Source organism: Callospermophilus lateralis, chromosome 8 (assembly GCF_048772815.1).
Source record: "Callospermophilus lateralis isolate mCalLat2 chromosome 8, mCalLat2.hap1, whole genome shotgun sequence".
Classification (NCBI taxonomy): Eukaryota; Metazoa; Chordata; class Mammalia; order Rodentia; family Sciuridae; genus Callospermophilus; species Callospermophilus lateralis.
The window spans coordinates 68,540,555-68,612,643 of record NC_135312.1 but is presented as its reverse complement, the minus strand read 5'-3'; the positions used below and the strand labels follow the sequence as shown (position 1 = coordinate 68,612,643).

The following is a 72,089-nucleotide window of genomic DNA, read 5'->3' as shown; positions in this document are numbered from 1 at the left end:
TTTGTCCCTGTGTGGTTAGGGACAGTCCTCATGGATTCCAAAGGAAGGTGAAGGTCCACTACTTGTGCTCCCAGAGCTGGCTTATCAAGGTCAGTCAGGCTGCACCACGCCTTTTGCCTTCTGCCGCCTCCCTGACCCAAGGAGCCTGATCTCTAGGAAGAAGTCACCTCAGGCATTCTGGCCCCACGCGCCTGCTTGCTGTCTAGCTCGCTGCCCACAGACCTGACCCAGGCCGCTTGCACCTTCCCAGGCTGCGCTGCTGATGAGTGCCTGGCCAGCCCCACAGATGGGGTGTCCCAGTCCCTGGAAAGGCTCTGCCTTTGCTGCAGGCAGGGTCCAGGAGACTGAGCCCCGCCCCCCCCCAACAGAAGGGAAGGGGAGGCCCTCAGTCCTCTAGTGAAGAGGGAGGAGCGGGAAGGAGCAGGCGGGGAAGTCTGGGGACCTGGAGAAAGTGCTTGAGGATTCCCAGGGCAGCACTGACGCTTGGTATCCCTGAGGAGTGCAAATTCGTGCTTCAGGGCATGTTAGAAGATCAAGCTGATGCCTTTAGACCTCCATATCCCTGCTTTATATCCATGTGCTTCAATGTTCTGCCTCTGAGCACAGGCGTCCTGAGACTGGTGTCCTTGATCAGTTGGACTACTACTAAGTGAGCAAATGTGTGTGACATTAAAGGTGGATGGGTGTTAGAAAAGAGCACACTGCTCAAATGACATGACTGAGATGTACCCTTGGCAGTTTGATTTGAAAGTAGGAAATAAAAATTGCCCATTCAGAATGTTTCTTCAGAAAACAATGTGGCAGTGCAAGTGATTCTGGGTCTGCTGGGGAGTCCTGCACAGGTCTGTTAAGATAAAACTCTTGCCTGTCCCCAAATGTGGGATGAAAAGGAAAGTTAATAATGATAGATGAAATGAGAGCTACTGCTGGTGGAAGAAATACTTGTTAGCTTTAGTGTTTTGAAGGAATTGTCCAAACGACTCTTTTTGCTCATCCCTAGGACATAAAGTTTGCTTACAAGTTCAGGTAACTTACTACAGAGTTCTTGAGTTCTCTTTCAGAATTTTTCTTTGGCTACTTTAATTTTAGTAGCTAATTTTAAAATTTAGCCATCTATTTAAGACATTTATTAAAAATAATACTGAAAACATTCAAATATTGCAAAAATACAAACCCAAAATCTAAATTTTAAATCATCAGTTTAAAAAAGTGTATGTATAAAACAATGATATATATATATAATTTTAGAATTGTGATATATATATATCATATTAGACTTGTGAATGTTCACTCCTTTTTCAAAAAAAAATGTTCACTCCTTTTCAAATAAACAGAGTTTCATAGCAGCAAATGTTAATTGAGTCTATTTGTTCCAGGGCCCTGGGCATTATTCAGGAGTTCCATTAGGGAAACTTTTTTTCCCATAAGGTGTATCAAAACACACACACACACACACACACACACACACACACACATATGTTCCTGCATTTATTGTCATTAAGCATCCATGAAACATTTGAAGTGAGCGTAAGAAATGTAAATGGAAAATAAAACACTACTCAGAGTGGAACATTGTCCTGACCCTGAACATTGGAATGGATACAGGAGAACTGAAAGGCCCCCAGCACTTAAAAAAGTTGCATCTTGGAGGACATAATAGAAAGGGAATGATCATTCATTTCCTCTGAGGCTGACACTTTAAAGAAGCTTTACCTGGTATTTACTTTTTTTTTCTAATTTAATTTTTTTTTCTATATTTTTGGTGTATTATATTCAGACATAATGATGGGATTCACTGTTACATGTTCATACATGTGTACAATATAACAATATAGTTTGGTTAATATAATTGTCTAATATATCCCTTTTCCCTCCCCTCCTCCCTCCCACTAGTCTCTTTTCTATACTCTACTGACCTCCCATCCATTTTCAGAAGACTACCCCACCTATCACCTTTCTTTTTCATTTTCTTCTCTACTTTCCACAGATGAGATAAAACATGTGACCCTCTGAGTTTGTCCTATTTTGTTTAATATAATAGCTTCAAATTTCATCCTTTTTTCTGCACATGGCAGAAAAAAAGAGTTTTATTTTATTGTTGAATAAAATTCTATTTTGTATACATACCATATTTTCTTTATTCATTCATCTGTTGATGGATACCTAGCCTGGTTCTCTAGCTTGGCTATTGTGAACTGGGCTGCTAAAAACATGTTTTGTGTGTGCATCATTGTATTATGTTGACTTTAATTCTTTAAGATAAATACTAAGGAGTTGTTCAGCTTAGAAATATGAGGGTTCCATTTCTAGTCTTTTCAGCAACCTCCATAGTGGTGATACTTATGTACAATCCTTCCAATAGTGTAAAAGTGCTCTGTTTTCTCTACATCCTCTTTTTCAATATTTATTATTGTTTGTATCCTAAATGACTACCATTCTGACTGAGATCAGATGAAATCTCAGAGTAGGTTGAATTTTCATTTCCCTTATTGTTAATAATGTTGAACAGTTTTTCATATATTCGTTGTCTATTTCTATGACTTCTTTCTCAAAGCATCTGTTTAGTTCATTTACCCATTTATTGATTGGGTTATTTGCTTTTGTTCTTTTTGTTGGTGTTAAGCTTATGAAGTTCTTTACATATTATGGATATTATTCCTCTGTCAGAAGCATAGCTAGCAAAGAATTTCTCCCATTTTCTAGGTTCTATCTTCACATACTTGTTTCCTTTGCCGTACAGAAAATCTTTAAATGATGCCATCCTGTTTAGTAACACTTGGCATTATTTCCTGAGCTTTAAGAGTCCTATTGAGAAAGTAATTATGTTTATATTGCTAGAGTGTTCACCTACATTTTTCCCTAGGAGTTGAATGATTTCTGATCTAATTCCTAGATCTTTGATCCATGTTGAGTTGATTTCCATATGGGGTGAGAGAAAGGGGTCTAGTTTCATTCTTCTATATGCAGATAACCTTTTTTCCCCAGCATTGTTTGTTTTAAAGGCTGTCTTTTCTCCCAGGAATTCCCCCCCCACCCCAAAAGGATCAGGTTACTGTATCTGAATGGGTTTGTATCTGAGTGGGTTTGTCTATGTGTCTTCTATTTCTATCATTGTTCCACTTGCCTATTTTTATGGCAATTATTTTTTAGGGCAATGTTTTTGTGTGTGTGTGTGTGTCACATGGGGGTGCAGAGGGGACTGGGGAATGGCAATGGAGAACACCCTCAGTGCTATCCATAACTCATGCAGTAGTACTTGTTCTAAGTGCACTTTGTGAGATGGCTTGTTGCAGTTGTAACTGTCCTTACCCTAAGTGTAACAGCACACACTTGGACACTAAGACTCTGGTCACATATGGTACTGTTTAATGGCTGGGCCTTATTTGGAGATAAACCTAGATTTTATAGAGGGATTGGCGGGCCTCCTGTTTCTTTCTTTCTCTCTATCTCTCTCTCTCTTTATTAAAAAATATTTTATTGTTTGCTTTATTTTTTAAGTAGGAGTAGACTCTGTAATAATAAAAGCTATAGTATAGTAAATATCTAACCAACAATTTCATCATTTACCATTGCTATCAAGTGTTATGTATTATACAGAGCTTCATATGCTATACTTTTTTGACTAACAGCAATATAGGTTGTTTATACTAATATCACTCCAAACATATGAGTAGTGCATTTGACAGAACAAGATGACAGCTTCCATGTCACTGGGCAACAGGGATTTTCCAGCTACTTATAATCTTTTGGGATAATCATAGATGCAGTCCATTTGACCAAACTGTCTTTATTATTATTTTTTTAATTTTTCATATGGATTTATTCCACTGATTTTGATCACATAAAACTATGGGGGTTTTCTCCAATAGTCCAATTTTTTTTTTATTTAACATTAGTTATTTAATCGATTTCAAAGGATTTTTTATTACATCAAAAGTATTTAAGTCCCTAACCCAGTGGAAAATTATTCTCACCTACAATTTTATCAAAACTGTCACCACTAAAACTCTGATATACAACATACATGTAATAATGTTATTATTAATTACAAAGAGTAGTTTTCCATTTCTTTTTAAAGAAATTTAAAGATGTGACCTACTGCTTTTTCTAGTTCTCTTAAATTTTTTGTTCTCATAAGATCACAAACCTTTCCTTACTATTTGGCTGTTTTAGTTTGTTTGTTTGTTTGTTTTTATTAGTTGCTCAAGACAATACAATGATCTTGACATATCATACATTTGATTCAAATAGGGTATGAATTCTCATTTTTCCACATGTACAGATTGTAAACTGTCTTTATGCAACACATGTCTGTGGTTTTTATGTTCAGTTCACACAGGTGCAATGCTGAGTTGAACTAGGTTGTGCTGATTTTATGCCACTAGATCTGTCCATTTCTAACAAAGAGTATTAAAGTCTTCCACCATGGATTCATCTTTATCTCCATGCATTTCTACTAATTTTTGCCGCACATAGTTTGATAATCTGTTGTTAGATATATTCATGTAAAGGGATGTTTCATCTTCTTGAAAACTGACCATTTGTCTTTATGTAATACTCTTTTTGTCCTGATAACTTTACATTGAAGTATGCTCTGTCTACATTAAATATAGCTATTTTTTTTTTTTTTTTTTTTTTTTTTTAGTGCTGGTAGTGGACCCAGGATTACTTTTGCCATTGAACTACACCTCCAGTTCTTTTCAGTTTCAGAGACTGCCCTTGAAATTGTGATTTTTTTCTACCTTAGCCACCCAAGTCTCTGTGAATACAGGCATGCACTACCACATGGCCATGTGCATCTTTATATTTAAAGTAAATTTCATGTGGGCAGTGTATAGTTTGGTCTTATTGTACCTGCTTGTATGTATTTAATTTATCTATTAGAAATCTTAGCATATTAATCAGACTTTTAAAACTCCCTATGATAATTCTAATGTCCCTGTCATCTTTGTTTCTGATAACTACTTTGTTACTTCAAAATATTTTTCACCATTTAGAAAAGTTTTAAAATTTATTTTCTAGCACAAAATGCATTTAGTAATGTGGGGGTAAAGCATGAGGGGAGAGCAAGTTTTAAGTCTAAGACAAAGAGCCAGCAGTTTCCGTGTACATTGAGGTCTCTTTACAGATAGCCCCTCTTATGTGTTTTCCACAAACTGGAAGGGATAAGAAGGTCCCTTGGAATGTTTTTTGATGGCACTATTGTCATTCACTAGGACAGCAACTTGATGGCCTGACCACCTCCAAAAATAACAATGTTTTAATGCTTGCACTAGGCATTAGATTTCAACACATAAATTTTCAAGGGACACAAATATTTAGGCATTAGTACAACAGTTCTATAATTCTATGCATGGTTAACAGTCTTCTCGTTGGCCTTTGATTTTGTAAATTTCACTAATGTGTCCCAAGTTTTTCATTCCCTCTAATAAAACTTCCTGTTTCTTAAATACTCTGTAAATGTCATTAATTTTCAAAACGTGTATTTGTGTATAAATATAAGATTGACCCATAGAAATTGAACATATGTATAGTAGTATATGGTATGACATTTCCTTCCACATCTGTCCTGTGTAATGATCAGGAGAGGGTAATGATCAGGAGAGGGTAATTGTTTTATCTGTCAACTCAGACATTGTGCTGTTTTTGATATGGATTTGGTAGCAGATAAAGACAGAATCAATGAGGAAGCTTTACATTGTGTTAGTATAAACCATATACTATAAAAAAGTTAGGATTGAAATGTTTAGTAAAACTAAAGAGTCTGAATGGCCTCCCTACCTGTATCTGTGGGTTATATAGACCTACAAAACCTCATCTGTTCTTGAAAATAATCAATGCTGACTTCAATTCAGAGTGGGAAGATTGATAGTCTAGATGATTTTGGTCTCATAACTTTTTCCTTTTCAGTAATGTCTAATTTTATTCATATACCACCCATCTCTCCTACTTAAAGTACACTTCTATGATTGTTAACATATATTAACATTAATATTATTATATAGTCAGAGTCATTCATGCATTATGATCCCAATAAACCCACACTGATAAGTAAACATTCTCCACAAGGGATAGGAGACTGATAAGAGTAGATATCTAATTCTGAGCTACACAGTTATCTGACATACAGAGATAAAATATTCAGTGAATAATATTCAAAATTAGTAGTGTACTAGTTGTTTAAGCCAGGAATGGGTGATAAATACAGAGAAGAATTGCTATTCTACCTGATGCTTCCATCCTGGTCTCTAAATAAATTTGTTTTCACAAGAAGGGAATGAAGTCTTGGCTTGGTCAGAGACCCTGCTGAACCACCAGAGTTCCTGCTTTTTATTGCTCACAGTTCCATCTGTTAGGTTTCTGACTGAAAAACCTTGCTGCTGGTAAAGCAATATCTAGCTGAAATTTATATCTTAGGCCCAGCTTGTATTTGGTAACCCATTTCAATTTTTCCAAAGGATAAAAAAGTAGTTTCTAGAAAGGAACATGTCTTATGATCTCCCATTGAAGCCAAGGGAGGTGAGAGACTTACAAAGAAAGAGGAGGAACTGACTGAGAGGTGCCAACTTTATCTACCCTCTCTCAGAAGGTCTAAACAGGGGGCCAGTAGGGTGGGGTCAATTTGGTGATGAGAGGAGACAAAGGGTGAGGACTTCCCAGGGTGTCCTCCTGACTACCCCTCAGACACATACTCCCCCAAGTCTTGATACCTACTTCTCTTGTTTGGATTCACAGGAGTGAATACATGAGTTTTTCTCTAGATTCCATGGGATCAAAAGTCAAACATTATGTATTGTACTCTTTTTATTCCCCAAATTGATCATGGGCTGGTTGAGGCAGGGTTCTGGGATGGTTTGGAACAAGTTAAGATCATAAAAAACTCTCACAATTCCTCTGTTGGTTATGTTCTTGCTGTGGAAATGAAGTTCTCCTCCTCTTAAAGTTCTATGCCTTTCCCGCCTGTACCCCCATTTTCTTGCAGAACAGGAGAGAGTGCTACAGGTGATGTGCTCTTGGTGTGTTGTGTCTGATAAACCTGGTGCTGTTTCTGTTCTTGGAGTACCTGAGTGGTGTTGCACAGGGGCAGCACATACAGAGATAAAGAAGTCTTCCAAGATCTTTCAACAAAGGAGAGTTCAGAAAAGTGTACCCATGCTGACTCTTGGATTGTTACAGTAGCCTCTTATGTGCTCTCCTTGCTCCATCTCCACCCCTGATAAAAGTCAGGGTGGTTCTTGTAAATATAGTTAAATCATGTCATTTCTTCACTCCGAGCTTTCTGATACCTTTCAGTCTCATTCCCAGTCCACAACAAATTCCTTATTGTGGTCCGTGGTAGGATCTGCCTGAGGTGTCCTTCCTTTGACCTTATGCCCTGTCTTCTTGCCCTCTCTCACACTTCAGACACTCTGGCCTCTTTGCTGGTTCCTTAGACTAGTGCTTACACTGTTAGCACAAAATTACTGAAGGATCAGTAATTTTGTGCTAATAGTGGATCATGGATCAGCACAACCTTTAATCAGCAGGGAAGTCATGCCTCTGGTGGACCCACTTTCCTGATGGAAAATGATCCACTGGCCAAAGGGTGAGTCTGTGCTTATATAAGCTACAATGAGAATGACTTAATTATTCACAGATTGTGTCAGTCTGAGCACTCAGAAAATAGGTTTTTGAGAATTTGAAATTTGTTTTTACTGGGCAATATTTTTCCTTGGGGAAGATGGAAAGTCTGGGGTCAGTGTTCAGTGCTTATTTCTTTCCCTTTAGGGTCCCATTGTACTGTCACTGGGAAAGGATTTATTTGAGGAAAGATCAATGATTTGGCTTTCTCCCAGAGACTGCCATTCTAGTCTTGATGGATATCTCCTTCCCAGGGATTGTTTTGTCACCGGATGATTACTTCCTTGCTAGGGATTTTCCCTTCACTGGCAAAGAATGTACTGGGAAAGGATTAATGTTATCAATGATCCTTTCCCAGTACATGCCTTCTTCCTCACTCCCTCTTCCAAGGCCACACTATTTTGGGGTTTTTCATTCTCTTTATCTTACATAGACTTGCACTGCTCATCCAGATGGTCACCCTCAGTGACTGCTCAACAGCCTCATTGGAGAGCCCTTTTCTGACCACCACCCGCCCACCCCGCATCCCACCTCAGTCTCCTCTATAGCTGGGTATAGTGAATTGCAACACTATGTCTAATTTGAATTTTTAACTATTTTTTTAAGAACTACTTACTTGGTGATAATGTATGTTTTCCTGAACATATTAATCAGTGGTTCTAATGTCTATGTTTTATAACTCTAGTCTGCATTACCTCTGAGTCTTATTTTATGTTCTGATTTTTAGAACTTTAGCTACTATGTTCTGGTATGCATTGTCATTTTAAATTTTAGATTAAAAATTTGGATGATGAAGTATGTTTATGCCAATTTATGCCATTATACATGTACTTTTTTTTGCATTACAATTTTTAATACACATATTTACCACAATTTTTCTTATCTCTGTTTGTATATAAGGTATGTTGACACCCAATTCAAGTCTTCATACATGTACTTGAAAAATTGTGCTCTATATGTATAATAAGAATTGTAATGCATTCCACTATTGTCCTGTATTTAAAAATAAATAAATAAATAAATAAATAAATAAATAAGTGGAAAAAATTTGGATGATGATGTCTTATTTTGTTTTGTTAACAGGGATTGAATCTGAGGTCCCTAACAAGTGAGCCATATTCACATCCCCGTTTTTTATGTTGCTGAGCCTGGATTTAAACTTGTGATTCTGATATTGCTGGTTATCAGTGACAGGAGTTCTACTTCTCAGATGTGAAGATTAAACCCCAGAGAAACACTGAGGCAAGCATAGAATGCAAGTTTTATTTAAATAATAGTAACACAGACTTCTCCTCCAGGAAGAAGGGGTCATAGCTGGTGTCCTGGTATCCCAAGAAGTGGGAGTGTTATGCCCTTTTTATATATTTTATATTTTCTTTGTTCTCCTGCCCTCTTTCTCCTCTTTTCTCTCCCCATCCTGTGTAGGTGACTAGGCTGGGGTAAGCCAAAAGTTGGGAATCAAATGACCAAGTGTGGAGTGATCCAGGCAGGTAGCAGGCCAGGAGGCATAAATTCACAGCTCCTACCTGGAGGAATAATTCCTGGGTCAGGTTATCTTGGTAAAGGTGGAGGAAGGGCTCAAGATGCATTAGCATATCAATCCCCAGAGGCAGACTCCAACTTCTCTGACCCAAACCAGCTTCTGTCTTCCCAATCAGACCTGATCATCCATCTACACTAACTTCCTGTCTTTAATTCTTGCTTCAATACTCCTGCCTCAGCCTCCGAGTCACTGGGATTGCAGGCATGTGCCACCATGGATGGCTGTTGATATCTTTTTTTGAAAGTGGATTTAACTTTCTTCTAGCAAAGTCTGAGCATATTACCTTGGTCAAGCAGAGTATTGTCTCTTTTGGGTTTTCCCATATTCCCAGACCACAATGTTTCTGGGGTCTTAAAAAGCTTGGGTTTCCAGAATCCTTACCTTTGCTAGCCACAATCTTTCAAGGCTGAAAAACTGCTGAGATATTTTCTCAGATATATTAGGGGCTTCTGGATGATCCTGCTAGCAGTTTCTTAGTACCTGGCTCCAGAGTGAAGTTTGCACTCGCAAACCCTAGAGAGGAGGAGGCAAAGGGTGCTGAAATTGCCCAGTGCTGTTCCCTCCTTGCTGGGATTTTGGTTCCTCTAGTCTCTGTGGCTTTGCTGCTCTCATCAGGGAACTCTTCACACACTCCTTATGTTCTGTCTGCTTCTGTGGCTGTTCTCAGGAGGATTATTAGTTTGGAGCAGCCGGTCCACCATAGGAAGAGAGAAAGTACTTCATAAATGACTTTGACATTAAAAAATGAAAACTAGAATTATTGCATTTAGAATTTCAAACCTACTTAACAAGCTTAATTCAGCTCCAGATCTGACTCTAAGTCTTTTTAAGGAATCTTTTGTAACTTTGATACTGCTGGTTATTATGATGAGTTCTGCTCCTTCAAATGTTAAAGTTTGAACATTAGAGAAGTGGCCAAGGCAAGTGTAGAAAGCAGGTTTTATTTAAAAAATTGTAACACAAACTCCAGGGAGAGAGATGGGGGCTGGGGGCGGGTGTGTGTGTGTGTGTGTGTGTGTGCGCGCGCGCAATAGCTGGTGTCTTGGTATCCCAAGAGGTGAGAGTGTCCTGCCACTTTTTTTTTTTTTTTTTTAATTTTCTTTGTTCTCCTGCCCTCTTCTCCTTTATCTCTCTCCTCCCAGTGACTAGGCCCAGTAGATGCCCCTGGGAAGGTCAAAAGGTGAGAATCAGGTGGGCAGGAGGAAGGGCCAAGGTGGAGTGATGGTATAGGTAGGGAGTGGCAGTCCAAGGAGCATTAATTAGCAGCTTCCTGTCTGCTCAGGAAGTGCTTCTTTAACAATCTTCTGGGAGGGGCAGTATAGGCAGGTAATCCTAATCTAAGGGCTCTGGAGGCATTAATATTTCAATTTCCCAGGGGTAGTCTCCAACTTCCAGAACCCTAACCAGTCTCCTTTTGTCTATCTGACCGATTACCTATCTACACTAACTACCTGCTTTTAATAACATCACTCATTAATTAATTCAATTTTGTTTTATAGCCTTATTCTGCTTGACTACTGCTTCAATATAATTCATCATTTTCATATGTTTGTCCATTAAAAAAATATAATAATGTCAGTGCAAAACAATAAATGTTGGTGTTTACCTTCTTAGCTGATTGAAGGTGCACAACAATAAGAGTTGTACAATTTTGAACTATTTATTCAAAGAAATCTCTCCTGCCCCTGCCTGAGAGGCTAGGCTTCTTTTGATAGTAACAATATTATAAACTCTAACATTAAAAAAATACAGGAGCTGCATAATAATCATGTAGGCTGTCCCTGAACTAAAATTGTATCATAGTATGATTTTTAAGCTAGACAAGACTAACTCCCAGATGCCTTTTTCCTCTTTCATGGATTTTGAATAATTTACATATTCTTTACTCATTAAGATCTCATAATTTGGGAATTTGACCTTTAACTGGAATGCAGGTATTCCAATTTTTATCTGCCTCCCCTTACAGATTCTAAGTTTGTTCTTATGACATTAATGTAGTCTGTTCATTGTAAAGACCAGGGCATAACCCCGCCCCCTGCAATTCATAAAGTCCCCCTCCCTTAGGAACAAAGACCCTTCCAGACTGTCTTCCATCATGACAGCAATATTTAGTGCTTCCTCATAGTGTGGTTACATTAGGCATAAGATGATTGGCTTATAGATGTTAAGTTGCTTATGTGTGGTTGGCAGGCACACCTTACCTGAATCCTATAACAGCTGTATGCATTCCAAAAATAAATGAGCTTGCCTGGAGGTCGACTGAAGTTGTCACCTGCCAGCTCTCACCAGTTCCCATTGTCAGTGTGTTGACTCCATGTCTCTACCCTCTGTGACTCAGGTACAGTGACCATCAACCACACCACTGACTAAGAACACATACAGTATTATGTGTTGTTATCTGATGTTTAAAATCTCATTTACCTGGACTATCAACTTACTATTGCTTTTTTTTTTTTTTTTCTACAGAAATACAGAACTCTCCAGATGTCTTCCAACAATGACCTGGTTTTAATCCACATGTCCCAAAGAAACTCTGATGACCAACCTGGGACGACCACCAGTGACCAGAAAGGGCCTGTGTTAAGTTTTCACAGCATCTGTTATTATGTAAAAGAGAAGAGAGGCTTTCTGTTTAATCAGAAAACAACTGAGAAACAGAAACTATCAGATGTCAAGCATGTGCATGAACTTTTTAAAGGACCACTTTATTGAACTATAGTGAACTTCCAGGTTTTGGCTATTACCAATAAATTGCTATGAATATTTATTTTTAAGATTTAGATTATACAGATATATTGATAAATGCTTTCATTTCTTTGGGGCTAAACTAGGACTGAAATGATTGGATCATTTGTTAAGTATGTGTTTAGCTTTGAAGGGAACTGAAATGAAAAAAAACATTCCTAAAAGTGGTTATACCCTGGGCATCAATCTTTCTTTGAGAAACTGAACAATTAATTTGCCATTTGGTTTTTCATAGAAAAGCCTTGTATTTTGTTGGAAAAAAGGCCTGGTGGTATAGTTTATTGCTTTTTGATTGTCGGGATATAATTGTAACCCTAATTTTTCCAAACAATGAAATAGAACATGTTTTTATTTCACTACTCCAATGTGCTTTCTGAGACAGACACATTTTAGGTAGTGAGACCATGAGTTATCAATGATGAGTTCCACTTCCTCAAATGTTGAAGTATAACATTAGAGAAGCACACCGAGGAAACAAAAGCATGTTTTATTTAAAAAAATAGTAACTCAGACCTCTCCTGGCGGGGAGAAGGGAGCATAGCCTATATCCTGGTTTCTCAAGAAGTAAGGGTGTTCTGCCTCTTTTATACATTTTAGACTTTGCCTAGTAGATGCCTGGTGCTGTACAAGATGTTAGTGACAGAGATATGCCCTTTGTTCTTGGAAACCTTGTAGTCTAGTGAGATTCAGAAAATTAGAGCAGTTTCCCTGCATTGTTTGCTATGATTGATAGAAATATTCAGACACAGAGCAGAAGCCCCTCACCTTTCTTTGGAGAGCCAGATGCATGGAGACTGAGAAAATGAAAATTGTGTGTGTGTGTGTGTAGGTTGACTATGCCCAAGGAATGACATTTACCTCTTCTGACCATAAACAAAACAATACCAAAGAGTGGACCTTTATCCAGTAAAATGTAATAGATCCAACAGGTGTTATTTAGGTGCCTTTTATGTCATGCACTCAGTATGTGGGACTCAGTGTGCTGTGTGTAATGGTGGAGAGCAGGAGGGAGAAGTGGTAACAGTAAGACACAGTCTGGTTGGCGCGGGTTTACAGTATGAGGGAAGAGCTCTCCAGGCACATGCTGTAAAGGAGAAAATAAGGGGGGTATGGCTTGTGAGGGGCTAGAAAAAGGTGGAGAGATGTCAGGGGCTAGAAGGAAATTCTCCTTCAAAGAATAGCCTGAGAGCCCCCTGAGAGACATCCTGCCTGGGAGACATCCTGCAGCTACCTATCTCCCTGGAACATCCTGTGGTTATCAGGATCATCAGACATCTTGCAGCTGGCAGTTTTACCACCCACATCCAGCAATTGCTGATTAGAGAGCTTCCCCATCCCCAGCATATAAATACCCCTGTGTGAACAATGAAAGTTTGCAGCTTGATCAGAACTCCTGTCTTGCTGTCATCCTTTGTGTCTCTTGTCCCTTCATTCCTCCCCATCTAGGTTCACTGCCCACGTTGATGTGTCCTGCTGGTCGGGACAGAGAGAGGATGGGGAAACCAAGAATGGTGGACCATAGTTGATGGACTTAACTGTCATTGTAGCATGAAAGCAGCTCTAGACTCTACTTAAACCAATGAGCATGGCTCTGTCCAATCCCAGTGTTTGTGAAAATAGAAAATAGAAAATAAGTGCTTATCTCTGGACTAGAATGTGTACTTCAGGGGTCTGGGACTTTGTCCAGTCTGCTTGATTTATTCTCACCACTAGCCCATGTCCTAGATGAGTATCTTATTCATACAGAATAGGCAGGTCATGATTGTGTTGCCTGAATGGATGTGGAATTAGCCACTGTTCCACATTGGAACTGTGGCATTTAGGATTCTACCCCTACCGCTGTTTGCTATAACACTGGGGTTTAAGTGTTAGAGAAAGCCAAACAGCAGTACCTGTGAAATGTTTTGTCTTAAGGCATTCATATTCAGTTTCTGGCTGAGTCATTCAGGATGTCTTGTTCCTTCCTTGAGTTCACTTCTTAAAAACCTGGGGAGTTTTCTAGGCAATAGAAAATAATAAGTTTTGTTTCTGCTCATTTTAGAAGCAGTTGCTGGGTTAATAAAAAAAAATAATAAAAAAATGTAACTGTAGAAAAATGCACTTTGAGTGTTTACTCAAGCATTTTGAATTTGGAGGGTTGCTAATGATTGAACCTGAGACTTCATGCATGCTAATTACCCACTCTAACACTGACCTATACCCCCAGACATACCCAGTCACTAGCATGTCTTTACACTAGCAGAGGAAGGTTACCACAAGAGTAAGATTTTTCTGTGTCACAGCCTGTTCCTGGTTTACCATATTCTCATTATGGTAGTCCAGTGATTGAATGAGATCCTCCTCAGTCAATGAGCAAAGTGAAAATCAGATTTCACCCCAGTCCCCAGCAACCCTAGTATCATTGTGAGACAAATCAGGTGTCCCAGGCCATGAATGCCAAAATCCTAATGGACATGAATGCTGTGGGGCAGACGTGCTGGAACACATCTTTGGGAATCAGTATATGAGAAAGCACAGCTGTTGGATTTGATCTTGTGCTTAGAATAAAGACTGATTCCACTGTAAAACAACACATCTTGATGTACACAGCAATTCTGAAGAGAGACTGGCATAGACACCAGAGCTATGAATGGGTGAAGTCAGACTGCTGTTTCATTATTTCTGTGCACCTGCAGTGTTCCTGCCTTTCGGTCTCTCCCTCCTTTTGGTTCCTCTTGGTAATTTTACCTCTTTTATTTAGGACTAAATTCAGCTCATTTGACTTTATCTTGGGTCCTAACACAGTCTATACTGCTACTCTGACTTTATCTTGGATCTTAACACAGTCTATACTGCTACCCCTCCTTCTACTCAATGAGTGTTCCCTACCCTCATGCACACACTTAATTTAATTGAAACATACTTGTATCTGTTCTGTTCCTGTGCATCCCTAAAGGACATCTATGCTAGAAGGATGCAGAGCAATTTCCAGTCCATTTATCAGAAACTGAACAAAGCAGTAAATCATCTATCATGGTGTGTGCTTTGCTTTGTTAATTGGTAAGATATTTTTCTCAAATGTAAAGAACAGGTGATAGCTTCTTATACTCTGGAGTGCTTTGTTCCAGTCTTTGATTGTTATAGTTAAAGCTTCATCCCAGGATTTCATAAATTGACTTCCAGACCACCCACATATAATTGAATCAAGCCTTTATTGAAGCATACCGGTGGTGGCTGACCAGAACATAAAGCTGTTCCCCTGATCAGCCCCGAACAATTGCAAGGGCGCTCCTGATAAGCCTGAACACCGCAAAAGGAATGTTCGGGGTGTCTAGCCAATGCAAGCAAGCCAGGTTACAGAAGCGGGAGAGTGCAGTCAAGCGGCAGGAAGCCTAACCAATCACAGTTAGCCTAATCACCCCAGTTACAGAAACAGAACCCCATTACCCTAGTTACAGAAACAATGCCCCATTAGGTAGTTCCCTGTTCTTAAAGGTTTCTGTAGCAAAAGGAAAAGAACATCTTGCCCCAGTCATGACCCTTGTACTCAGCATGGTTGTTTTACAGAATGGAGTCACAAAACAAAATGGAGTCACATTTGCTTTTATTATCACAGATGCTACTTATGATGTGTTGATTTTTGTTCTGAATACATTTTAAAAGTGAGGACACTACTGCTGATAGTCTACAAATAATTGGTTCATTAATTGTATGTAACTTGACTGGGAAGCAGGATTTGAAGAGGCTGATCATCAAACATTATTCAGAAACTATTTTAAGAAGAGTAAGAGTCATGGAGATTATCCATGAGAATTAGCTAATTATTTCATGGACTGTGGACATGGAATGTGTCATTTCCCAAAAGGGATTAGTGGTTTCAAGAATAAGTGAAAAGAATTTTCAGAGCTCTAAGGTATTTTTCTTATAGTTCCTGACTAGTTATTGATATCCTATGTATGCTAGACTTTTAATTAATGATGTTTTTCTTTGAGCTGTGATGCTTGTTATCTGTCTGCAATTTCATCGGCCTTAAATTAATATATTCAATGCAGACCTTAAACCATAGTGAAGTGGCACCCCCTTTCTCCACAGAAAAGCACTCTTAACCATGGCTGATTTTAGGACTATCAGCAAAAGAGTCTCTGAGAAAGAGTCCAATGTAGATTAACTTCCTATTTTTGTGTTGCCCTGTTTACTTGGCCACTGGCTGAGAAGATACCAGCACTCCAGGTGCTGGACACCCCCTTACTTGTTTTTCACAAATATATCCACTATAATACTTTGAAGAAATGTTCAAACAAGGCCTCTGGCCTTGAGCTGGGCTTCATGGAGATGTCTACATTTTTAAGATAAATTACAAATGGGCTCCATGGGTAACAGCTGGCAGGGGGAGGAAAGAAAGGGGAGAAGAAGCTCTCCCCTTCTCAGGTGTTGTCCTTGAAGAGTTACTTTGCCCAGAACAGTGAATGAAAAAGCTGCTTTTATGTGAACTTCCGAGCCCCTCCCTTTACACACTAGGTATAAAACTCTGAAACTCCCTGAACTCAGGGTTCAGGGGATTAATTGATTACAGCAAAAGCTATGCCCTCTGAACCTGGCTGCAGCCAAATAAAACTGTTTTCTGCTATCTTCAGTGCCTTTCCTTGTTTGTCCCCACAACAATAGAACTCTTTAAAAAGTGAAATAATATATCAGTATGTTTTTGTGTTTACAGTGGGGTCATGAAACCTGGCCTTAATGCCATCATGGGAACCTCAAGTGGAAGGAAATCTTTGTGAGTACAAAAGAAAGTGTAAATAAGTCTTTTTGGTCCTGTTTCAGTGTGCTTTTACAAATCACATGCATTTTCTGTTCATGTCCTGTCTGGTCCTAGGTCTTGAGGATAACTTGTATTTGAACTAGCTTTAATCTTAGGATCAGATAGTCTTATTAAATTTGGTGTTACAAACAGAGCATAATAAGATCATTAGCAAATAGCAGTTGGCCATGTTATGAGCTAATGAGGAAGAAAGATAAGGAAATACTATTAAAAGGGTAGAAAAGGAGCTGAAGGTCTCAGTGAAGGCATACATCAGAGATAAATGTGCCTACTGCCTAGATTGGGTCCATCGAGGTGAGGGTCATTTGAAAGGGTTATACTAGATAAGCCAGTAATGTCTTGCTTTACTGTTTGGGGGCTTTCTTAGAGCACATGATGAAAAGGAAATAAAGAATTTGTGTGTGTGCATGTACACACACACATTAAAGCACAGAACTTTTTGACTAGTTCATTTTCTAACATGAACAGAATTTGAATTCAGAGTAGGTGAGAGATGTAGCCTTTGTAGGAAGGAAAACTCACAACAAATATGTCCTATTATAGGTTGCTAGATGTCTTAGCTGCAAGGAAAGATCCAAAGGGTTTATCTGGAGATGTCTGGGTACATGGAGTACCTGAGGAGGCCAATTTCAATGTAATTCAAGATATGTGTTACAGGTAAGTATCAGTGGGTTTTCCTTTTAGATTTCCCCTGTTTCTGTTTAGGAAGAGCCTTGGCTTATAGTTTAGCATGCTTCCAATTGAACATGCTCAGAACCAACTTTCTTTACACCACCTTTACATAATCTCCTTTAAGACCGAGGGAGGAGTTAAAAGTAGAGGCAGATAAAACCTGGAATATGAACCTGTAGGCAGTGATAGCAATTCTAGATTTCCAAAAGGATCTACTATTGTCCTTTTTGCCCTTCCTTCACCTTTCTTTTATCCTAAAAGAAGCCTCCATGAAATCCTCATACAAAGCATTCTGGAAGTTTTTAGAAGTCACCATAATCACCTGTGCTCCATCTGGGTGTGCAGATAGGGAAGGAAAATTATTCCCTGGGCTCTGAAACTCTGTGTAGAGTCACTGAAATGTTTAGAGTTGAAAGTTAACCATTACCTAGAAATTTTTCTTGGGTTAGTTATTTTTGTGCATTAACTTACATTCACTGGAGTAATGGTCTGACAAAAAAAAAAAAAAAAAAAATCAGTGTTGTTTAATTGAAATGGCATTTGCCTTCAGGATGACGTCATGTTGGCCACCTTGACAGTGGTAGAAAACTTGTGGTTCTCAGTTTCTCTTCAGCTTCCAACAACTATGACTATCCTGCATAAAAAAATAAGGATCTACAAGGTCATTACAGAGTTAAATCTCAGTGAAGTGACATATTCCAAGGTAATATGAAAATCATAACCAGTAAAGAGGACTTCCCTGTGTGAGCAATGTGACCTTAATCAGAAGTTTCCTAAAGTTTAGATTTGTGTGTGTGTGTGTGTGTGTGTGTGTGTGTGGTGCTGGGGATTGAACCCATGGCCTTGGGCATGTGTGAGGCAAGCACTTGAGCTACATCCTCAGCCCCAAGTAGTTTCCTAAGGTGTGTGTGGTCAAAACTGGCTGTTTTTTGTAGTGATGAGAAAAGTGACCAGATTCCTATTTTGAAGCAGTAAATTAAGTGAAGAAACAATCTTAAGCATGGTGGAATCCTGGGAATGGAGAGTGGGCTATGTGGAGAGAGCCCTAAATGGCCTTTCCCATGGTCCTCCCACCCTCATTGTTAAGAAACAGCACCACATACAAACAAAGATGTTGTGTCCGCCAATAACTACAAAAAATAAATAAATATTAAAAAATTCTCTCTCTCTCTCTCTCTTTTAAAAAAAAAGAAACAGATCATTTGATATGTTTGCACTGACTTTTCTTCTCTTTCCTCTTTTAGCTGCTCTTCTCCCTTTCATCTTCTGGGGGACATTTTTGCATGGTTTTTTGAAATACACTTCTGGATTTATAAGTGACAAGAATCTAAGGATTCTTTTTTCATGTGTTCTTTTAATTATAGATAACACTCTGATTACTTTTGACATAATTAGAAAAGCATGGAATATGGTTGTTCTAAATCAGTCCCCAGTGATTCATTTAGGGGACTGATACTTATATAAAGGCAGCTATTGGCTTCTTAGAATCTTATAAATAAATTGATTCAAATAATTTTTTAGCTTTTTATGGTATTTAAGCATGACATAAATGTAGAACTATAGCCTGATTATTCAAATTATGTGACTGATTACCTAATAATTACTGTCACTATATAATTAATAATACCATTCCTTTGGATTTTTCATTTGTTTACCTTTTGTTACATAACTGCAAAAAGAAATAAGCACATTTCCTTACCTTACCAAAACCATTATCAATGAACAAACTGAAAAATGTTTCTGTATCATCAACTGTTTGAAGTCCATCTCTTTTTCACAATCATTTGTATTATTAAAGATAAAATAGACAATTGCTTTAGATTAATGATTAATGAAGATTTAATAAAAAAGATTTTTTAATTTCACAATTCTTATGCTTTTCTTAACCTTAAAAATTATTTTTTGTATTAAAGGTTGTAAATAAACATGGATGTAAAGGGAAGATGAAAAAATAGGAAAGACATTTGATATTCAATATCTTGTTGACTTTTTCGTTTGCAAATTAATCTCTGTTCAGTACTGACTACCTTCTCAAAAGCTGAATATCATAAGACTTCATGTCATTGGTCACAATTTGCTACTTAAAGTAGAAGAAAACTTCAGGAAAAGTCTCCTGTATGCAAAGGTTTCCTAAAATGCCCAGCAATCACATTTTTAGTATATTTTTTGAAGGTTTTTTTTTTTTTAATCTATTTAGGGAGCTATGTAAAATTAACTAGAGTGATAGTAGTGGTAATATCATGTATTTGTGTAGCACTTTAAAATTTTTAACCATCAAGTTCATATTTATATTCAAGAATTGTTTATTAGTTTATAATAATTATACAATAATTATATAATCTATTATAATAGATTTCATTGCGGATGTTTATAAATGTATATGACACTTTGATATATGTACCCAATTATCTTCTATACTTCATTTGTTAATAGTACCTAATCCAGGGCCATGAGTAGCATTTGTTTATGATCTGTTTGGAGACTCCAAATCCCGGATCTGTTTTCTACTTCCTAAGTCCCCAAAACTTTCTTTCTCCTCTCCCCCCTCATTTAGTGTTATAAAGATTGGGCCAGTTGCCCAGTGGAATATCCACTTTTCTGGATTTTTCTGAAAAGATGAATCAGGAATTCTAAGGTAAGTTAACGTGTAGAAAGCATCATTTGGTAAAAAAAATTATGAAATTGAAAATATGCTAAAATGGCATAATACAAAGCATACACTCCTGGCTCCAGGTTGACTCTCTTCTTATCAATCTACTTGGGATCATTTTATGGAGGTGGTGTGTCAATGGGAAGTGGTTAGATCAATATGAGTAGTTTCCTTTTCCTCTCCTATCATTATAGGTATTTCCTTATGTCAGAGTCATATTCTTTAGTGTTGTACCTTATTATCTTAAAACTAAATACTTGACTAGGTAAGGAACATACAAGACTATTAAAAGCCTGAGCTTCATATCAGGTGCAGTCACTTGACAACTCTGCACTGGGCCTCAGCTTATGCATATGGTAAACTGAGAAATCTCCTCCTTCTCCCAGGTGTCATTTACTTGATATACAGAATAATCAGCATAATAATGCTGGGAGCCATCAGCCAAGTAGGTATGACAATTTCCTTGCCAGCGTACCCCCATGTTTCTTTAGTGGAAGGACTCATGGAAATAGGAAATTTTGCAGGACATTGCATGTAAGGTGACCTTGCTCAAGAACCAGGGCGGATCCGTGTTTAGGGTGTTCCCCCTTTAGAATAGGGCGGTTTAGCATAATAGGAGATTAGGGTGTTCCCCCTTTAGAATAGGGCGTATCCTGCTGCCTGGTTTCCTCTTGAGTTCTTAGGGTCAGACAGTATATTTTGGGAGACAGAAGCCCAGGAGTGGTGGATTTGGGCAGGTGTGAATTTGGGCAGAGAACGTGGATTCCCCCAGAACGTGTTTGTAGACGGCCGGTGTGAGTTCGGGAATAAAGAATTGCTGTTTGAATCTACAAGCTGTGTGGAGACTCGTGATTTGTGCCCAGCCAGAGACTGCGGCATAATACGATAACATGTTTCTATTAGGAATGGTACAGGTTAATTTGCCAAATGACAGTGACCATGTTCATTTGTGTGGATGATGATAATAATTTGTATTTTAGGTGGAATTTAAAGAATTAAGAAAAGTGACTAGTATAGGAATGGAGCTAGTCCTTGATCCTTCTATTTTGTACCTGGATGAGCCCACAACTGGTTTAGACTGGAACACAGCAAATGATATTGTTACACTCCTGAAAAGGTAAATGCTATGACAACATTGCTTTGTTTTTGTTTTTCCATTTATTTATTCTCTGATCACTTCTATGTACCTGGTATTCTTGGTGGAGGAGTTCAGAAGCTAAAAAAAAAAAAAAAATTTCCTTCTTGGTTAGTGAGATATAATGAATAAACAAGAAATGGTTCAAGAAATATGAAACATTAGCATAGGGAAAGAAGGTCATGGTGAGAAAGGGAAACTTTTTAAAATAACAGGAGGGTCAGGGAAGACCACAAGCATGTGACATATGAACTGGGAGAGAGTCAGATGTGCTGTAAATTCAGAAAGACTTCTGGTTGAAAGAAGCAGACAGTGGCCCTGAGGCAGAACATGTCTGATGTGTGTGGAACATGAGAGAAGCCAGAGGGACAGACCCAGAAACTAAGAGTAGCAGAGGTTGGCTGGGGGCTTAACAACAAAAATTAATTTACTTATGGCTCTAGAGGCAGAAATTTGAGGTGGATGCATCCTCAGGATTGTTTCTTCCCTGGCCTCTCTCCTTGGCTTGTAGATGGCTGTCAGCTCCCTTGTGTGTCTTTGTCCTAATTTGCTCCTAATTGGAAAGGCAGATGACAACTTTCAAAGACCACATTTAACCTTAATAACCTCTTTGAAGGTGCTGTGTCCAATGTGGCCACATTCAGAAGCACTGGGGGATAGGGTTTCAACACCTGAGTTAGGGGAGTATGCAGTTCAGCCCATCACAGGTAGATTAGGATGTAAGGTGGAGTTGGGCAGGTGGCAGATTGCATAGACCTCGTAGACCAGTATGGCTTTTCTTGTCCCTGGGGCACACAGGAAATTTTGAGAGTTTTAGAGCAGAGCAAAGGCTGTGGAGAAGACTGCAGTAGAGCGAGAGTGAGGGAGGACCCCATGAAGGATCTGCTGGAGGATGATGGGACTTTGACTAAGAGGGTTATGGTGAGAAGTGGATGCTTTCTGGGTCTGTTTTCCAGGGAACCAATAGGATAAGCTCAACTCAATGTTGAGATGGGAGGACTGAGACAAACTGCTGAGCTTTAGAGCATGAAAGTGTGGAAGAATGAAATTAAAGAAATGACACTTCCTTCAAGAAAAAAAAAAAGTGTGAAGGAACATTTATAGGAAGTTTTTCAATAGTTGAAACTTAGATATCTCATCTTTAAAAATAAAGAAACATATTTCCAACTGATAGAAAGTCTCCAAGAACAATACAACTGAAATCCTACTCCTCTCACCTGGATTCCCCGCTGTCACAGTTCAGTTATCTGCAGCCTCTCCTTCCCTCTCTGCTGCTTCCTTTTTTTCTACTCGTGCCCTTTTACCCCAAATACTCCTTACTGCAGACTCCAATCAGGTAGGACACACTATCGTGTCTGCCCTCCCCAGTCAATAAGCATGGCTTTGCCAGGTTCTAATCCAGGGCTCCTCAAATTTCACCAATTCTCCCTACTGTCTCAGTTTACATTCTGCCTCAAGATCCTCTCCAGAAACACACTTTTCCTTTCTTCTTCCAATCTGAAACAGTTCATGGTACGACTCTCTGCTGGGAGCGTCCAGTGAGTGTTGCATGAGCTGACTCAGGCATGAAAGGATGCCGAGTTCTCAGTGCAACACACCTGGGCATGAGCCCCCTGAAGGTGAAAGCAGCCTCCATCATCTGATGGTGGTGGTGTCTGCTGGGCACCTCTGCTCTAAAATTACTATTTTTACCCTGAGAAATGATTAGCATTTTCTGAGGGAATATAACTAGCTCTTATGCCTTGATTTGACAAGTGGAAAATTCTTCAATGTGGCTTTGGTATTTTCACATGTTCAGAATGATTCTTTTACAATAATTTAACTTGTGGTCACTATGCTGCTTTGGGCGTCTCTTGTACATTTCCTGAGTAAACAAGTTCTTCTCAGTGCCCTGGTTCATTCTGGTGTGGTTAATATTTAGAGATCAATATCTGGTTGCTCAGAGTGCTCACTGATCCTAGAGTGGCATTGCTTCTAGGTCCTTAGTAAACTGGGAAGTACATTTATAATGTGTTTGTTGTATATGTATACACACACATATAATATAAATATACTTTCACATTTTACTTAGAAATGTATTGATTACCAACATGTCATGTGGGCCTTTGTATGTGATATATATATATATATATATATATATATATATATATATATATAGATAGATAGATATAGATATCTATATATATATATATATATATTTTTTTTTTTTTTTTACTTATTTGTGTTTCCAGTGCTGGGGATACCACTCAAAGCCCTGTGTATGTTAATTACCCACTGTATTAATGAACTACCTCCCCAGTCCCTATCCACTTTTTTTCTATAAAAATACATGCATGAACATAGATCTATAACTCTAGTTGTTTCTGTTAGTGTGTGTATATTGAAAAGCCCATGAATTCATAATACTATTTCTGATTTCAATCTAACATCTCTGTCTTATTTTTAGTCTTTGCCATTTTTATGTTTATAAGTGATTTGGGACAGGGAGAGATTTGGCTCCCATTATCTCAAAGTGTTTACTTACTTGCTCAGTGAATACTTTGATTGTTTACTGGAACCAGTCGCCAGGTGGTTCTGGTCACTCCCTTTTGTCCATCACCCCTGGAATCTCTCTGGCCCATTTTTTTTGTCAGCTGCCACACACTCCACCTTCATGGCTTCCCTTCTTTGTCACGATCTTGCTTCCTCTGATGCCCATAACCTTATAACCAAGTCTTTATGCTAGAAGAGAGGAAACAGCAGAAGGAAAGATATCTATGGGTTAAAACATCTGAAGTTTAAAATGTCATTTGCACATAAAAGTGAAGATACCCAGTTATGGGTCCAGAGTTCAGGCTCCCTTACAGAACACATGTAGGATATTTTAATTCATAGACATTTTCTTTGTGGTTTGCTCTGCTTAGCACACAGACATCCTTCCTCATGCAGAGAGCTCTGATCTCTGCATGATCTCTGATCTCCCAAACACTGCTGTGCACATTCATTACCTGGGATCTGGTTGAAATGCTGATCCTGTGTCTGTCGGTCTCTGGAAAGGTTCAAAATTCAGGAGTTTTGAAGAGTAAGTACTGACAGTGATGCAGCCAGTCCTCAGAGCACACTTTGAGTGGTATGGATCCAAGGCAATCCCATTTCCATCCTCCAGTCCTTTCTCAACTCATTATGTCCTTTAAACTAAAGTTCCAGTTTCTAAGTGAAGGGTTCTTCATGGGCTTTTGTTGCCCACGTTAGTTATCTTCTTCACCCAATATAGCACCAACACAAACAAAAGCACTCACATAAATACTGCTTGTTGTGTCATGCTGAACTGCTTCTTGTAGTCTCAAGAGTAGACCTGTCCACTTCACACTTTGTTCACCTTGTTGTTTCACTGTGAGTATCTCTTCTTATTTCACTTTTATTGGGACTTTCAATATTCTACTTTTATCTTTTTCAGATAGGGTTGTAACTCTCTTTTTCGTTTACAAGGAGCCGTTAGTTATTTCTAATCCACATCATATTGAAATCAGAGATTCCTATCTCGTGTTTCTCTTTGAGTCAGAACATCCTTGGATACATTCCTAGATGCATAAGTTGCTTATAAAATTTTTAAATTAAAGTGATTCTTAAAATATTTTAAATAAATGTTTTGAATAGTGATTGTGGCCTATGTGTCTTCTACCCATAAGTAAAAACTTCTATAAAGGATAGTTTAGCAGTGTTCCTAGCTTAGCATTAGATCAGAGCTCAGATCTCAAACTTGCCCCATTAGTAACTGTGAGTCCTGGGTCAGTTGCTTGACCTTTAAGCCTTACCTGTAAAAAGAGGGAAATAATAATAATAATAATAGAACTGCCTTATAACAACATGTGTAAGTGGAAATGAGTCTAACTCTACAGCATTTAGCAAAGACAGTCTTGAGTGCTTAGTAATAATATATTTACAGGACAGAAGAAAAATCAATTCCTAATGAGCCAGAATATTTCAAGGATCAATGAGAATTAGTTATATGATATTCTTTTAATCCTTAGTCAATAACTAGTCCTCAAAATGAGTGTACTTAGAGATAATCTATGATGCTTATTAATAATATAGACTCCCTATACACACCTCCTGTGATTATAATTCACTGTCTGGGAAGACTATTTAGGAGTCTGCATTTTCACTAAATTCTAGCCAATTCTAGATTTTTGGTGCACCAGATTTTAAGAATCTTTAGTCTTTTTAATAAAAGCATTGAATTTAGGTTACCACTTACCAACTGTATAAGTTGAAATGAGAAGTTTGTAAGAGAAAATCAAGTTGAACTGAGAGGACAATGCTCTACTAGCAAGAATAAAATACTTTCCCAAGAAGTTTCAAGTTCATATGTTTAATGACACATTATTTTCCATTTTTCACTTAGCATTTCAAAGCAGGGACGAATAATCATCTTCACCATTCATCAGCCTTCGTATTCCATCTTCCAGCTGTTTGACAGGCTCACCTTATTGGCCTCAGGAAGATTAATGTATCACAGTCCTGCAAAGAAGACTTTGGAGTACTTCGAATCAGCAGGTGTCATTGACCTTTTCATGTACTAGATCCTTCCTTCATAGATTCCTGGGGAGACCCGAGGGGTCAGCAAGAGTGCTTTAGACCTTGCCTAGACTTAACTGGATTTTCACCACTCTGAAATATTTTTGATCAGTTTGGTGCCAGAATTGTCTTCATTTTGCAGCACTTGCTTGTTGTTTAGATCTCTCTCCTCCTATTTGAGTATGCATGGTGTGTGTGTGTGTGTGTGTGTGTGTGTGTGTGTGCGCACGCGTGTGTATAAGTGTTTCTCAAGGAATTTTGCCTGTTTTCTTCCCAGTTATGGTGACCTTTCCATGACAATTTAGTAACTGACTCACAGCTAATTATTTTGTCAGTTGAACATTTTAAAAGTCCCAAATCATTGCTTTTATTTAATATTTATTTTTTTAGTTTTAGGTGAACACAATATCTTTATTTTGTTTCTTTTTTTTTTTAAGAGAGAGTGAGAGAGAGAGAATGAGAGAGAGAATTTTTTTTTAATATTTATTTTTTTTAGTTTTTGGCAGGCACAACATCTTTGTTTCTATGTGGTGCTGAGAATCGAACCCAGTGCCTCACACATGCTAGGCGAGTACACTACCACTTGAGCCATATCCCCAGCCCCAATCATTGCTTTTTTGACCATGTAACAGATTGTGGTTTCCCAGGGCTTCCCCTGACAGGTGATGAGCTCTGCCTTCCTGGGGGTTCATGGAGATATTGCTGCATTTTCTAGTAACATTAGATTGAAGATGTAGATTGTAATTCTTTTGACTGACTATTACTAAAAAGAATGGCTCTTTCTGAATCTGACATTAACAGGCCAACATTTCCAGGCTGCCTGGTTCTTTATATTTCAGATTGAAATATTGTTGATTTCTTTAATGGCTTATCTGTCTGCTTCATTTTAGATGTTTTGGATATGATTATAGATGTTTCTGCATGACTCAAAATAAAGTTGTAATTAATCATTCTCTTTTAAAAAATTATTTTAATTAAATCTCTGTCAATTAAAAAATAACCAAACACAGGTAAGTCTGGGGAACCCATGGAAGATGAACTAAAGAGTCAGAGTTCAGGCCAGTTTAGATGATTGTGCCACAGGAAGTTGAGGTGAGAGCTCAGGTGTGCTGTGCTGGTCATGTTCTCTTGATAATGCTGCTCTGTAAATTTGTTGTCTCTTTGTAATTATAGCAGCTTGAGAAATGATCATTTTGATCTCTGATTTTAGTAGGTTCTGAAGCAATCTCTGCTGATAAAAATTATACTGCTATCCCAACATTCTCTAGATGAATTCAGGCTGCACAATACACACAGACTCAGTATTTTTTTCTTGGATCTATATTTAGATTTTTGAGGAAGTACTGAGAAGCACCAGAGCATATTGATAGCCACTTGGGGTTTAAAGATTTATGAGAAGTAAGGACTAGTGTGTAAGATGTTCTAAAGAATTCAAGAATGTTTTGAAATATGCTTTTTTATTGACTGGAAACAGATTTGTTGCAATATAGTGTGACTGAATAAATAAAAGCACAGGATATATTAGTGATGGAAAAAGAGAACAAGAAGATAAGGAAGAAATTATTGAGTCAGTTTCTCACCTCCATCAGGCTTAATGAGTCCTCTCTATTTTCTAAGACCTAGGGTGAGTTTTGGGGGTTTCTTCTTATCTTCCTTTCTTTCTGTATTAACTTTTTAAAGATTGTTGTTTTAGATACACATGACAGTAGAGTACATTTTGACGATATTATACATACTTTGAGTATAAATTATTCTAATTAGGATTCTTGCAGTTGTAAATAATGTGGAATTTTACTGGTGGTGTATTCAGACATGAGTATAAGAAAGTTATTTTCAACTCATTCTACTGTCTTTCTTATTTCCATCTTCCACCCTTCCCTTTATTCCCCTTTGTCTAATCCAATAAGCTTCTATTCTTCCCTCCCCCACCTCTTATTGTTTAGCATCTGCATAACAGAGATAACATAACATAAACATTTTGGTTTTGAGGATTAGTTTATTTAAATTAACATAATAGTCTCCAGTTCCACCCATTTATTAGCAAAAGGCATAATGTTATTCTTTTTTATGGCTGAGTAATATTCCATGGTGTATATATAGCACATTTTCTTTATCCATTCATCTGTTGAAGGACATCCAGGTTGGTTCCAGAGCTTAGCTTCTGTGAATTGAGCTGCTATAAACATTGATGTTACTATGTCACTATAGTATGCTGACTTTCAGTCCTTGGGAATAAACGGAGGAGTGGGATAGCTTGGTCAAATGGTGGTTCTATTCCAAGTTTTCTGAGGAATCTCCATACTGTTTTCCATAGTGGTTGCACTAATTTGCAGTCCCACTAGCAATGTATGAGTGTACCTCTTGCCCCTCATCCTTGCCAATATATATTATTACTTATATTCTGCTTTTGGGGGGGGGGTTGGTACCAGGGATTGAACTCAGAGGCACTAGACTACTGAGTCACATCCCCAGCACTATTTTTTTTTATTTTATTTAGAGACAGGGTCTCACTGACTTGCTTAGTGCATTGCTTTTGCTGAGGCTGGCTTTGAACTTGCAATACTCCTACCTCAGCCTCCCTAGCCACTAGGATTACAGGCGTGCACCACCTGTCCTGGCTTGTTACTTATATTCTTGATAATTCCCATTTTGACAGGCGTACAATGAAATCTCAGTGTAGTTTTAATATGCATTTCTCCAATTGCTGAAGATGTTAAACAATTTTCATGTATTTGTTGACCGTTTATATTTCTTCTTCTGTGAAGTGTCTGTTTAGATTCTTTGCCCATTTATTGACTGGGTTATTTGGGTTTTTTTTTGGTGTTAAGTTTTCTGAGTTCTTTATATATATCCTAAAGATTAGTGCTCTATCTGAGGTACAGGTGGCAAAGATTTCTCCCATTCTGTAGGCTCTCTTTTCACAATGTTGTTACTTTTACTGTGAATAAGTTTTTCAGATTGATACCATCCCATTTATTGAATTTTTATTTTACTTCTTGTGCTTTAGGAGTCTTTTTGAGGAAGTTGGCTTCTAAGCCAACATGATGGAGAGATAGGCCTCCATTTTCTTCTAGTAGGTTCAAGGTCTCTGGTCTTATCCCTAGGTCCTTGATCCACTTTGTGTGAATTCTTTTGCAGAGTGAGATAGAGGTTCAATTTCATTCTGCTGAATATAGATTTCCAATTTTCCCAACAATTTTTGTTGAAGAGGCTGTCTTTTTCTGATATATTTTTATGGCACCTTTGTCTAGTATGAGATAACTGTATTTATGTGGGCTTGTCTCTTAAGTCTCCTATTCTGTTCCATTGGTCTTCATGTCTGTTTCGGTGCCAATAGCATACCATTTTTGTTACTATAACTCTCTAGCATAATTTAAGGTTTGGTACTGTGATGCCTCCTGCTTCACTTTTCTCATTAAGGTTTGCTTTGGTTATTCTGAGCCTTTTATTTTTCCAAATGAATTTCATAATCATTTTTCCTATTTCTATGAAGAATGTCATTAGAATTTTAATAGGAATTGCATTAAAACTGTATAGCACTTTTGGTAGTGTGGAAATTCTGGGGTGTCTTCTTTTTTGGTTACTTCTGTGATAGCTATATCAGCCCTGCAGAATTCTTCATGGGTGTCATTACTGGTACAATAAAGAGAGAGTCAGAAGACCAGGAAGGTATGTGAAGATCTTACATATCCATATTTTTGCCCAACTGAGTTGGTTGAGATTTGACAATGCAGTAGCTCATTAAAACATGTCCTTGAGAACTTACACAACAGTGTGCTGAACACATATTGTTGTCAGTGAGTGCTGTGGGTATTTTTATTTAATTTATGGATGAACATGCTAATTTTTTTTTGTACTCAAGTTAGGAGTTATGCAAAATAAGAGGAAAAAAGAAAAAAACTGGTGAAACCAGTAGTAATCTGTTAATAATGAGGCAGTAATTTGTGATCTGTTATCCACTTTTATTCCAAAGCCAACAAGACTGAAGTGCCTTTGAGTAGAAAAGAGTCAATAATAGAAGCATTAGCTGGTTTTTATGCCAAATCCTCTCTATATGAAGAAACTAGATCTGAACTGGATAGATTCTCAAAGGATCAGAACAAGAGGAGCTTATTCAGGAAGGAGATCTCCTATGTTACTCCATTTGGTCATCAGTTTACAGTCATCACCTGGCGTTCATTCCAAAGTTTGGTGGGTCATCCCCAGACCTGGATAGCTCAGGTAACTAACAGATTCTTCTAATTATGCTATAAATTATTATACGAGAGCAATCTGGTTCTGATATGGACTCCAACAGGATTATATTATCTTCTACCCATCCTTCCATTTATTTGTCATTTCCCATTCTATTTGAGATATAGAGAGTCAACTGAACTAGTGTTATGGTTTGGATATGAAATGTCCCCCAAAGACTCATGTGTTGAAGGCCTAGCCCCATAAGCAGCAGTGTTCAGAGATAGGGCTCTTGGAAAGTGGCTGGATAATCTAACCTCATGTATTGATTTATTGATTGAGAGTATTGGGAGGTGGAGAAACTGTAGGAGGTGAGGCCTAGTTGGAAGAAGTAAGTCATTGGGGTAAGGGGTGCTGTGGAACAGTTCATCTTCTCTCTGGCTGCTTCCTTGCCCTCTCTGCTTCCTGGCTGCCACGAGGTTAAGATGAGCAGCTCTGCTTTATCATGCCCTCCTGCCATGATGTGCCACGTCACTTCAGACCCAAAACAACGTAGCCAGGAGTCCATGGACTGAAACCTCTGAATCTATGAGCCAAAATCAATCTTATCTACTGTTTTAGTCAGTGTCTGTGTTTCTGTGACAAAAATGTCAGACAAAATAACTTCCAGGAGGAATAGTTTATTTGGGGCTCACAGCTTCAGAAGTCTCATTTCATAGAGGACTGACTCTATTGTTCTGGGCCCAACGTGAGGCAGCCCGTGGAGTGCTCAGGAAGCAGGGGCCCCAGGAAGGTCAACCCTGTCAGGGCATGCTCCCCAGTGACCCGTCTGTTTCCACCACATCCCAAATGACCACAGTTACTACTCAGACATTCCATTCCAACTAGGATGGACTGATTAGGTTACAGCCTTCACAGTTCATTTTACCTCTGAATATTCCTGCATCATCACAGAGGGTTTTGGGGGGATACTTCATATCCAAGTAAAAACATCCCCTTTAAGTTGATTTTCAGAGCTGTTTTGTCCCAATGACAAAAAGCTGAGTAACACAACAGGTAAAAGGCAATTAAATTTTTACTCATGCAATGCCTTTTATGTGCTTTCCTGAACTACATAACTCAAAACCTTTGATGATATAGGCAAACTCTAATGGAGAATCTTCATCAAATTTTATTTTTTTTTTAGAAATGTGAAGCAAAGAAAATATCAAGTAAATATGACATTTTCTTGAAACTGTCATTTATCGATTCATTCCAAAAATTCAACCCAAGTGCTCCTGCTCCATTGAGATACTCTACTACAACAGTGAATGAAATGGGTAAAAATAAAACCCTCTGCTGGAATAGGTCTTACTTTCTTAAGAGGACAGAGATGATCGTTGAACAAAGAAAATACATAGCACCATCCCCTACTCCGCCGGCGGGGCTAGGTGTCTGGCTCTTCGAGGCGGCTGCTAGGGGAAAAGGAGCGCGGGGTCTGGGTGGAATCAAGGAGTGAGGAAAGAGGGAAGGGGCGGGGGAGAGGGACCTGGGAAGGCGTCAGGGGGAATCTCGCGAGGGTTGGAGTTTTGGCGAGAGTTTGTGGAAGATGGCGCCTGTTGTGACAGGAAAATTTGGTGAGAGGCCCCCACCTAAACGACTCACTAGGGAAGCCATGTGAAATTATTTAAAAGAGAGAGAGATCAAACAGTACTTATTCTTCATGCAAAGGTTGCACAGAAGTCATATGGAAATGAAAAAAGGTTTTTTTGTCCTCCTCCTTGTGTATATCTTATGGGCAGTGGATGGAAGAAAAAAAAGAACAAATGGAACGCGATGGTTGTTCTGAGCAAGAGTCTCAACCATGTGCATTTATTGGAATAGGCAATAGTGACCAAGAAATGCAGCAGCTGAACTTGGAAGGAAAGAACTATTGCACAGCAAAAACATTGTATATATCTGATTCAGATAAGAGAAAACACTTCATGCTGTCTGTAAAGATGTTCTACGGCAACAGTGATGACATTGGCGTGTTTCTGAGCAAACGGATAAAAGTCATCTCCAAACCTTCCAAAAAGAAGCAATCATTGAAGAATGCTGACTTATGCATTGCCTCAGGAACAAAGGTGGCTTTGTTTAATCGACTTAGATCCCAGACAGTTAGTACCAGATACTTGCATGTAGAAGGAGGTAATTTCCATGCCAGTTCACAGCAGTGGGGAGCATTTTACATTCATCTCTTGGATGATGATGAATCAGAATGAGAAGAATTCACAGTCAGAGATGGTTACATCCATTATGGACAAACAGTCAAACTTGTATGTTCAGTTACTGGCATGGCACTCCCAAGATTGATAATTAGGAAAGTTGATAAACAGACAGCATTACTGGATGCAGATGATCCTGTGTCACAACTCCATAAATGTGCATTTTACCTGAAGGATACAGAAAGAATGTACTTGTGCCTTTCTCAAGAAAGAATAATCCAGTTTCAGGCCACTCCATGCCCGAAAGAACCAAATAAAGAAATGATAAATGATGGAGCTTCCTGGACAATCATTAGCACAGATAAGGCAGAGTATTTTTATGAGGGAATGGGCCCTGTCCTTGCCCCAGTCACCCCTGTGCCTGTCGTAGAAAGTCTTCAGTTGAATGGCGGCGGGGACGTAGCAATGCTTGAACTCACAGGACAGAATTTCACTCCAAATTTACGAGTGTGGTTTGGGGATGTAGAAGCTGAAACTATGTACAGATGTAGAGAGAGCATGCTCTGTGTTGTTCCAGACATTTCTGCATTCCGAGAAGGTTGGAGATGGGTCCGGCAGCCAGTTCAGGTTCCAGTAACTTTGGTCCGTAATGATGGAATCATTTATTCCACCAGCTTTACCTTTACCTACACACCAGAACCAGGGCCACGGCCACACTGCAGTGCAGCTGGAGCAATCCTTCGAGCCAATTCAAGCCAAGTGCCCCCGAACGAATCAAACACAAACAGCGAGGGGAGTTACACAAATGCCAGCACAAATTCAACCAGTGTCACATCATCTACAGCAACAGTGATGTCCTAACTACCGTCTTTTTGCTAGGACTTAAACTGACTTGAGTGTGGCAAAAAGTTGACAAAAAAAGAAAAAGAAAAAAAAGGAAAGAAAAAAATGAACAATCTTTTGTGGTTTCTTGGGAAAACTTCATGCCAGGTGATACCATTAAAAAACCCATTACCTGCAAGTGCTGAGTTGAAATGCAAAAGCCACAGTAAAACAGAAAAACATCAGTATGTACAGACTGTTGGAAATCAAGTTTTTCAGCTGTTTTTTGTTGTTCTTGTTGCTGTTGTTTGGTTGGTTGGTTTTGTTTGGTTTTGTTTAAATGGGCAAGAAATAGATAATGTGGCTGGAATAAACATTAAGCAAACTAGAAGGCACAAATCTAACATAGTTTTTATGGACCATGGAACTTGTATAAGCTTTAGTAAAAGGTACATTTTCACCATACCTTTTTTTATATCACAATATATAGTATACCTTGTTACCAAATAGGTTGTTTTCCCCACCCCCTTTGAGCTTTTGCTCTAAAGTACATTCAGGTTCCAAGCCTGACCACTTGTTTAATTAACACACTCTTCCAGGTTCTTTTGGTCTAAGGCTGGAACTTTTTTTTTTTAAGCTGAAATCTTATGACTTTTCATGAGGTGGAAATGTTTTGATTTCAGCAAGTCAAATCTTGTAAAGGCCTGCATTTTTTTTTTTTAAGATTATATGAAGTCTGTGCAAAAGCTTTAAAGAAAATGCCTCCGCCTTGCCTGCAATACATGCAATGTATGTTAACTTAATCTCTATTCTCAGACACTGTTGGTAGTTATTTCTGTATTTTTCTTTTTTTAAAAAAAAATGTATTTATAGTGGTAATCCAAGAGGTTCTAACATTTACATGGAATTCAGTGTGGCCATTTAGCCATTACTGAGTTAATGGCGCAGAACATGTTGGTATTTGAAGTGTTTTCTCCCCCTTTCCCGTACATCCACACATCTGTGTTCCAGGGTTTGTTCAGGTTACCCCCTCCTGATCTTGTACATAACTTGTATTATGTGTAAGTTAAACGTTTTATTTTGAACTCAGAATGTTCCCAGTGATTTAATTCAGCAGGGTGTTTGCTACCTTGTTGGCAAATGACAAAAAAATATCATGAGAAGTATTTACTACCAAGTGGTAGTGAAAGACCCCAGCCCAGAAATCCCAGGCCCCATTGTGAAACCATCAGGGCGTGTTGCTAACCCACGTAAAGAGAGGTCTATCTGTTAATCAGTTAAGGGTAGTCTATTGTGAGAGGACAGGATGGTTGAGGAAGAACAGAAAAGCAGATCCCAAGGCATGCCTGAACAAACAGGAACTGATAATGATAAGCAGGAACAGAAAAACCAGAGTGTTAATATGTAACTGTCATGAGGTTTATCCAGGAACATAAAGTGAAAAACAACTTTGCCCTTTAGGTAATCTATATGTTGGGTTCAAAATAACCAATAAGAAACCTGTCACTTCCCGCGCGCGTGAAACCTGCCCCATTATCCTATAAAAGACCTGTACCCCAAAGCCCGGTGTGCCAGTTCACCAAAGCTCCGGCTGAGGTTTTGCTGAGCACCCACAGGCGTCTGTGTCTGAATAAACCTCTTGCGTTTGCAGCCAGTGCCTCGTGCGTCTTTCTTGGACAGGGAATCGGTGGGTCTTTCAGTAGATGGTGCCCTATGGTAGAATGAGGAAAATCTCAGCAAATGTTTTATTATTACTTTTTTTTTTTTGGTAGCCTAGGCAAGAATATCATTGTAATCTTAAAACATAAGATGCTTTTATTAGATGATCAACTAAAATAGCTGGAAGACATACCTTAGAAACAGATAGTTGTAAGTTTATGAAAATGCAAATGTATTATGTTTTCCTTTTTTCTGTCTCCCTTTTTCTGTTTTCTCTTACTCTATATCGAGTGTCTCCACAAATGTCTCTTACTCAGAAAACATTTCTTTTCCTTTCAGTTAAGATTTGCTTGCATTCAGGGCTGTGTCAGCCTTGCATGCTAACCTTGCCAGTTTATATTGCTTCCATTCCTGCATCTTGGTTTGCCTTTGTTCCATTTCTTTGGAATTACAGCAGACTCCTCGGGTTACATTTAGTAGAGGAACCACATGTATAATGTCCTGGGACACCGTCTAGTTATATAATCATCCTTCTTAGAGTAAAAACTACCTCTAGATTGTGGTAAGCTTTTACTGTCCCATAAAACAGGAGCCACAAGTACCTTATGAATGCAAAACTGTAACTTCCTACAGCATTTCCAGTGTCTTTCTGGTGTCCTGGGCTATTTTCAAAGTTTCCATTAATAGACTTTAAAAAAATCATTTCTTAGCATTTTCTTTCAGCTTTGTTATCTTCATCACTCCTTTGCTTCAACTATGCCACTGTAAATAATATTTCTGACATCTTTAAATTGCCTTTTCCTCAATTTTCAAGGGGAAAGTCATTTGTAAAACATATGAGGTGGTTAAATCAAAGTTACTGCGGTTTTCTCTTACTGCAAGCCTTCTTAATCACCCCAGGCTGCATGATTTTATGTATAGCCTTTCTTCTTCAAATCTGCTCAACTCACTCACTCACTCCTGAGCGAATCCTGCCTCACACTGTCTGTCTGTTTCAGTGATGAATGGCAGAACTCATTGTGGCCTTATCTTTCTTTGTTGTAACTGCTCACTAGCTTTTTCTTGCAGAGTTGCTTGTTTCTGGGTAGAGTTTATTCTCTCTGTCTAGTCACAGACGTGGTCATTATACAGTGCTTTTGTTCAGAGTGGGAAGTGTTTTCAGTGCTGCTTTACTTTTAGTGGGCCACAAGTTTCTTCCACTTTCTAAATTTGGTTTCTAGTTAAGAAATCAAACTAAATTAACCAATAACAAATGAGATGGTTTTTGAAGAACAAACTATCCCTTACCCAGCTTTGCAGCTCAAAATAATTTTCCAAGCTCATGGCTTTATTAAAATGAACTTATGCTTATTTTAATGTTTATCTCTTATTGCTGTTCTTTTGTGTCTTTTAATAAGATAATGAAAATATTAGACTGAAAACCCTTTCACTGTTTTTTTAAAGTCCAAGAATGTACTTATTATTGGCGTTCCCCCCCCCCCATTTTATGCCATTTCATACCACAGACTAAGGAGTAAAACGATACATCTGTTATAGCTTGTTGTTCATCAGTATCTTTTGTCAGCTGCTTTTTAAAATCCTTCTCGTGGATTGGTGAATCATTTTCAGTACACAGTTTATGTCAGCCCTGTCCTCCAGTTACAGTACAATATGTCCCTTCCCTAATGGTGGCATTGTTAAGAGATGCTGGTCATTTACCCTCATAAAGACTTTCCTTGAGTGGTGAATGCTTCAGTTAGAGTGTAGTGTTTTGATGTTTTTGAATTTTTGGTTTAGAAATGAATCTTATGCTCCTGTTTTTCTGTGCAGTTTCTCAAAATATGCATAGAAACTGAGTCTGTGACCCCGCACATTTTTATTAGTTGCATCAAATTTATCACATAGATTCGAAAGGCAAGCTAATGACTTTAAATGTAAAATGCCCTTTATATTTTTGAATGAATTCAGAATCAAACACTAGTACAATATTTAACTTGCTGCTGACTTTTCTGAAACCATGGCAACTAACTGCACCTCACATAGAATTAATTAGTGAAATATTTGTCACTCTTACAACATAGACTTACTGGCCATCAAAATTGGTTAGGTTTTTTGCTCTTATTTTTAATGAAACCAGTACCATCTGTGTGCTCGCAGAAAATTCCCAGTGTCATTTTTGGGAATTAACCTAACTAGTCATGTAAGCCAGAAAATCCATTGGGGCGGGGGTGACTTAATAATTGCTATTCAATTATTAACCAAGTTAACTTTGATTTCAAAAGCAGCTGTGTTTCTGATGAGTACTGAACAAATGTGTGTAATTTTCTGTGCCAGACTTTTGACTTGTTTTCAAGCACTGTAATATGGGATGGATGGTTAGAAACAATAATATATTAGGGTTTCTATTTAACCCTTTCAGGACTGAACTGTATTTCCTTTATTAATTTTTCCCTGTGTCGTGGTAAATGTTTGCCAGCATTCAGTACTGTGTTGGTCCAGATGTAGGTTTATACGCTCATTTTTAGCTTATTTCTTGTACCTTGCAGCATGCTCTACACATTCAGTCCTTAAGGGGTTTATTTTACAAACTGTGCGCCTGTAAGGTTTATTAGCAATAAGATAGAAAATTGAGCAAGTTTATACCATAATTTTGTAGAAAAAAAGAATCTGCTCAGTTCCATATTTCATCCATGAAAAACCTGCAATACGGGCAGTTTCAAGGAATAAATAAAAAGGAAATGTAAACCATTGTAAAAAAAAAAAAGAAAGAAAAGAAAATACATAGCATGCCAGATGGTAGAAGGGATTATGAGGAAGGTTTAAGGAGAGAGAGGTAGACAAAGGGGAGGGAGAGGCCCGAAGGTAGATTGATGAGGGTTGGTTTGCCCTTGATATCAGGTGTTGAAGGAACCTAGTGTCATTGACTACACCTGAAGGTAGTTTGTTCTGTGTACTGTCTAAGGGTAGAGCCTGTAGGTAGAATGCTGTTCCTTATAATTAACCCTCCTCAGGGAGAGATTCTGATGTTGGTAAAGCAAAAGATGTCTCGATGTGCAGTTTATGCACAGGAAGTAACCAGACTGAATAAGACTATTCACTGTCCACAAAACTCCCTTGTTCTTTTACTTTTTCTGTGATAGTTATTGATTATCACTCCTCAGGGCTTTTTGTTTCTCCCTAGTGCTGGGGACTGAACCCAGGGCCTCACACATGCTAAGCAATGGCTCTGCCCCTGAGCTAGAGTGCCAGCCATTGTTTTAGTTATTCTTAGCCCTTATGTCACACAAAACTAGTTCTCCCAGTTCATTGGCCCATTGTTTATAAGAAAATTAATTTAGCTGGCTATTTGGGGTTATTATTTTATTATCAAACATTGACATTCTGTGGAGTATTCAGATGTGTCATGTTGTTGACTTTCCTGTGTGAGCACATCACTTTTTATACTTCAGTACTGTTGCTTTCTGAGTGCCCCTGGGAGCCAGCATCCCCTTTTCAGTCATGCTGTCCATCCTGAAAACATTTTTTTTTAATTTTTTTTTTTTTTTGAAAACATTTTTTTTTTTTTTTCTGCAAACATTTTTGATCCTTGTGCTTTGGCGTTTCTCCCAGAGCACAGGCATTTTTGTGTCCTACAGTTTCGGTCAGCTTTTTTGCTGCTGTGACTAAAGGATTCGACCAACACAACCTTAGGGGAGGAAAAGTTTATTTGAGGTTCACAGTTTCAGAGGTCTTGGTCCAGAGAAGGCTGGCTCAAGGTGAGACATGACATCATGGCTGGAGAGTGTGACAGAGTGAAGCAGTTCACATCACGGTAGTCAGGAAGCAGAGAGAGAGACAAGCCACTCACCAAATATAAATATATACCTCAATGCCACACCCTGATTCCCATCTCCTCCAGCCACACCCCACCTGTCTCCAGTTACCACTTCAGTAAATCCCATCAGGGATTAATTCACTGATTAGGCTAACTCTATAAACCAATCATTTCTCCTCCAAACCTTCTTCTGTTGCCTCACAAGTGAGCTTTCAGGGGATATCACATCTAAACGGTAAAACCTATCAACCAAAGGTAACATTGTATTCTTTCATAATAGAACTGATGTCATTTGGAAAATCATCAGGTGAGTTAGATCCATGAACCAAGAGAAATAATATAGTGGATTGATTCTTTAGAGTGATTTATGTATTATGTTTTTTTTTTTCTTGCCTCTACAATGGGTATGTAAGTGTCTAAGACATGGGTAGGGCATGATTACAACACAGCTCCTTGTTATACATTGGGACTGTGTGTGTTTTGCGTCTAACCTTCCTTAAGGTACAGACACCAGGCCAAGAGGCTCCAGGTTGCATGTTCAGTCTTCTTGCCTCATCAGTGAACTCAATTCCACAAAAGGAATTCCAGCAATGTTCAAAGAAGAAGCAGCCTCTAGACTAAGGGTAGAACTTTGTAAGCTACCTGAATTTAGCAGGAAAATTCTTTTTTAAAAAATTTGTTTTAATTAGTTATACATGACAGTAGACTATATTTTGCTACATCATATATAATGAAGTATGATTTCTCATTCTTCTGGTTATACATGATGTAGAATCCTACTAGTCATATAGTTATGTATGTACATAGGATAATAAGGTCTGATTCATTCTACTATCCTTTCTACTCCCATACCCCCTCTTCTCCTTTTGTTCCCTTTTACCTAATCTACAGTAACTCTATTATTCCCTAGAGTACCCCCCCCACATTGTGAATTAGCACCCGCATATCAGAGAAAACATTTGGCCTTTGGCTTTTTAAGATTGACTTATTTACCTTAGCATAATCTTCTCCAACTCCATCCATTTACAGGCAAATGCTATAATTTAATTCTTCTTTAAGGCTGAGTAATATTTCATCCTGAGCTATACACACACACACACACACACACACACACACACACACACATAAATATATAACACATGTTTGTTTGTTTGTTTGTTTGTTTTTTTATCCATTCATCTGTTGAAGGGAACCTAGATTGGTTCCACAGTTTAGCTATTGTGAATTGAGCTTAGCAGGACAATTCTTGTTCAGCTTTGTAAATTCTGGAATATTAGCTCAGGAGGAGGCAAACACTTTTTGGTAAAGGCCCAGAGGTAAATATTTTGCACTTTGAGGGCCACATATGGCATTTGTCTTGGGTAGTCAACCCTACTTTTCTTTATAAAAGCAGCCACAGCTAATACATACGTGATGAACATGGCAGCGTTCAAATAAAGCTTTATTCATGGACACTGAATTTTGAATTGTATAGATGTTTAGTATTGAACAAAATATTATTCTTGACCTGGTCTGATGTAGGACAGACAAGGCTGGACACGCAGGAAGCAGGTTTATTGGCTGCAGCCTGTCCAGAGGGGCTTTTACCTAAATCAATCCATTCCTCTGAACCCCTAGTCCAGAAATTTTTAGAACTTTATACCCAATGTATGAGAAGAGGGATGGGCTCAAAGACTCACAATTTACAGAAGTCTACATAAAATTAGGTTTTTTACTGTGGTGGCCTGAGTACAAAAATAAACCAAGGACACTCTCTCTGAAATTAGTGCTTGAGAAAGGGAGGGTTCCTCTTCCCTGTCCTCTGCAGCTGGTTTTGGAACCTAATTAGCACCATTCCCTGGATTGTAAAAGACTTTTCCTAGGATCTAACTACACGTTCCTTTGAAGTGTAAATGACCCAGTGCAGGCTCCAGGTTCAATCTTGAGGCCTTCTGAGAAGAGCCAGTTTCTCTGGGGCACTCTCTTGTAAACACACTTTTCTCCTAAAAACTCTTACTAAAAATCATAGATTGTTATAGACTAGAAAATTTACGACACTAGATAGCCTATAAATGTTGACAAAAACTAGTAAGTGGTGCTCGGAATCCAGAGTGCTGATCTCTTCCAGGCCCTCATTTAGTTGTTGCAAGATAAAGCAAAAGGAAATCAGAAACCTAAGCACATTTTCTTTTGCAGAAATTCTTGCTGGTCCTCTAAGAACAATTATGGTGAGGGTCTCTGGAGAAGCTTTTCTGTGGAGGAGAGAATGCCACTACAGTTCCGCCCAATAATTGGGCAAAAAAAAAAAAAAAAAGAAAACCATTCTTTGTTCATGGGCTTAGGAAAAAAACAAGCCTAGCCCTGTTTGGTCTGTGGGCCATAGTTTACTGACTCTTGGCATAAAGTTTTTATTCTTGTATTATTTTTATTCCTCTAAGTTTTTGAAAATGGAGTTGCTAAAGTGAATTATGATAATCCTGTATTTATTGCCTCATTGTTCTAATTTGTTCTGGTCTAGTTATTTATTGACATGATTCAGACTTGACATCTAACCAGATGGTGTATGGGGAAGATGTAGGTATAAATGGATTACTTGAAAAAGGTTTAGTGTTTATTTAATGTGCCAAGTGTTCTTATCAAATCAACTTGGACAACATTATAATTAATCATTGGGAGAGTCATTGTGTGTATTTGCATATTAAATATTTTACTTTGGATTTTTTTTTTTTTTTTTTTTTTTTTTTTTTTTTTTTAGTGCAAGCTACATTCCTCAATCCCTCAGAACACACTTTGAGAAATGTTGTTTAAGTACTTGTGAACAAATGCAAAATAAGGTGGTTGGAGAATTTCTTTTTTTAATCTGTTTTGAACAGATTAGAAGATAGACACACAAAGATCATAGATAGTGTCATTTAGTCCATGGTGAAATGTTCATTTTGCTCAATGATTTTCTTTTTCTTCATGGAAGAAGGAACAACACATGTGAACCTTGTGAAAATGTGCTATGATCCCAGGATTCATCATTTTTCAATATGTTTGAAAATAACTAGAAAAAATTCTAATGATATTAATATCTAATGATATTAATGTAAAATGTCAAATTTGAATGCAAAAAAAAAAATGAAGAAAGCAGAGCATCTATTGGGAAGTCTGAATATCTTAGAAGCCATACTGTGTACAAAAAAAAAACAAAAAAAAAACACCCCAGATTCTTGTATACATGAGCATGCTGCATGTCCATAGAACCATCTGCATTTATTTTGAAAGTCTGATCTGTTGAAATGAAGCAAAGCCTATTCTGAGGGTGTTGGAAATGATAGGGTAATGGGTCGTCCCCCCCCCCCCCCCCCCCCCCCCCCCCCCCCCCCCCCCCCCCCCCCGCTAAATTTCTCTTATTAGCAGAGGGATTTTAAGGACAGGGCATGGGTGAAACATTTAATTAACATTGTTTCCAGAGTGCAGTTTTTACAAACTAGCCTTTACAGATCATGATTCTGTTTTTGCATTTTGTTTAACTTCTTGCCATAGTGTGCTTTACAATTTAGTTCATGGCTTGATATTGTGGTAACACTGAGATTTTCTTTACCTCTGACATTTTCAAGATATATGGCAGGATATTTTGTTTTCTTTATGTTACAATTTTCTCTATTATTGTATTTAACCCAAGAATAATTATAAGTAGAATTCCTCATGTTGACTATATCACAATGTAACCTTTTGCCAATTAAAACATTTTTAAGTCACTTTTTATTCTATTAACAAGTGTGATGGTGGTTCATTCTCTCTGGGACCCATTTACACAGACTAAATAGGTGAAGATGGGTGAGAACAGTGAAGAATTGGAGGCTTGGGTGTGCCAAGTATACTGTAGACCTCACTGGCTGGGATTGAAAGACCGGCAATGTCAGAGGAGATGGTAATGGAACCTTTGAGTATACTCAGCTGGCTGAAAGCTTTGGTGACAGTGACAATGTGCTTTCCAGGGCAAGTGGAGACTCTGCACAGGTTTAACAGGTGCATGTTGCTACTTCCATATCATTCAAAATTCCTTTGTTAGGTGTGTGTGGGGAGGCGGGGTATTAAGTTTTTATTTATCTGTTCATTTTGAAGAGATGGGGATCAAAGACTATGTGTGTCACATGCTAGGCCAGCATTCTTTTATTGGAATTTTATGTATTTCTACTGATCAGAGTGAAGCTTCCTGTTTTGACTTGAACCTCTTCAAGCATTAAGCTGAAGTTCACTGGCATAAAAGTTGAGAGCTTGTTCCATCAAAACTCTGAATTTGTTTCTGAAATTACTTTCCCCACACCTGCATCACTCTGCTGCAGCTCACTATGCCTAGAGAATCTTACCTTGTCTAGTCCTGTTGTACTGTCAGTGCCCAAACAACAGAATCTTCACATTTTCAATATGACTTAGAAAGCAGTGATACTGTGGCCACATAATTTAAAGTGTGCATCTTAGTGGAGAGATTTGATTGGGTAGCCATATATTTTATAATAATGAAATTTTTACATGCAATTGAAACTCTTTCCTTCTTATTTTCATTTTTTCTCTTTGAAAAGATAATTGCCACATTCATTCTGGGACTCGTGATAGGTACCACTTTCCTTTTGCTGAAGGATCATTCTATTGAAATCCAACTTAGGTAAGTAAATTTGGATCTTGATTTTGTGAAAATTCTGACATGTTGTTCTGGCTCAAGGATACCATTAAGAATTTTTATGACAATACAGGGTAAATGCTGCTGTTTTATTATGAGGTAGCACCAGTTAGTGTATTACAAATCAATGGAACAGCTAAATTTTGGTTTTGCTCAGGTATAAATGTGTGTGGTGGTAAATTACACACATCTTGTATACTTAACCATTTTTAAGTGCATATTTGGGAGGCATCAAGTACATTCACGTAAACTGCCATCCAATCCAGAGCAACTTCATCTTCCAAGATAGAATCTTCAACCCACCTAATGAATAAGCACCCACACTCACCTCTCCCACCTCTGTAACCATCTTTAACTTTCTATCAAATTTTTTTGAACTTGGCTATTCCAGGAACCTCACAAATGTGAAATCATATAGTACTCATCTTTTCATGACTTCCTTATTTTCTTTAGCATAATGCCCTCAAGGTTCTAAATTGTAGCAGGTATTATAATTTCTTTTCAGTTTTAAGGCTGAGGAATATTTTATCATATGTGTATTCTACATTTTATTTTTCCAATTATCCATTGCTGAAAATCTGTTGTTTACATGTTTTGGCTATTTGTGTGATCCTGATATGGGCATATACATACATGTTTGAATTCTTTGTTCAAACAGATACCCAGAAGTAGAATTTCTGAATCATGTGGAAATTCTGTTGATTTTCAGAACTATTGCCATACACTTCTACTTCATTTTACATTGGGTAAAACCAGAAGCGTACAGAGTTTCAATTTCTCCACCTTCTCATCAAAACTGATTCTTTTTTTTTCTTTTTTGAAATAACAGAGGTTATAGGATCTTTAGAGATATGTCTGTTTTAAGTTCTTTGCCAATTTTAAGATAGAATTATTTAGTTTGGGGGGTTTTGTTGTTGCTGCTGCAGAGTTGGAATCCTTTATACTTATGAATTATTAATGCCTTTTCAGATAGATGACTTACACATATTTTATCCCATTTCATGGGGTTCTTATCTCTGTTGATAGTGTGTTTTATGCACAGCTGTTTTTAATTTTGATATAATCCAGTTGATCTGTTGGAGTTTGTGAGCCAATTTCCTTTAAGCTTTCTATTGGCATGACTTTGGAGTATAGAACACGTGGATGGGACTGAGTTCTTCCTAACTCTCATTTGGAAAGTACTTGTCAATGTTATGATCCTTTCTAGTTTCAGTCATAATGTGCCCTAGAAGTTTTCATTCAAGGATGTCATTTTAAACAGCTGCATCATATTCTGAGTTAGATTCTCAACAATGTCAGAGATCTCCCATCATAATGCATGTTTAGAGAACCACTTCTCTCTAGGCTGGTTTTCACTGTCAGTTCAGTTGTTTGGTTAGGAAGGGAAGCCCCTCCCTTAGGAAATGCTCTTAGGAAATCCTTATTTCTGTTGAAGTGTAAATTAGGTGAGCACTTTTCTTTCTAAATCTAAATTATTTATGAAGAAATAAGCATTACTAGTCTTCATACATATGATCAAGTTACTTTTTTATTATGAATAAGCATGAGATTGATTTCTGTTTTGAGCACTTTAGAAATCCTGTAGGAAAGTGGCTGTCCCACATCTAGGATAACTGTCATCTAGGATGGTCCTGTCCTGGGTGACCGCAGTAAGGAGCCAAGAGCAGGTTTCTTTCACCATCTCATTTTCTTCCACATGTCTTACTTTCTTATTACTTCACTTTAAAATCACCTCAATTGATAATTAAATATTTTAATCCTTGGGAGTTTTATTTAGGTTAATGTTTCACTTTTCATATGTTAGGAATGATACTCAGCGTTTTTGTGAATTAAATTGAAGATGAAGAGGTTTTTTTTTGTTGTTGTTTGTTGTTGTTGTTGATACCTCAGGTTGTCATAGCAAAATCCCATGTTGTTGTTGTTGTTGTTGTTGTTGTTGTTTGTGTGTGTGTGTGTGTGTGTGGCTTAAACAACAGAAATTTATTTTCTCTCAGTACTGGAATCTGGAAGTCTGGGGTCAGTGCTCCCTTCCAGCAGGTCAGGCTCCCATGAAGGTCCCTCCCTGGCCCTTAAATGGGGCCTTCACTGGGCATCCTCTCACGGCAGAGAGCAGCTGGTGTTCTTCCTCTCCACCAATTCACTGATTCCATCATGGGGGCTGCACTCTCATGACCTCAGCTAAACCTTATTACTTCCCTAAGGACCTACCTCCCAGGACTGTCACACTGGGGACTATCTCTTCAACATATGAATTTGAGAGGATACAAGTCAGTGCACAGCAACCCCAAACTGGTATTTCAATATGTGCCATAGTGTGGAATCACAGGGGCACCACTGAGCTGGGGGAGCAACTGGAGAGGGTCATACCTTCCCTATCTGTTTAAATTTAAAGAGCTCTACTTTTCTTTTTAAAATATATTTGATGTTACATTATTTCTGGAAGGAGTTCTGTGGGAAGACCTAAGAGTGCTGATTTGACTGAGGGGCTTTTGTTCCCATTCTGTCCTGGCAGAGCAGCAGTGCTGTTTGTCTTGATGGTCCACCAGTGTCTCAACAGCGAGTTTGCTGTGAAGCTCTTTAGGGTCCAGAAGCAGCTCTTCATGTGAGTCGGTCTCTGTGGGGCATTGCTGACTGGGGAAAAAGTGTTTCCATTCAGAACTGGACCAGAAATGTGGTTCTGGGGATTACTGAAATTTTTCTTTTCTTTTCCCTTGTGTTCTTTATGTTTTAAATTGGCATATATAAGTGGTACTTATTTATCAGGTATAATACAAGCTTTTTTTTTTTTTTTTTGGCAGGGAGGTGGTGCCAGGGATTAAACCCAGGGCCATTTAACCATTGAGCCACATCCCTAGTCCGTCCATCCTTTCTTTCTTTCTTTCTTTCTTCTTCTTCTTCTTCTTCTTCTTCTTCTTCTTCTTCTTCTTCTTCTTCTTCTTCTTCTTCTTCTTCTTCTTCTTCTTTTTTTATTATTTAGAGACAGGATCTCTAAATTGCTTAGGGCCTTGCTAAGTTGCTGAGGCTGGCTTTGAACTCACAATTCTCCTGCCTCAGCCTCTGGAGCCACTGGGATTACAGGTGTATGCTACCACACCTGACACAACACAAGCTTTTGAACTAGGATAAGGACAATCAATATTAATTGAGAAAAAGCAGTATTGGTTGAGGTGGAAAATCAAGAGTGTGTGGGGCTGCTACAAAGAAAATAAAAATTTTAAGGTAAGGGTGTGGTCAGCAAATACCAATTCTGCAGAGAGAAATAAAGGGGCTGAGAAGTATCTTTTCCTTTTAGAAAATAATAAGTCATAATGACCCTCTCAAGGAAATTTTCAAGGACTCTGGTAGAGATTAAGTGGTGGATTAAGCAGCAAATTGAAAACGGTAAATGAAGTTGACAAAGTATGTGGCCAAGCACAGAGTCAGAGGGCAGCCTTACAGGAAAAGGCAGGATGGTTTTGTCCCTTGTATTTTTCAAGGATGGAGGAAATTTACCCTGGCCTTCATGCCCAGGACAGGAATCTCCAGAAAGGGAAGGAATAAAGACACTGTTGGAAGAGTTTGGAATTTGGGGAGAAAGGTGTCAAGAATAAGGGAGATGAGGGTTTGATTGCTGACAGTCCCGCACCATGGAGGCAGGGTCACTGGAGGAAGAAGTCTTTTTCTTTTCTTAACAAGAGAGAAGTAAACAAATTTAGTCATCTGAATCTGTTGTGGGCCTTGGAAAGTAGCAGTGTTACTTTCACACTCCGAAGTGGGGAGAAGAAAAGCCTGTTACCACCAAGATTAGCCCCTGAAGTGTTCTCTTCAGGCAGAGCCAGCCTCAGAGGAGAAGCAGGTCTCTGAGGAGAGTGAGGAGATGTAGACTCTGTCCCTGGAGGGGTGATGTAGGGTGAGACTGGGCAGCCGCAGGAGGGGAGCTGTCATGAGAGAAGGTCACAGCAAGAACCCTGTGGGGGTGACGTCCCAGGGAGGCTGCACCTGAGGTGGAGAAGGGTCTGTGTGTGAGGGGGGGGTGGTCAGGCTAAAACCCAAGGGCAGCTGTAGAGTTAGACCTGGTGGCAGCAGGAGACTGCACAGCAGCATCTCATCTTGGCTGTGCCTTCTTGGACTAATCTGGGATGTGTGGTGTGTGTTTTTCTTTCTTTCTTTCTTTTTCTATAGACAAGAGTCTAACCGTGGATACTACAGAGTGTCATCTTATTTCTTTGGAAATATTTTATCTGATTTACTATCCAGGAAGTTCTTGCCAAGTTTCATATGTACTTGTACAATGTACTTCATGGTGGGTAAGTAACAAGACTTACTAGATGCCTCTGGTCTTGGACATGTGAAAATTTTAAGTTCTCTTTGCAAACATGTTTTCTGGTTCCCTAAACTATAAAACAAGCTATAAGGGAAGAAGATAGACTTTTTCCCAACGAAACTTTAAAATGTATTCACAAAACTATATTTTTCTGAGAGATGCCATGTGTCATACTCAAACATAGAAAGCATTTGTAGAACTCACATGGAAAGCATTTGTAGAACAAAAAATTGAGAATGCTCCAGAGAAGCTGGGATATTTATTGCCTATCTCTATTTTTTTTTCTCTTCTTACTACATGTATCTCTATAAAGAGATAAAATATACATAGGAGGGTAATATCTCCAATGTATGTAGAGATATGTAGAGACACATAAAAAAAAACAGTATACACATATATTCTCTCCCTGATTAAATAAAAGTACTTGTTTGATGAAGTAGACAGAATATTTCTGCATTATACTCTGGCTTTACCTAGGGTCCTTGAATTACCATTTCTATATGTTTCACTGATATGCACATGCACACACACACACACACACACACACCTCAGAATTTTCTTTTTTGAAAACACACTGCAGAAGAAGAACAAGTGATGGAGCTTGAACTTTTCATTTTACAAATCAGAGGTATGTTGTAAGAATTAGACTTGGAATTTAAAGTCATAGATTCCTGTTCAGTGTTCTTGCAGTTGTTTGAAAATCTTTAGACCATATCACACAGAGCATTAGCTCATGATATTTATAAAGCAGTTTAAGAAACTTAACAGCCCCATTATCAATCACAGAGCCATGTGGCAATTATTCTAGGGGGACTTTGGTTTGGGAAAAACCTCCACTCAATGAAGGGAAACTGACATTTGTGACCCAGGGTAATTGCATAGTGGGTGAGATTTTTGTTCTCTTCTCAGTTTACTGAGTGTTATTGGCACACACACACACACACAAAAAAAAAAAAAAAAAAAAAAAGTTCCAAATACACAGTGAGCTACATAGTTGAACTGATCTCTTTCTTTCTTTCTAAGGATCAAAACCAGCAGTGGAGGCTTTCTTCATTATGGTCTTTACCCTCATGATGGTGGCTTTTTCATCCATTTCCATGGCACCTGGCCATAGGAGCAGGTTATACTCACGTATATATAGGAATAGGTGCCATGGACGCCTATTTTACATTTATGATGGTGATTGTGTTCTGTGCTTCTCTGTGACAGAATTTTCTACCTTGTTTGTCCTCGTACCTTCCTGTCATGTAAAACCAACTTTGAGGATTTTGTGAGTAAAACTCTGATGCTTTCAGGAGGCTCTAGACTGAAATATACTTTACAATATACAACTTAACCACTTTCCTCTCTGCTCTTATTCAGTCTTTTTTTTTTTTTTTTTTTTTTTGCTAGTTTCTAATATAGTTATTTAACTTAGGCTCCATGTCGTTAATAATGAGCTTTTAAAAGAGACTTCTTGGTGACATATAAAATCTTGATAAATTAGTAATTAAAAAAAAAAACAGAATAATTGGCTGATTCCCTCACAAAACCCACAGGTTCTCCTCCTGCTGGTGTTAGAGAACTGACAGCTGTTTAAGCAGCAGAGCTGGTTTGGTTAAATTCACTGCTCCCCAAGGTTAAAGTCAGCTCCATGAGAAGTGTAACAGGGTGTCTGGCTTGGACACCTTTTATAACAGCAGTTCTAGCTGAACATCTCTTGCTTTTAAAAATGTTTTAAAATTACTGGAAAATTCTAAAGTCCATAATATTAGCTCACCTGTTGTCTGGGTTCCTAAGAATCTCTTATGTTAGTATATTTCCATTTCATCTTTTTAAAATAATGGTTACTATGTCTTAATTTTTCATGCTCCTGAAATTTGTACTTACATAGATGAATCAACAGATGAACAGAACCCATTACCACATTTCCCCCCTACAACATCAGTCAAACAGACATGCTCAGCCTGATAGGAAGAGATGTCTTTCAGTGACACATATATAGCACATATATAGCCCTTTAATTTTTTTATTGGTGTGTTATAGTTATCCATAATATTGGGATTCATTTTAACATGATCATGTAAGCATGGCTTACACGTACTCTTGCCAAAGTTTAGTTCTTTTCTTTCTAAATTGGAATCTACTCGTATATACCACTGAGAAAGTGATATTTCATTTACTGTAAAGAAAATTTCCTTCAATAAATAAGGATGTTTTGTTTGATTCATTTGATACACTGATTGTTATTTAAATGTTTCTATGTAGAGTTTTAAAAGCCAGTCAAAGCTTGCATTTCACTCAGATGGCGTGTTATATACCAAGCACTTGAAAGGTCAGTTCTGGTACATGCAGGCAAACCACAGCACCATCCCTGTTGTGCATATTCCAGCTCACCTTCAAGGTTGGGACAAATGCTGTGCAGGGCCCCTTAGCTTCCTCTCATTCATCTCCAACATTCCTTCCTGCATCAGCATTGCAATACCACTTACACATAGTAATGGAGGGAATTACTACATTTTTTGCTGTACTACATGGCATCATGTAGTACAGTTCTAGGCTTTGGAAAGTCACATTCTGAACCCCAAATTATTTATTTATTTTTTCCATACATGACAATAGTGGAATGCATTACATTCATAATTGTCCATTCACAGTACAATTTTTCATAACTCTGTATATAAAGTATGTTCACGCCAAATTATGCCATTATACATAAGCTCTCTTATTTTTTTGCATTACAATTCTTAATACACCTTTATACTACAATTGATCATATCTCTGTTTGTATATAAAGTATGTTGATACCAAATTCACATCTTCATATATGTATTTTGTATAATGATGACCATCTCCTTCCACCATCCTTGCTATTCCCTTTCTCCCTCCCTTTCCCTCCCATCCCTATTCCCTATCTAGAGGTAATCTTCCTCCCATGCTCTCCCTCCCTGCCCCACTTTGAGTCACCCCCCTTATATCAGAGAAAACATTCAGTATTTGTTTTTGGGGGATTGGCTGACTTCACTTAGCATAATCTAATGCCATCTCTAATGCCATCCATTTCCCTGCAAATGCCATGATTTTATTCTCTTTTATTGCTGAGTATAATTCCATTGTGTTTATATGCCTCATGTTTTTAAAATCCATTCATCCACTGAAGGACATCTAGGTTGGTTCCACAGTCTAGCTATTATGAATTGTGTAGCTATAAACATTGATGTGGCTGTGTCCCTGTAGTATGCTGTTTTAGGTCTTTTGGGTATAGTCCAAAAAGAGAAATAGCTGGGTCATATATGCCCCAAATTATTTTTAATGTCATGGATACAAAATGCAAGTCCTTGAAAACAATGAATTTTGTTGCTCTTTGGAAGAATGTAATGCTCAGGAATGTTCTTGTATCTATTCTTAGTTTTTTTTTGTTTGTTTGTTTGTTTGGTTTTTTTTTAGTATTATTAAGGGGAAAACGTGTTAGTGGTATAATTAACAGAGTCAGGAGTCAGCTCTTTGTGTCTGTGAGTTCTGCATTGGAAGATTCAACCAACCATAGATGAAAAACATACAAAAAGAAAGAAAGAAAGAAAGAAAGAATTGTGTCTGTATCTACAGCGTGTACAACCCAAGAAATTAAATGTTGTGCTCCATTTGTGTACAATAAAACAAAATACATTCTGCTGTCTTATATAACTAATCAGAAAAAAAATTAAAGTTTTAAAAAAGCATGATTTTCATGCATGCATTTTATAATGTTGAGGAGATTTCCTTCTATTCCATGTTTGCTGAGGATTTTCTTTTTTCCTCATAATTGAATTTTAGACTTTGCCAAATGTCTTTTTCTGCATCTATTGAGATGATGCTTTAGTTCTTCTTTTCATATTATTAATTTTAAAATGATGAACCAACTTTGTATTTCCGGGATGGTACTCAATTGGTCATGCTGCATTCATAGAACATAAAGGATATACTTGGATTTACAAATTTTCAAAATATGATACTATTTTAAAATAAAGGTATTTGATCATCTGCATTATTTGGTATCTATGTGTGGAACCTGGAGCTGGTCTCCCTTGGACACCAAGAGACAAGTGTATTTCTTAATCTTTTATTGTGCACAAGTACAGAGAACATTGTTGACAGAGTATTGCCAATTAAGGATCTTCCAAGGAAGTGGAATATATAATATACATTATAGTCTGCTTTTCTTAACTTAAAATCATAAACAGGTTTATCCATGCAGAGGTTTACATATGCAAAGGAAGACTAATGTTTAAGGCAAGTGCAAAGGATTTAAAGAATTGTTCCTAGAGGAAATGTTTAGAAGGTTGTAGGGTTCTTGGAGTACATCTTCTCTAGAATTCCTCATGAAATCCCTGCACCAGTTCTAACTCATGTTTTTTGCTTTTGTAGATTTTATGGGGTCTGACATTGTATTTTGGAAGTATGGCACCTCAATTTCATTGGCTTCAATACTTCAGCATTCCTTATTAACTCTCCTTGACTGTCATTGTAAGTGGGTCTCCAAGGTGGGAACAATGAAAATAAAGTCTATACACATCCATTTCCCCTGCCATGACCTATGAACACCTCACATCTATAATTTCCTCTTAGCAGCAATGGATGAGGATTTACTAATAGCCTTCTTTAGCACAAGGTCAGGAAGTCATTTGTAGTTTCCTTAGTCACCCTGTTGTTTGAGGGCAAGGAAGAACCCAGAGATTCAATCTCATAGTAAAGCAGAAAGATTGATGAAAACATTGTGTTTCAGTTCAATGAGAAAATAAATGAGAGGATGGGAGACTGGGATACTTAGCTTATGATTAAAGGGAAAATATGAGAGAAGCAAAGGCTAAATAACACTCCTAGCCCTAGGGCTTTATCAAAGGAATTAACTCCAAAGAAAACTGTTTCTTTTTTTTTTCTTTTCTTTCTTTTTTTTTGTTCTAGGAAGGCATTTTACTGCTGAGCCACAACCCCAGCCCCTCTTTTTTTTTTTTAATTTTTATTGTTGGTTGTTCAAAACATTACATAGTTCTTGACATATCATATTTCACACTTTGATTCAGGTGGGTTATGAACTCTCATTTTTACCCCGTATACAGATTGCAGAATCACATCAGTTACACATCCACTGATTTACATATTGCCATACTAGTGTCTGTTGTATTCTGCTGCCTTTTCTATCCTCTACTATCCCCCCTCCCCTCCCTTCCCCTTCCCTCTTCTCTCTCTACCCCATCTACTGTGGTTCATTTCTCCCACTTGTTTTTTTTCCCTTTCTCCTCACTTCCTCTTGTATGTAATTTTGTATAACCAAGAAGGTCTCCTTCCATTTCCATTCAATTTCCCTTCTCTCTCCCTTTCCCTCCCACCTCTCATCCCTGTTTAATGTTAATCTCCTTTTCATGTTCTTCCTCCCTACTCTGTTCTCAGTTACTCTCCTTATATCAAAGAAGACATTTGGCATTTGTTTTTTAGGGATTGGCTAGCTTCACTTAGCATAATCTGCTCTAATGCCATCCATTTCCCTGCAAATTCTATGATTTTGTCATTTTTTAATGCAGAGTAATACTCCATTGTGTATAAATGCCACATTTTTTTTTTTTTATCCATTCATCTATTGAAGGGCATCTAGGTTGGTTCCACAGACTTGCTATTGTGAATTGTGCTACTATGAACATCAATGTAGCAGTGTCCCTGTAGTATGCTCTTTTTAGGTCTTTAGGGAATAGACCGAGAAGGGGAATAGCTGGGTCAAATGGTGGTTCCATTCCCAGCTTTCCAAGAAATCTCCATACTGCTTTCCAAATTGGCCGCACCAATTTGCAGTCCCTCCAGCAATGTACAAGTGTACCCTTTTCCCCAACATCCTCGCCAGCACTTGTTGTTGTTTGACTTCATAATGGCTGCCAATCTTACTGGGGTGAGAATGTATCTTAGGGTGGTTTTGATTTGCATTTCTCTGACTGCTAGAGATGGTGAGCATTTTTTCATGTACTTGTTGATTGATTGTATGTCCTCCTCTGAGAAGTGTCTGTTCAGGTCCTTGGCCCATTTGTTGATTGGGTTATTTGTTTTCTTATTGTTTAATTTTTTGAGTTCTGGATATTAGGGCTCTATCTGAAGTGTGAGGAGTAAAGATTTGTTCCCATGATGTAGGCTCCCTATTTACCTCTCTTATTGTTTCTTTTGCTGAGAAAAAACTTTTTATTTTGAGTAAGTCCCATTTGTTGATTCTAGTTATTAACTCTTGTGCTATGGGTGTCCTATTGAGGAATTTGGAGCCCGACCCCACAGTATGTAGATCGTAGCCAACTTTTTCTTCTATCAGATGCCATGTCTCTGATTTGATATCAAGCTCCTTGATCCATTTTGAATTAACTTTTGTGCATGGCGAGAGAAAGGGATTCAGTTTCATTTTGTTGCATATGGATTTCCAGTTTTCCCAGCACCATTTGTTGAAGATGCTATCCTTCCTCCATTGCATGCTTTTAGCCCCTTTATCAAATATAAGATAGTTGTAATTTTGTGGATTGGTTTCTGTGTCCTCTATTCTGTACCATTGGTCTACCTGCCTGTTTTGGTACCAGTACCATGCTGTTTTTGTTACTATTGCTCTGTAGTATAGTTTGAGATCTGGTATCGCTGTACCGCCTGATTCACACTTCCTGCTTAGAGTTGAGAAAACTGTTTCTTAATATAAGTGTAACTGAAATTCTAACTCCTATAAGTGATCTTAATGAAAACAAGACATGATCATTACCATAAGTCAAAAGTATTCATTGAGCAGTTCTGTATCATTTGGTTATAAAGTTTATACAGTTATACAGTTAAGGAGAAAAGAAGGAAGTGGTTATGGGGTTATACAGCAAGAGGTCTCTCTTCTTGGCCTATTGGAAGCAATATCTCAACCTTAGGTCTCTTGATTTCCAGGGGCAATAACTTTAGTTAATCTTCTGTGATACATTGTGAATACAAATGCAACTTGGTATGTCTTTGGAAAAAACAATAAAATTAAACTTGAGGATTTAATTGTGATAATTATTTGTAGACCTTTTAAAATTTAAAACCACCTTGCCTTGCTCTGTGTCACATAGGCTTTGCAGCATAATGAATTTTGGGGACAAGACTTCTGTCCAGCACTTGGTGCAACACACAGCAATAACTGTTCCAACTATATAATGTAAGTTTGTGTTCAATGTCTTAAGGGTTTTTTCTTATTACTGTTATGAGATATAGAGTCTCGTGGGTTTAGAGCTGGTACAAGTCTTTTCAGGGACCACACACCTTTTAAGGCCTACATTTTCTCACTTATAAAGTAAGTCATTATGCACTAATGCATATGAACTTGTTGTACTTGTATTCTGCTACAGTATAAATTGTTTTTAATGTGAATAAATGTTGATTGGTGGATTTTTGAAAGATTATTTAATGTTTGAGTGATTTTGAGTTTTCAGTTTTCAGAGCATTTGCGTTTGAGACAGGCTGCTTTGATAGTTAGTAAAGCTATAGTCTCTGGATGTATGGATTCTATGCTGTCAGCCCAGCCCATGGACCATAGTAGGCGCTAAAAGGGCAATAATACCACAGAGGGAGTAACAATAAGATCTGGATCTACTCCTTCCCTCTGCTCATTAGTGTGTGTGTGTGTGTGTGTGTGTGTGTGTGTGTAAAGTGACTTGGAATTCTTTCAATCATTGATTATATTTTTTAGTGAGCAAGCACATATTTCAGCAAGTTGAGAAGGAAATTTCATTTTTTTTTGCATCATGTCCTTAAAACAAAAAAACAGGTTTTAATAAAATTAGAAGATCTTTTTTTAAAATATATTCTATTGGGATATATATATATATATATATTAGTGAGAGAGAGAGAGAGAGAGAGAGAGAATTTTAATATTTATTTTTTTAGTTTTTGGAGGATACAACATCTTTGTTTGTATGTGGTGCTAAGGATCGAACCTGGGCTGCACACATGCCAGGCGAGCGTGCTACCGCTTGAGCCACATCCCCAGCCCCCAAATTAGAAGATCTTATTTTGTTCTTTTAATATTTTACTCTTGTGTTATTGCTGTTAATCATTTGAAATTTATACAAAAAAAATGAAGAAAATGGGAATGCTGGAATCCTAAATCCCTTTTGGATATTCAAATAATATAGAAACAATTCTTACTAATATGACAAATTTCCATTTTCAATTATCAACCATAAATACCTCTAGGAGGACAGGTTTTCTATACTGTGCCCACTCTCTTTGGTTTGATCTGGGTGTGACATTTTTGTAACACAGAGTCACCTCCAGGCCGCTAGGCAGGATGCAGTGGTTGAAAATGTGGGACCAGATGAGGAGAAGCCACTCTAGTCTTCATGCTCACATAGGGCTCATCCTCTCAAAAGGAAGGAGAAGCTACTCTTACAGCAGAGAGGCCACGGCTGTTTTAGAAACTGTACTTGCCAAGATGCACAAGAATGGCAGCAGGCTGCAGCATGTGTTTTAATACCAGGTGCTTTTCCACCTGTGGAAGAATCACCGGTATGCCCCATCCTGCTCTGCTCCAGCTGGCTCTTCAGGTCTAAGTCTGTTTCCTGGGCCGGCAGGTAACATCCTGCAGCTGAGTATCTGCATGCTCATCACAGTGTTGGAGTGACAGCTGACAGACATGACTCTAGCTGAAAGCCCTTGTTCCCCTCTGGTCCTAGTTTTAGAATTCTTAGTCTGAGTTTTTAGGATGGTGGTCTTGAGGGTAAACAGAACTACTAGCAACGTTGATCATCTTAGGAAGGGGCATAGATGTCACAAGTTAGGCTATGGTTTTCACCAAAAGGAGTAAGTGAGAGGTCAGCTGATAAATGTTTCTGCCCTTTGAAGAGGGTAGCATTATAAACTTGGAAATAGATGAATTTAAACAACCTAGAAATTTGGTTCATAGTGTGACTGTAAACTTGACCAATTTCATTAAGCCTACTTCCCTTCCTCTTTTAAATGAGTATGATATTTACACCGCTTTCAATTATTTTAGGAATTAAGTAAGGTAGTAGGTGCAAGTTGCTTAGCATAGTATCAAGCAAAATCTTAAGCATTAATAAAGACTGGTAGCTATTGTGTATAAAGAGATATTTATTGAATTTCTTTGTCCTCTAGATTTTTTTAAGGAATAGCAATATATTGACTAAAATTTCACAGATACTAGGAATGAAGTCATGTTCTTTCTATGTTTGATTTCAGATGTTCTAGTGAAGAATTCTTGATAATGCAAGACATGGATCTCTTACCCTGGGGTTTGTGGAAGAATCACGTGTCTTTGGCTGGTCTGATGATTATTTTTCTCACAATTGCATACCTAAAATTATTAGTTCTGAAAAAATACTTTTAAATTCTGCCCCAAATTTACTATGAATTACTTTCACATTAAAAGATTTAAGTATCTAATGAAAATGTTTTGTTGTGTTCTGTTCAGTTTTATTACACTATAGACCACCAACAATTATTTTTAATAAAAAATTAGAGAACAACAAATTGAATTACACATCAAATAACCCAAGCCAAACCTAATGATATTACATATTGCATATTAATTTATCTCCTCAGCAAGTATTAGGAAGAATTGCTGGCTAATTTATTGACTAAAAAAGAGAATTTATCTCTAAAATTTCTTGACAAGTTGCTAATATATCTGGTATCAGTTTCTTCATATTCAAAATGAGTAGGCAAAGAAGTATCCCTCCAATTGTAATAGTCAGGGGTTGCTGTTTTGGGGTTTGAGAGTCATGGGAGGGCAAGGACAGCCCTCTCACGGAAACTCTGGATCTGGCTTGGGGACACCACAGAGGGAGATGGTGCCTGGCTATGTATCTTTGATCTGCCAGTCTTCAATAAATAACAAATGTGTTAATGTTGCTCTGGATGTAAAAAACCTAAAATACTTTGGTTTCTCTGCTGATATTTCTTGGGTAAAAAAAAAAAAATCCATGCTGATAGAAAATCATGTCTTTGGTAAGCTAATTGGGGTTTATGGAACTTACTTATAGTTCTTTAGTGGATCTGTAATATCTCAAGAGTCTTGTCTGGGGGCTTTGGGTTGCAGGTAGAGTAGAAGGCCAGGGGCTTGGGAATGAGGCTCTTGTGCCATTTCTAGGATCTTCTGGCTCTGAAAATTCACTTCACCTCCACAGATGTCTCAGTAGTATATGATCTGGTTTCATCTGAATCTCCTGAGTTACTTTGCTAAGATACAAACGTCTGGCCATGCCTGTCCTACCATAGTGGTACCTGCAAAGCCAAATCAGGAATAGATTTAGGCATTTCTGAGTCCTTTCAGCTCTGAAACCTTAGACTTATGGTTTATTACCTTCTATATCTGTACCTGCACAGGATATCCCACCACTTGTACACCTCATCTATTTTATATATTGCCTGCATTGTTATTTTACCTGTAACAGGGAAGTATTTACCAGTACTACGCATGTGTTTTAAAACTTCTCTTTTGGTAACATAACAAAAAGGACAGTTCAGTGAATAATCATAAATTGAAGACACATGTGCAGCAACCAATCTAGGTCAAGAAGTGGAACATGACCAGTGCACTGGAGCTCTTCATTTTCCTTCCCAAACACTATTCTTCTTCTCTCTGTGGTCGTTTGTGAAAGGTCACTTGGGTATTCATCTCTGTTTTTGTTACCAGAACATCACTACAGCTCAGGAGTTGATTTTTGATGCACAGGTACATGCTTAAGACCCTCTTCAAATTTTAACTTTATTTTAATTTTAAATAATTTTATATTTATAGAAAAGTTACAAAAATAGTGTGGCAACTTCCCATGTGCCCTTTGCCCAGATGCCCCCAGATTCCACCACTTTTTGACTAGTTCTTTTATTGTTCTGGGATCTGATTCAAGACTTCACATTGCATCTAGTGCTCCTTTTTAGAGGGAAATACTTCTAGGAACTAAGGGATCTGGGGAATCACCAGATGTAGACCCCTGTGATGTGGTCATCTTGGCATATCATTTAGCCACCAGTGGGTGCCCTGCCAGATTGTTGCAATGTCAGTCTAGAAATGTAGTTTAGATTTTTATTTTTAAACTTTAAGTAGCATTTATTTCTTGGTACAACATTTCATTAATGCATCATATCATAACATCTGCTTTATCTGGTTCCTATGTAAATATCAATGTCAAAAAATTTTTCTTACTCTTAGAAGAGTTCCTGTCTTTTCTGTAACCGTTCCTTACAATTCCCTACTTGTACATTTCATTACACACACAGAAATAAATATTCATACTTCATGCCCAATATACACCAAAAAAATTAAAAAGCAGCCAAAACTATCAATATCTTATTTTATGAGTACTAAAAATTTTAATAAACCCTAGTTTATTTATTCTTTGTATTATAATCATCTATTTGTATACTTTTTATTGTGCTAAAGAACACATACTAAAATTTATCATCTTATCCACTTTTAAATTCAGGAACATTCAAAGTATGTTTGTTTTACATAAGTTGGAAAAAAAGTTAGTTTATAAAAATTTACTTAAAACATGTATTTATTCTCATGTAATTTGCTTTTATTTCCTTGGATGTAAGAACTATAATGGAGGGGACTGATTTATTTAGTTTAAAATAAGGAATGCCCAGGAATAAATAAAGTGTCACTTAATATTTATACTCCAGTTACTTTTCTTGGGATGCCAATCAACACTGCAAGAATACTGCTGCTATGGAAAGGTCCTCGATATGTTGGGGAGGGATGAAGAAAGGGAAGAAAAAGTGAATAATTTGGAGAGATGTGAAAGAGGAAATGCACATACCACTTTCCCTATTTTTGAAGCCATCCTCATGTACCTTAGATATGAAGTTTATTAACATCTATTGCATTTATATACACTTAAAAGTAACAATATTGATTTGTAAGCTGTCTTTTGCCTATTCCAGTGTGTGTTTGATGGGTTTTAGAAGAGAGCTGTCAAGGGGGCAGGGATGGAGGCTGTCAGTGGATCCTACAAGAGCTGGGCTGTCACCCTGCAAGCAGTTTAGTACAATTGAAGTAATGGCCAACAATAAGGAATTACTAGAAAGGATGGTGGAAGAGAGAAGTAAAAAAAAAAAAATGTGATTCTGACCTGTAAGCAATAGCAGTAATGAGGACCAGCTAGTTCCAGTATTGTATTTTCTAGAAATTACAACTGGCCTGTCCCTCAAGCTGTTCAGAGTAGATTTAAGTGGGCATAAGTGGATCTGGTGGTGCGAGGAGTAGGCTGAAGTGGGTGCTGTTGGTGTTGTCACATCTCCTCTGTGCACCTCCACTTTTGGTTGCAGCTGTGGTGGGCAATTCCATGTACGTTGAGCTCATCCCTCCTCCAGCCTGTACCATACCTCTCTCCACATTTCTGCTGTTAGACCTGTTTCTAAGCTGCACGAAGCCCAGCTTGTGTGGAAGTGTGTTAAAGAAGATCAAGGTAACACCATGAGCACCTGTAACCAATAGGGATAGGGCCAAGGAGAAACACCCCAGCATAATGTTTTTCAGACACTAAATTTTGAGTTGATAGGATGCATTCCTGCTGCTGTTAGAAGGTGAATATAGCCTGTTGTCTACAGAGGCAACTTCATCAGCGTACTTGTGTATTGGCCTTTCTTCCTTTCTTGTCTCCCCTTTTACTGCAGTTTTCTAATATCACCTCCAAAGTATATTACCTTTACCAAATCCTTGTCCTGGCTGTTTTTTCTCACATGAATGGAAATCAAAACACATAACCCTTAAGACCAGAAACAAATATATCTACTGTGACTGCTGTTCTCCCACATACTACAGTCATTATTTACAGATCAGATGTTCCATAGGTAACCTGAGGACTCAACAGTGATTTAGAGATAGTAAAGAAGTTCAAATATGTGACTAGTGTCAGTGTAATACAAGAATATTATAACTTCCTTTACAATAGTAATATCCACCTAAAAATATAATGGAAGACAATACAATGTTAATCATAGCAATACAATCATAAAATAGAATTGAAATCATGTCTATGAAATCATTCATATTTAGTGAATGCATAATATCTTTAAGAAATGTTAAGAAACATTTCAAGGAAATAAATCAATATCTAAATAAATGGAGACTGTGTTTCTGATTTGATGGAGAAGTCAGTTTTCCCGTCAAACAATAAATTCACCACAATTAACAAATAAATTTTATGAACTTTTATCCATAGAACCTCATTCACCATGTTCTAACATTTATATGGAAAAACAAAAGTTCATGAAAATAGTTTTAAAAATATCAAACAAAAACAAAAAGTAGTATAACCTTATTGTGTATGAAGTTTCAAGACATTGTAATAAAAACAAAATGTTCTAAACCTTGTTTGCATGCACACACACATTTGAATCTGAATATATCAGTATATGTAAAAAACAAAGTAAACATAAGGCATCCATGCTTTACCATACAAGAAGCTTCTATAAATCAACAAAAGGGCCTTGACCCAATTGAAAAATAGGCTATAAACAAAAACACAATTGTTTCCATATCAAAACATAAAATTTTAAAGATTTGAATAGGCACCTTGTAAAAAGAGAAAATCAAGTGCTTCACAAATATATGAGGACATATTTAACCTTATTAGGAATCAAGAAAGGCAAAGCAAAATGAGGTCTCACTTTAGACCCATTCCATTAGGAAGCTGACAGGTACCATTCCTGGTGAAGGGACAGGTAAAACTGGTGTCCTCATCCCTATACTGGAACTGTAAACTGAACATTCTGCAGGACAGCCTGGCATTTCTGGGTAAATGTATTTATATAAGAGTTTCTCAGCACTTCAATTCCTATTGAATATCTACAGATAAATTAATGAAAAGTGATGGAGGGAATTATGTATATAAAAAGATTTTTAAATGGAGGCATTAGAGACAATCATTCACTACATCCCTGGATAGATAAAACATGGCAGCTGCATGCTAGTAAATACTACACAATCATGAGAACAACTTGCTAGAGCTATATAGTAGAAAACACACCATAATTACACAGTGTCAGGCAAGAGAAAGTCTGGTATAATAGCATAAAACAGTGTGCTTCTACACATAAAGACTTTTTTTGTTTTTGTTTTTGTTTTATGGATCCAAAATTATCACAATGGACCCCTGTTAGACTGAGGCGTACCCCAGGGAAACAGATTCAGGATCCTGGCCAGTGAGAAAAAAATGCAAGGCACAGTGGGAAGAATAGACATGTTTTATTCAGAGGCATCAGCAGCCCCTAGCCAGTCCCTGACTTTCAGCCCATGAGTCATTCTGTAAGTCCTATTTATATGTAGGCCAGACAAAGAAGGCATATTGTCAACAGGTTACATAAGTGAACACATGCTCACAAGCAGAAGTTTATGAACTTGAGTACGTATTCCAGATCAGGGTATTTAGGGCCTTGGCAACCTTCTAGAAACAGAGCCCACCAAAATCCTAGATGAGGAAGTGTAACTATAGCCATCTTGAGTTTACCCAATAATCCACCTTTTTAGGATTCCTTGCTGTTCAATCTACACTGTTGAGGTCTTCCACAATGATTTCTTTGCAAGGAGGACAGACTCCTGATCCATAGGCCATAACAACAGTACAAGCTGAAGATCAGCCCCACCACCTAGAATTACTAAATACCATTGTTAGTTTCATCCCCTATTGAGATGACAATAAAAGTCTTTTTCAGCCACATCAACTTATCCAGGGACTTAGTTTGGATTGATCAGGGTAGTTCAACAGCAAAACTCAGAGGTTGTTCAATGCATAGCCAGCAGGCAGGGATTGGCTATGTGCCTAGTTCACAGTGATGTTAGCAAGAACATACCTATGTCAATGGACAAAGCAGTCACAAGCACTAGTACCAGTAGCTCACATCCATTCAAAAGAATGCCTGTCAGCTTTGAGTCCCAGTAAAGCACAGGGGCTACCAGTAGTGGCTTCCTTGGGCTGCGACACTACACTTATACAACTTTGTCCTGAACTTCAGCAAGCTCTGTGTGTACAATCATGGGGGAACTCATAATTGGTCAAAAAGGAAATCATAAAAGTGCCCTTTAAAATCTGTGTGCCATCAGCAGGACAGAGGCAAGTTACATGTACCCAAGGGGAGAGAGGATTCTGTAGTCATTTGTGGTATCAGAATGAGATAATCTGATAAATCTTTTCCTCTAAGGGCCAAAAGGGCCACCCAGTGAAGGTCAAGGGACTTTATTGTCCAGGGCCATGTTACTCCATAGTTTGTCCCCAATTCAATACAGCAGAAGCCGGCAAAAATTTTTGAAAACCCCTTGCTTCCCAAACCCATGCTTAACTACAATATCCTTTTTTGTCATCTGCATCTGTACTGGGAGTGCATGTTGTGCAGCAAAACCTCCACAGGAGCTGGTCACCTTCATCAGGGATGTTGTCTCAGAGATCAAACAACTGCCCATAGACAGTGTACCCAATCTTTCATAAACGGTGAGATAACTGCAGTTTAAAGTCCTTATAAGCAAGCCACTATTTTTCTCTCATGCCTACAACCATTGGATGGTACGGGTTGTGCAACTTCCATTAAATCTGTAACTGAGCGGCCCATCGCTGCACATCCTGATCTATGAAGTGGGTACCTTGATTACTCCCTAATGTGATGGATCTACCAATAATACCCTCAATGCTGTCAGGGGATGAATTGTAGTATGCTGATTTAATTGACCACTGGGCCAAACAAAAAGCCTGTAGCAATATCAGCTGCCGTAAAGGTAAATATGGCCCCCTTTGACCTCAGAAAATGGTCAAAGTAGTCATCCTGCCATTATGTCAAGGGGATGCATCCATATATTACCTGGTCATCCATGGCTCCAAGGAATCAAGGGTATGGCTATTCCTGAGCACAAACCACACATACTTGGTAGGCATATATTAGGGCATTCCATGTTAAAGACAGACCCAATTGTTTGACTATATTCCACATGGTTTTCACACCCGTGTGCTTTAGGTGGTGGTGTAATCAAGCCACCAAGCTGTTGGGAGGTGCTTGCTCTCACCACAGCAACCTAGCCAAATATTTGCTTCATTATTACCTTGGATAGCAGGGGGTCATGGCCCATAACATGCTCTATAGTCCCTGTTCCTGGGAACCTAGCTCCCAGAGCTCTTGCCACCAAACTTGCCACTGATATATAGTACAACTGTCAAACGAGATACCTCATTTGCATTCCTCATCCAGATTGTGTGTAGTTCAACTCATTGGCTACTTTTTCCTGTACCAATATCAAACCAGGCAGTATCTGGTTTTTTTCCACAGCTCTAGCTGACCACATAGGTGGTTGTCCACAACTGGAGTCAGCAGTGTAACAAGCACTGGACAGTATATGTGTCTTACCTTACCTCCAAGTTATGGGCTTGTTTCTGGTTCACCTACATAGGGAATAGGTCTCAGCCCCTCCTGAAGTCTCTTGGCTACTACCAGGTGGTAACATACCCAGACTCTTTTTGGCCACTTCTGGCTCCTGGTACATCTGGGCTCTTTGTTGGTACTTGTTGGCTCCTAGCACACTTGGGCTCTTTGCTGGCCCCTGATGGTTCCTAGAACACCTGGGTTCTCTCTAAACACCTCCATGGTATTGATCATTTGGCAATCTCTGCTGTAAAAAAAGGATTCTCATCCTCTCCAATTTTAGGGCATACACATAATGGCATTTATCCTTAAGTCTTACAGGCATAAGAACCAGGAGAGCCCCTGGCCGCTGTCTAAATTGTTTTAACAAGCTCATCACCGTCCCTTGACAGGCAGAACACTGAACTTGGTTACCTGGCTGGAACCATTGTCTGCTGTTGTTTCATTTTCTGCACTACCAACCCCCTCCTCCTCCTCTTCTGATTTCACTGGCTCTTCAGAGAAGACTGAGGGGGGACTTTCAAGGTATAGAGATCCCTCTTTAACAACTACACCAGCTTCCAAGTCCTCTTCTTTATCTTGTAACTCCCTCATTTTGGCAGTCTCTTGTAAAGCTGAATCAGGTTTTGCTCTCAGAGCTGTAAGAAAACTCATCCCATGGCCCCAGTTGCTGTGCATGTGGTTCCTTAGGCTGTTTTTCCATCCCATCTGCATTGCTGCTGCCACCTTCCTCTTTGGCTGCAGGCTGGCTCCTGAGCTCTGCCACTCAATTCACAGTCTGCCCCACTAGGGGCATGTTCATCACAGGGCAATCAGAAAAATTCAATCCACTTGCCTTTTGTGTGTCACCATCTTACAGGTGGGAGCTAACTGCTTGTAAAGTCTTCTCTATGCTCAAAGAGAATCCCTCCATTATATCCCAGCTTTCCATGGGAGTCCATGTCAATAGGACCATGGTGACTAACTGCCATATGTTACATAGTGGCCACAGGTTTCCCCCCAACTTCACTATCCCTAACAATTAAAATAAAATCAGCATAAAAGTCAGCATAAAATCCTGCTGACTTTGCCAATTGCCGGACTGAGGCTCACCTCTGGAAAGAGATCCAGATCCTAAGATGTGGAAGAAGATGCAAAGCACAGTTGGAATAGTATACAAGTTTTATTTGGAAGCAGCAGCAGGTCCAACCAGCCCCCATCTTTCAGTTTCAGCCCCCTGAGTCATTCCATAGGGCTTTTTTTTTTTATAGGTAGGCCAGAGGACGATTGCATATTGCCAATAGATGTTATCAGTGAGTGCATACTCAGAAGCAAATAATTATGACCTTGATTTTGCATTGCTGAATCAGGATGTTCATGACCTTGGCTACATACTAAAATCCTAGCCCACCAGAATCCTTGGTGAGGGAGTCTAAATAGAGCCATCTTGGGCCTGCCCAACAGCCTATATAGGAAATAGCAAAAAATGGGGGTAATCTGTAGATGGAGAAGGAAATATAAAACTGGTGGATAAGATAAAATCCCTAAAACATTTATTGGGGTTCATAGGAGAAACCTATGGTACAACACACTTTAAAAATATAAATTGCTATGTGCACAGAAGGTACTATACTAGAAATTTTAATTGAATGAAAAGGTATTGAATAAGAAACTGAATTGGCTTATATAAAGACTTTGGACACATTTTGCTTAGTCATATTCAAATGAGAAAGATGAAGATAAAAATATGGCAATTATCATGACCATGATGAAAACATTTTTATTTTAAACTCAAGATGTGACTGGAGGATTGTTTTTCAAACCTTTACAATCTTATAATTTGTTCTATTGAGAAACAAATATACTTTGTTCACTTGAACAAACTGGAAGGAGCAGTGGTACATACATATAATCTCAGCTACTCAGGAAGTTGAAACAAGAGGATCCCAAGTTCCAGGCCATCCAGGGCAACTTGGTGAGACTCTGTCCAAAAACAAAAAATAAAGAGATGGGGATATAGCTCAGTGAACGTAATGGAATAAAACAAGGTTTAGACAATTTCCTTTTATGTATTTCTAGGGTTTTTTTGTTGTTTATTTAAAAGTTTTGACTCAGAGGTTAAAGTAACAAGCCTAACAATCTTTCTATATTTACAAGTGCATGTTGAATTTAATGGATGCTGAGATTTGTTTGATAAACTAAGAGACTGATCAGGATAAATTATAAGATTTGTGTTATCATCATTAACTTATGACCATTCAATGTCTTTTCAGAGTTGAAGTTCTTGGGCATATGGGCTTGGGGGAACACTCGCTGCCCCCAATGTTTAATGTATATTGCATTTTTCAAAGCCACTTTGTTTTCCGAGCTACTTGATGGTTTTTAACTATCGTTGATAAATAAAACAGTTCACATTTTCAACACAACTCTTACCATAATCCTTGCATTTTGGGGGGAGACGGAATATACCCAATATTTCCTCCATGTGACAGGTGCATAGTGAAAGGTGCTAAATATTCAATTTCTCCACCCCTCTTCTCCATCCCATCCTTTCAATGAGATGCCTTTGACTTTTTACTGCAGCCTGCATGTTGTCCAAAAAGAGCCCATTAATCATTTTAATTGCGTGCTGGGTCTACTCTTTCCTCAATAGTAATGAATATTTCTGGTCAGTAGAAGAATCAGCAGTTCATAAGAGATAAAAAAAAAATACACACGACTCATACAAAGTAAAATATTTTAAGAAATTGTAAAATTGATGCCATTTTGACTTATTCAATTGGCAAAAATTAGCATTTTTTTCAATTTGGCATTTTTTTTCCTTTTAGAGATCTGTTGTGGATGTGACTTCAATTAAAAATGTTGGGTGTGTTGTACCCTTTTGAAACAAACTTACATCTGTTGAAATATCTCTATATTGAAGTTTGAATCTGTTTCTTTCTTTTAAACTCTGGAAAAGGGTTCTAGGAAATTCTGTCTTTTGTGAAGCAACATTTGAGTTTCGATAATTTGTTACATTTCATGCATAAATTTTTTGTTTCAATCTAACCAAAAATAAATGATATATTTATAAAAACATTTCCTGTATTCATAACTGGGCAAATGGGCTCATATATTTGGGCTTTTGTATTAATCAGCACAAAGATTTTAAAGAATTATGCACAAATTCGCATCAAAACTATGTCTTCATAATGATTGATCTAATTATTAGAATTTCAGACATTTTTCATAAAGCATTCTATAAATAACCAGAAATTTTAAAAAGAAGTCATATTAGTCATACTATCATAGATAATCATGAAAAATTGAAAAATATCAATATTCATCAATAGCAGAGATGAAGTTAATATGTTTTTGTTATTTTGTATAATTTATAAATTCATAACTTACTCATATATAGGCACATATATTCATCAACTGTGTAAAATTAATTTATATTAACATACTCTGTCACCATTAACAAAATTAGGATTTCAGAGCATGTTTATGTTATAAAATATGAAATGAAAAGGTAGTAAAATATACAAATAGTTCTCTGTTCTTCACTATATTTTATCAGTGCATTGTAGACTTACATAAGGTGGGATTTATTATTATGTATTCATACTTGGGTGTGAATGTACCACTATAATGTGAAAAATTTTAATTCTTTAGAATAAATATTAAGGACTGGTAGAGCTGGATCATATGGCAGTTCCATGCCTAGATTTCTGAAGTGTCTTCACATTGATTTTTCATAGGGATGGCACTAATTTACAATCCTAACAACACAGTAAAAGTGTTCCTTTTTCTTCACATTGTCTTTGGCACTTACTATGGTTTATAAATTTAATGACTGCCATTCTGAATGAAGGTAAAATCTCTCTGTAATTTTGATTTTCATTTCCCTAATTGTTAATGATGTTGAACATTTTTTCCATATATTTGTTGACCATTTGTATTTCTTCTGAGAAGTTTCTCTTTAGTTTATTTCTCCATTAATTATTTGGGTTATTTGTTTTTCTGGAATTGTTTTTTGAGTTCTTTATATATTCTAGACATAATCCTCTATGAGAAGACCAGCTAGAAAGATTTTCTCCCTTTTTCTAACTTCTCTTTTCACATTGTTAACTGTTTCCTTGCTGTGTAGAACTTTTTGTTTCATTTTTAATTTGATCTCATCCTATTTATTAACTCTTGGCATTATTCCCTAAGCTTTACAAAGCCGATTGAGAAAGTCATTGCCTGTGCGTATATTTTGGAGTGCTGATCCTATGTTTTCTTCTAGGAGTGGCATAGTTTCTAATCTAATTCTTAGAATCTTGGTCCATTTGGAGTTAATTTTTGTCTATTCTCATTCTTCTACATATGCAAAACCAGTTTTCACAGAATCATTTATTAAAAAGTTTGTCTTTTCTCCAATGTGTGTTTTTGGCAACTTTGTCAAGCATCAGATGACTGCATCTGAGTGGGTTTGTATCTGTGTTTTCTATTCTGTACTGTGTGTCTGTTTTTATACTGGTGCCGAAGAAGAAGAAGAAGAAGAAAAGAAGTGAAAGCTCAAGAAGTCAACTAAGTGACTAAGTTGGTTACAATCAATTAATTTAAAATTAGAAAATACTTTAGGTTAATACAGAGAACTCTGGAGAGTTTTTGTCATTGATATTTATTTATTTATTTGGAGGGGGCTGGTAACTGGGGATTGAACTCAGGGACACTTGACTACTGAGTCACATCCCCAGCCCTATTTTGTATTTTATTAAGACAAAGCATCTCACTGAGTTGCTTAGTGCCTTGCTTTTTGCTGAGTCTGGCTTTGAACTCTTGATCTTCCTGCTTCTGCCTCTGGATTCACTATTTTTATCCTTAAAAAGAAATATTGATAAATTATTTTAAAACTTTGGTTCCTAAATATGATGTAATTATAAATAGTAGGAAAATGTAACTATTTTATCCTCCAATTAAAGATATATCTCTTTTATTTTCCTATCGTGGTTAAGATCCAATACTGAATTTTGATTCTGAAAGTCTCAGGATCTGTTTAGCTTTCACTGCTTCAGTGAAAAGGCTCGTCTTGGTTGTTCAGCGCCACCTACTGGACCTGCAGGGAAACAAGGCCTTCTAGCTTATTTTAACAGACTTAACAGACTCAGTCCTTTTCCTGGGACAGGCCCTAGGGCTGTCCCAGATGTCCTTGAGTGACAGTTCTACACAAGTGGCCAAGAATCAGCTACACGATGAGAATAAGTAGTTGGCTGTTAATTGACCCTTGTATTTGCAGTCAGATGATAGAAACCAGATTTTCAAGTTTGCTCTATCCTGAATATCTGCCTTTGAGATTCATGATTGTTGGAGTTTTGACTAGCTATTAACTCTCCAGAGCTTGAATTCTGTTTTCTAGAAACTTGGGTAATAATATCTATGACTTTTGTGAAACCCAACTAAAGAAATGCAAAGACATTTGCACACAAAATGCGATGGAAACGTGAAAGTTCCACCACTTCTCCTTTCAGTCCTTGATGGAAAGTGCCACTTGGAAGGTGGCACCCACTTCCCCTAAGTGAAAAGAATTGTGAAGAAAACAGCTATCAGAAGACACAGACGACCTGAAATGAGTGCTGGAAAGAAAAGAAGAATCTTAACATACATCAAGTGAAGAACATATATACATCCATTGCACATGATCATTTTGATATTTGGATTATGTCTTAATGTTATTTCGAATTTTCCATAAATTATACCAGAACAAAACATATTAAAACACAAGCAAAAAAAAAAAAAAAAAAACCAGTAAACTACCAAAAGTTGCCTGTAAACCATGATATATCACTTCAAAATAGTTAATGAGAATTATTTCATTCTTAAAAATAAGAATTCTTTTATTCTTAATATTCTTTAGAAAATACACATATAAATATTTAATAAAAGATATGTAGAATTATATCTATTATATAAAATGTACTCACTAGAATAAGAGAAAAGAAAAATCTCTAATCAAAGAAAAGATAAAAAGGGGGGAATATAGGAGTGTGTGAAAAAGAGAAGAAAAACTAAGATGATAGAAATTTGACAAAAGCATGAAATGTAAATATATTAAACTCTTGTTGATGACCAAGTTCCAATAAATGGTACAAAATTTAAAAAGCAACTGTAAAAATTTTATGACACACTCAAAATAACATTAAAATAAATCATTGCCAAGTTGTATGAGGGACAAAATATTTTTTAAAGGATGTTACATGAGGGTATAAGGTGAATATTAGGCCTGATGAAAGATTTTGAATATTGATAAATGGTACCATACTCAATGATGTAACTATCAAAAATCATATAGATTCAGTAATAGAGCTTCAACACAGAAAGTAATACTGACTAGTAGTATGAGGAGAATTAGAAAAATCACATTGCAATTGGAAACAACCCTACCTCCCTCAATCTTTGATAAAGAATGTAGACAAAAATTACCTAGGCATAAAGATTTGAACTGAATATGGGACTTACTATATGTATATCAATTTTCATGTGGTGGTGAGCATCCTTAACCCAAACTCTGATATCTGAAATTACTTGAAAATCTGGAAATGTTTGAGTGGTCAAGATGACACCACAACTGGAAAATTTTATACCACAAAACTTGGTTTCATGCAGAAACTTCTAAAAGTATTATATAAAATTACCTTCAAGTTATGTGTACAAGGTGAAAATATCTTGGCTCCATCCCCTAAACTACCGAAAGTTGCCTGTAAAACATGATCTATCACTTCAAAATAGTTAATGAGAATTCTTTCATTCTTAAAAATAAGAAGTCTTTTATTCTTATATTTCATTATTATATATGTGTTATGATTTGGATGTGAGGTGTCCCCCAAAAGCTCATGTGTTAAACAATGCAAGAGCATTCAGAGGTGAAATGATTGGGTTATTAGTGTCTTAACCCAATCAGTGAATTAATCTCCTAATAGGGATTAAATGAGTGGTAACTGAAGGTGGGCAAGGTGTGTCAGGAAGAGGTGTGTCATTCGGGTGTGCCTTTGGGGTACATATTTGGTGAGCTGAGCTAAACTCTCTCTGCTGGCTAATCATCCTTTTACCTACCACACTCTTACACCATGATGTCCTGCCTCACGTTGAGCCTGAAGGAATGGAGCTTTCTATGGACTAAGACCTCTGAAACCATGAGCCCCCAAACAAGCTTTTCCTCCTCTAAAATTATTGTCAGGTCTTTTAGTCACAGCTTTGAAAAAGCTGATTAAAACCATATGCGTGTACATTGTAGAAAAGATAGCCTATTCAACAAATGGTTCTGGGAAAACTGGAACTCCATATGTAGCAAAATGAAATTAAACCTCTATCTCTCAGCCTGCACAAAAATCAACTCAAAGTGTATCAAAGACTTAGACACTAGAACAGAGACTCTGTGTCTAATAAAAGAAAAAGTAGGACCAAATCTCTACCATGTTGGTTTCGGAATTGACTTCCTAAATTAGACTTCTAAAGAAAAAGATGTAAAATGAAGAATCTACAAATAATGTGGATTCAAACTAAAAAACTTCTTCTCAGCAAAGGAAACAATCAATAACGTGAAGAGAGAGCCTATGGGAGCCTATATGGGAGAAAATCTTTACCGCACAAACCTCAGATACATCACTAATCTCCAGAATGTATAAAAAACTCTAAAAACTTAACACACACACACACACACACACACACACACACACAAATAATAATCCCATCAATAAATGGGCTAAGGAACTGAACAGACACTTCACAGAAGAAGAAATACAATGTTGATCGCAACAAACATGAAAAAATGTTCATCATCTCTAGTGATTAGAGAAATGTGATTCAAAATTCCACTAAAATTCCATCTCACTCTAGTCAGAATGGCAATTATTAACAATACAAGCAACAATAAATGTTTCTGAGGATGTGGGGGAAAAGATATACTCATACATTGCTGGTGGGACTGCAAATTGGTGCAACCACTGTAGAAAACAATATGGAGATTCCTCAGAAAACTGAATGGAACCACCATTTGAACCAGCTATAGCATTCTTTCCTTTATACCCAAAATACTTAAAACCAGCATACTATACTTATGCAGCCATATCAATATTTATAGCAGCTTGATTCACAATAGCTAAACTATGGAACCAACCTAGATGTCCTTCAACAGATGACTGCATAAAGAAAATGTGGTACATATACACAAGGGAATATTACTCATCCTTAAAGAAGAATTAAATGATGGCATTTTCAGGTAAGCTAAGCAAATTAAGCCAATTCCCCAAAACCAAAAACCTAATGTTTTCTCTAATAAGTGGATGCTAATCCTTAATGATGTGTGATGGTGGGAAAGAATGTAGCAACTTTGGATTATGCAGAGGGAGTGAGGCTAGGGAAGGGGTATGGGAATGATAAGGATGGTGGAATGAAATGAACATGATTCCCCTATATAT

The 72,089-nt window shown here is 37.7% G+C and overlaps 2 pseudogenes; both read left to right on the top strand.

Moving 5' to 3' along the window:
- The first annotated feature begins 11,647 nt into the window (after positions 1–11,647).
- LOC143405698 (broad substrate specificity ATP-binding cassette transporter ABCG2-like) lies at positions 11,648–45,604 on the top strand (annotated as a pseudogene).
- LOC143405983 (recombining binding protein suppressor of hairless pseudogene) lies at positions 31,427–32,940 on the top strand (annotated as a pseudogene).
- Positions 45,605–72,089: the final 26,485 nt, after the last annotated feature.